We start from the raw sequence: 72,089 nt of genomic DNA on the forward strand, positions 1-72,089 counted from the left end.
GGTTCAGCCAACAGGAACTCTTTCTGTTTCTTGCTATTCCCTTACACAACCAACTTCAACAATTTGCTTATCTATTTTGTATCAAAATGCTCCATATGGCTACTAAAACAAAATGTGGCAGAAACATATAAGCACACACTCTATTTCTAGGCAGAGTTGACGAACCTTGCACAGATAATGAAAGATACATGCAACAAATCACAGACAAACTAACAAAAAAAAAATCATTTTTTTTACATTTGGGTATTTCTTCAAACAGATAAAGAGCAACAAAAAGCACATCCTAACACAAGCAGCATAATGGTGGTCAGCAAGAGATGCATAGAGAGATGGTTTTAGAGACTTACAATGGTGTCAGCAATTCTCGAAACGGGTTGAGAGCGTCTCCTTTGACTGAGACGAAGATTCAGCCGGAGGCGGGGGTTTATCCCTATTACTCAGCCACGAAGTGAATGAGGAGACGAAGAGTTTGCGAAGGCGGAAGGAGAAGACGAAATTCAGAGATTCAGTATCGAAATTCAGCCCCAAACGAAACTCAAGGATGGAATGGTGATTCAATATCGTGGAAGGCAGAGATTTTCATGGAAATATGCAACAATCGTGGTAGGTTTACGTTTGGGGAAGAAGCTAGAATGGTATCCTGATTTCTGAAAAACGTAATAACCTGGGAATGTTTTGTTTTAAAAAATAATATAATTGTAAATACCCTACGAGAGTGCTTTTAAAAAGCGCTTTGGTACCCAGCCCTATACCATCGCTTTTTAGATAGAAAGCGCTTTGGTAACCTACCCCTTTACCAGCGCTTCTTCAAAGCGCTTTGGTAACCTACCCCTTTACCAGCGCTTCTTTAAAGCGCTTTAGTAACAAGCCCTATACCAGCGCTTCTTTAAAGCGCTTTAGTAACCAGCCCTATAGCAGCGCTTTTCAAAAGCGCTTTCGTAGGTACCCCCTACAGGAGCGCTTTTTTCCTTGATTTTTAGTTTTGTTTTTAGCGAAGGCCTATAGCAGCGCTTTTGCCAAAAGCGCTTTTGTAGCTGCGTTGCTAAAACTTAAATTTGGCGTAGTGCTTCCTATGAAGACTCTTCAAATTATTCTCCACAAAAGTCCATACAATGAGGTTAGGCGTTAGCCAAATGTCTTGGTCTCAACTTCCGGTTCCCAAGTCTTAGGACGGTTGTCCCAAGCTTACCTTTGCATATACAACTGATCCTCCTTACTCGATTCTCACCTCAGTTCTAGATGCATCAATCATTACCGCAATCCACGATGGTGTAGCATTCCACAACCCTAGCCTTGATGTCCAACAACTTCACACAAGATTCTACTAATGAGAGGTGAAATTCAATAACTGGCCTGTAACCATTTCCCAAGTCTTCCTGCACGATCATAGTGCATAAGGCTTAACCATAAAGAACTTGTGCCAGCTGAATGTCCTCACTAGCCTTCAGTATTCCGTCGATCACGATACTATGTCCAACCCTTGCAACTTACAAGCTAACTGATGACTTACGAACATCGGACCGCATGCCATCCGCAAAACGTATTCCCAAGTTGGCCCATTGACAACACCTCATGAGTTTATGGTGGATCCCTGAGAGACTGGAATGAACAAAACGCTGCTTCGACAATTTCCCTCAAGCAAACATTTTCATCCCAACATAAGATCCTACAAATAGTCCGTTCATTCCTACCTCAGACTTATCTGATTCTTCCTTGATCCGTTGCACTACTCTGATTCCAACAAGTCACACACCCTGAAATCCTCTGAGTCACGTTATATCCATAATTCACTTAGTTTCCATTACTTTACCAAGATTACCCAATCCTTAAATAACAAAAGTTCCTTCTCAAAATTTCGTGCCATCAAGATACGTGTTAGAACCTTAGACACCCTCAACAAGGATTACTTCTCGAGTATGAGAAATTTCCAAAATTAGGTCACTAATGATTCCCTTAATCCGGACCAGGTCCACTAAACACAAGTTGGTTCCACGTTTCGGTTCCATAACATTGAAAGCCAAATACTCCTTGACTTATAAATTCTTCTATCGCCATCGATTCCCACAACGCATAAATATTATGTCTGCCCGTCCAACAAGTCCTGTTACTTAACTAATATAATAAACCCTTTAAAACATACTGCAGCTCATGATAACTCTAGCAGTTCTACACAACTTTTACCCAACCATACACCTTCATTCTCTTAGCATAGTATCACCTCTGATAACTCGTGCGACTTACTAATATAACAATCCTCCCATAGCCACACTCCATTCACACAGTCATCTAGTGTATGTTCCACCTCTGACTTAAACTGACTTCCTCGGCGACTGCATCCTTCATTGTGGTGCTTCTAACAGTCAGAGTGTAGCCACAATGCAAGAAATTGCACATGCACTTCGAACATCTCTCTTATAAACTCCTTAGCAGTTCTCAAACCACAATGTCCATGCTTTACCAAGATTAACACTTCTCCACTCAGAGTATCTAGCAATACCTTACCAGACACATCACATATCGATCTGATCCAAGACACAACTTGCATATTCCATCACCGGTCGCCAATGGTACATGATAGCCACTCACTATGCTGACCAGGATATCATGACTGCACATAAGTTTCACTCTAGACTCACATAACTGGAAACTTAACACTTCACAGAACAAGAACGTCCACAAGGCATAATCTGATACTAACTCACGTGATCCCGATCTCCCAGAGTCTCCATAAGTGTAGTATCAGATCTTGATCCATATCACCATCGTCTGTCTAGCTATTCCTCTACTATCGAGCGCGACATATGGATCCTTATCCCACATACCTTATGAGAGTCTGGAGTTGCGTCTCACGAGTGCCAAATCAAAATTGTACCTTGAGCTCCAAGTCACCTTTGCCCCCACACTTGTCGGAAAAGGATGACTCACGCATCTTGGGCACGACAGCGATACTGTGGCATTATACCCATCTGGTAGTACTAACATGGTGGTCCAACTCCGAGACCATGTATCCAGGTAACCTACCCTAGTGGCGTATAATGATCCCTACGCGTATCCTATAGTCGCAACCGACAAGTGTCTGAACAGACCTCCAATAGGCTCATCGTTCCTCAAGTCCTTCGAAACACACTCCTCAGGGTGCGAAAACCTGAGAGTGCTACACCTCAAGGTTTACTTACTCAGAAGGCAATAAGCCAGACACGAAGAGTTAAGATCCCAGCTTGGACTGTTATGCTATGCGCGCACTCACTTGTATCACGCATGCATAAAAGATTATAAGGATAATCCAGTTCGAATAGGAATAGTATAGTTCCAAACAATCAACACAACTGTGATCATCCCCTGGATACTACGGATAGATGCTAGTTCTTACTCACCTGAACGCCCAACGCCAAGCATAGTTCTATGGCTTCACTCGGGGTGAAACGAACAACAACTAACAAGAACTTAGGTTACTGCATTTCACGCTTCTACATTATTTCATATTCCATCTAGCGTAGTTCTAGAACTTAAATATAAAATGACAAGAACAGAAATACACATCCTCTTCTATCGACCGGGTATTCAAGCCCCACCCAATCGTAAGCTGCCACACTCGTACATTCCACCAACATCTACTAGGTAACTACTCTCGCTTAGGGTACTTCAAGTTAAATCAGGATCTAATACTTCACCCATCCAATTACTGTCCGTACCAGCGCAATCAAAAAGGTCTAACTTCTGTGTCCGCACTTCCAAAGGTTATTCTGTCCTATCAGCTCATCAGTCGCACTTAACACCGGCAACATCATCAATACTGAATCCTACTAAATCCCAGCTCAACACCTTCGGAGAATCTCACTTACAAGGCCCTTTCTCAATCCTGTATGGATTTTCCCTTGCTATTACCAAGAATTAGAGAAGGTTTCACTCCATCCCATCCAAATCCTGGGGGTTCTAGTTGTCTCGATCCACACCTTGACAGTTCGGGTATCACTACTTTGCGTCAACCGCTCTCCTGAAGCTTGACGACTCCAATATCCCTTCTACTTACGTCGTCCAATAAATCTAGCTTCCATATACAATTCACCACCCAACTAATCCTTGCTACTTGGGTTCACGACACTTACAGGTTTACGAGTCCTCGTGGCGGCTCTGCCGTAATTCTACTGTCTCACACTCAGTCGATGAGTTGATCAAGTTCAACAACTGAATAAGATATCAGTAAAATCAGACTAGCAACGCGCACATGTGAGGAAGAAAGGAATTGCTAGTGATGTCTCATGGCTCGACCGAGAATCGACCTGCTCTGATACCAACTGTAACACCCCATACATAACTGACTAGTATATTATGCATGAAACGTTAAAATTGATATTGAGTACATACAAAAGCTATAGTTATAAAAAGATCTATAATGAGTACAACATGAAATTCTACTAGGAATAACCAAACATGTGTCTTCAATGGATCTGCACAGCGGAAAACGAGATCTGGCGAGGTCTCCGAGCCATCACCACTTCCAAGTCTTCAGTCCAAACCTGTTACTGACCAAATGCTACTAAACTGCACCTGAAAAAAAAATAAGTTGATTGGGATGAGATTACTAAATCTCAGTGAGTCCTCCTATCCTATGGGTCCACTCGGATCTACAAGGTACATGCATCAAAACCGAATCCATCATTGGTCCGGGGTTTATCCTTACATCCGGAACAAGTACGGAGAAAACAAGGAATCATCCACCATTGGACGATTAATGCAGATATATAATTGTATAAGCAACCAAGTATGCAAAACCCGCATCCATATACGGGGAATCCAGAAGTACGTTAATACCACTACTAAGTTACTAACACACCCTCGGTGGGTTCACCCATGCCTATTTGTCAAGAGACTTGCACAAGCACCCTGCAAGATTGGTTAAATGGGTTCACACAAGCCTACATGGCTGCGAGATGACCTTGCCTAAGAGGCGACACTGTCCTATTAACAATCTATACGCACGTGGTGTTAACGGCAAGTGCAACACGCCGTCTCGATGCATGAGCCCATCCGGGTAGGAACCTAATAATGTAGCCTACATGGCATCACTAGAGATGGTTTACCTGTTATGCGTAGGCTTACTTAGCCACATAACGCCATCATACCGAGCACGCGAGTGTGTACACAACAAGTGAGTAAAAAGCCCCGTACGACACTCACAAGCACAATACAACGGTAGTTCAGGTATGTGCCTCTGGGATCCATGATCAGGGCAGTCCCACGGACAACTCCAGGACCCACGGTCCGAATCGTAACTTAGTACCTAGTCTCCTTCGATTCAGCATACACACATATCAAGCGCCAAAACACGCAAGCACACAATCCCAATTGTTTAACCGAAACAACGGGCATTAATAGAATGTTCATATCTCATCACAATATAGCATTCGCATTTCAGCATAACATAGCAATTAAGAATAATGAAGTTAATTCAGTCTAACTATACATAATTCACATGTAACAAAATTAACACACCCACGATCATATAAAACCTTAGTATGTACACATACTCGATAGACAAGTCTCACTAAGAAGGATTCTTATATTATTAAATCAAATATTTTGGTGTAGGGACCAATTTTATTAGAAAGTACACGTCGTTAGCTTTCCAACGATATAAAGTTTGCGCGAAACGGACTTACGACGCAAAAGTTACGAATTTCTAAAGTTGTTGATTTTTGCACTTTTGCCCAGGGTAACCGGTTACCCAGAAGCCAGTAACCGGTTACTGGCATGAAAAATTCCCAGCAACGCAAACTTTACACAGGGTAACCGATTACCCAAAATCCAGTAACCGTTTACTCTGAAGTAGAATCGATTTTTCTGCATTCTAAGAGTTCTAAACCAGTCCAAATGCCCATAGTTGATCCCCTGCATCTTTAATATAGTCCCAACGAATTTTATATCATACATATATTCATAATCATCAACATGCAACATATACTCATCAATTAAGCAAGTTGATCACATGCAATTATGGATTATCACTCAAACCCCAATTCCCAACATAAACCCTTGCATACAAATTCCCCAAGGTATCTAACTAAGGACTCACCTCGGATTAATAGAGGTTGAGAGGATGCTCTTTCTGCCATTGGACTTCCATTGATGCCAAAACTTCACCTCTAACATGATCAAACCCGCAACTACTCTCTTCACACTTTCAGCATGACTGACACAACTTCAAGCTCGGTTTCCTCCTTCAAAAACAGAAGCTATGAACGCGAACCATATATGCAAATCGAAGAGAATTTTGTTATTTTTCCAACGAGACCAGAATCGTTACAAACGGAGTTACGAGCAGAGAGATATTACCGTTTTAGTGGGAGCTGCACCATAGTTGCGAAAATGAATTTGTTGAACATAAGTTCTTCTTTCTCCATTTATGCTTCTAAGCTCTCTCTCTAATTCCCTTGCATAGATTACGATTTGGAGAGTACAAAAGCCTTACCAACTATCTTAGGCCCCATGCACTTAAAGTTTATTGCCCACTTTGATCTCCAACCATAGAAGAATCACAACTTTGCCATATGGTTCATTCTTAACAATTCCATTAGTTTCCAACTAAATCCAATTACTTCTCTTAAAATATTCCCAATTACAATATATCTTTTATACTTAATGATATAAATATATGGATGTTACAGTAAAGATGGAAAAAATAAAAGTAGTAGGAACAATAATAGAAAAATATCATGGCAACAAGCAACATTTAGCTTAACAAATATATGTTTATTGGTGTGTATGAGTTGGATATGATTAGTTAGATCTTACATCACAATTTTACAAAAATAAAAAAAATAGTTAAGCAAGTTCCAGCGAACATTTGATAGATTGCTACAATATAGACATATTAGTAAGCATATATAAAGTTGATCATTCTCATTTCCAAACACACATCAATATTAGTTCTTTGCTATCTTTCTATAACTCCATGAAGACTGTGATTCTCTTTAGTATCATAATCACTTGTGTTTGTTTTAGAAGTTTTGTTTCAAATGCTAATCCTCTACCATATGAAGCCATATTCAATTTTGGTGACTCAACAAGTGATACAAGAAATTCTGCATTTGACCATCCACCTATGGACAAAAGTAGTCCTTATGATTCAACGTACTTCCATCATTCCGCAGGACGTTTGTCCAATGGACGACTCATTATAGATTTTATAGGTACTTTTGCACATAATAATTCTTTATAGTATCTTAAATAACTTTTTTATATTCAAGAAATAGTAAATAAGAATAATATTAGCAAGCACGCTAACATACTTTATTTTATATAGTTTTTAGGATTTAAATCAACAATACTTAACGTTGATATATATTTTTCTAAAAAATAAACTAGCTTACAATCATTTTAATTGTAGCTGAAGCATACGGGTTGCCGTTTTTACCGGCCTATAAGAAGATCACCCAAAGTCAAGAGGATATAAAAAAGGGAGTTAATTTTGCATATGCTGGTGCAACTGCACTTGAGTTTAAGTATTTCATTCGTAGTGGAGTTAGACCACCATCGACAGAAAACTCTTTGAATGTGTAGTTTGATTGGTTTAAGAAACTAAAACCATCATTGCGTAACAGCAAAGAAGGGCTATCTCCAACCCTTTGAACAATGTATATTTTGTGTCAAATGCATGGATTTTCTTATATATGACTAACAAAACTTTTGCTTTTATGTGAGTTCACAGAATGCGAAACCTTCTTCAAACAATCATTGTTTATAGTGGGAGAGATGGGTGGAAATGATGTTTTTTCACATATATCTAAAACCGTTACAGAACTTCGAGAAATAGTTCCCTTAATTGTTGAATCCATTACAAATACAACCTCGGCATGTTATATCAAATATTAAAAGTTAAATAATTTCTTCATTTGTAGAATAATTATATTTTTTAAAGATATTAATAAGTAAATAACATTATTTTATAAATGTGAATAACTTATTTATTTCTCTATGCCAGTTATTAATCGGAGAAGGAGCAGTAGAGCTAGTGGCTCCAAGAAACTTTTCAATAGGCTGCAGTGCTGCAGTATTGGCTACGGTGAATAGTAAGAAGAAAGAAGACTATGATGAATTTGGATGTTTGATATCTTACAACACATTTACTGAATACTTTAATGAGCAACTAAAACATTCTATAGAGACATTAAAACAAAAACATCCTCAAGCTAAGATAGTATATTTTGACTACTACAACGATGCCAAACGTTTATATCAAGCATCGGAACAATATGGTTTGTGGAGATAATATTTTCTTCCCTTTAGTTTACATTAATTTATTCTTTTCAAATTCATTTTAACATGTACAATATTTTGTGTACATAAATGTTGCAGGATTTACTTCTAATAAGATTGAGATTTTGAAAGCTTGTTGTGGAGGTGAAGGGCCATACCATGTTAATGAAAAATTTTGTGGAACACCTGGTACAACATGGTGCTCCGATCCTTCAAAATTAATAAATTGGGATGGAGCTCACTTTACAGAAGCAGCTTATAGACAAATAGCAAAAAGTTTAGTGGAAGGTCCATTTGCAAATCCTTCTTTAAAGTCTGCTCCTTTTAAGATAACATAAAACTCAAGATGTCAAACATTAAGAAAAAATTTCTTCGATAAATTATAAACATGATTAGATTATATCTCTATTAAAAAAAGTTAAAACATATTCTAAAAAATTAATGTAATTTTTTTTTCAAATTGAATTATTATATGTAAATGAAACAAAAATGTCATTATATTTTCAACGACTATATATGTAAAGGATTAATTCACCATCGCATAGTAAATATTATTATATTTTGAAAAGAAATATTTTTTTCTCAAAATAAGTTTATATATATTAATTTGATCCCTCTCTCTCTCTCTCTCTCTCTCTCTCTCTATATATATATATATATATATATATATATATATATATATATATATATATATATATATATATATATATATATATATAATTTAATGTTATTTTAAACTTGAAATTTTGAAGTAACTTGTGGAAATTGTAAAAGGTTTAGTTGAAGGTCATTTTCCAAATTCTTCTAAAAAATTAAGATAGCATAGAATTGATGTTCAAATATTCAGAAAGCGTTTATTTAAAAGTTTAAACGTATTCTATGAAAATAATATAAATTTTTTCGATATGAATTACTCCCTCCGTTCTTTTTTAAGTGTTGTTTTAGAAGAATTTTTTTGTTTCTATTTAAATGTCGTTTTTATAGTTTAATGTTATACTTTGTCAATTATGCCTTTACTTTCTCAATCACTCCACTTCACATTTTCCCTTAAATTAATTATTTTCTCAATTAGTTATTGGAAAAAGTGATAGAGTGTATGTTTGAAATTATTTGGAAAGAGAAAATAAATGCGGGTATAATAGGAAAAATAACTCCAATTATTCACTATCTTGGTTGAAGAGCTTTATGCTAAAATGACACTTAAAAAGGAACGGAGGGAGTATTGTCTATAAATGTTATTATATTTTCTACAGTAATATATTCCAAATTTAATTTAACATAATAACTGTTTTTATATTTTTAAATGAAGACCCATTTTATTCGTTCACAAACATTACACGAGTCAAATTAGTCTCTCACAAAAAAATAGACTTGACTTTATCCCTTACAAAATTTAACCTGATCATATTAGTCCTTCTCCTAATGTTTTTCTCAAACCGATTTTTTCCTACTTCAAAATTGATTTTTTTTTAGACTACCATGACTGGACTTTCACGTTGGATTTTATTTTTTATTTTTCATTTTTGAAATGCTAAATTGATTTTTTAATTTTAATTGTTGGATTTTATTTTTTATTTTTTATTTTTTTTAATACTAAAAATTGATTTTTATTTTTAATTTCATTTAAAAACAATTATGAATTAATAATATAAAAAAAAACCAAAATTGTTTCTTATAAGAAATCGAACCCAGTGTCTTTGAAAGACATCTTTGTGTCTTTACCACTAAGTTAGTGTACATTCATAACTATTCTCATGATTTTTACTAATATTAACAAAATATGTACATAAATTTTTCCCTATGAGGTCTCAAACACAAGTTCCTTCAGGTAATAAAATGATATTCACTTTATAATTAGACAAATCAATTTCTATTGTTTTTTTTAATAGGCAATTTGCATCTAACCGGATTTTGAACCTGAGACCTTGAGAGGAGCACACCCTCAAGACCCAAGTTTTTACAAGTAGAAAAATCAATTTCTATTGTTAGTAAATTGACTATTATTTACAACAAGACAAATCAATTTCTATTGTTAATAAAGTGAATATCACTTACAACTAGACAAATCAATTTCTATTGTTAGTAAAGTGACTATCATTTACAACTAGACAAATCAATTTCTACTGTGGTAAATTGACAGTCATTTAATCTGAATGGACCTAGGTTCAAGACCCTATTGGAACAAATTTTTATTTTTTGATTTAAGTTCAGAATTAGGAGAATCATTTATCATGAACGTACATTGGTCTAGTATTTAAAGGGTCTGAGTTCAACTGCTTATAACAAACAATTGATTGTACAAAATGTTGATATTTTAAAAGCTTGTTATGTAGGTTGTTGACTTTTCAATATTGTAAGATATGTTTGCAATCTTGGTGCATAACACATGATATTTTTTCCATTAAAAACAATTTCATTAATAAACAATGGAACAAACCTCTACTTAAAAAAAATCTAAGGTTGTCATGATTACTTAATATAAATCTAAGGTTGTCATGATGACAACCTTGAACACAATCCTAACCCTAAATCCAATTCAGCATCATATTAAAAACTTTAATCCAACGTGGCATTATATTAAGAACTTTAATTCAATGGGGCATCATATTAAAAATCTATTAAAATTTTGAATTTTATTACTTTTTTTATTCTTCACACCAAATCATTATATTTTATTATACTAAGAAAATAATAATTATTAATTATTTAAAATAAAGGATACTAATTTCCACATATCATTTTAATTTAATTATATACTACAACTTAATAAAAATAATTGAGTTGTTTATTACGTTTTTTAAAATGACTTTTATAATTTTTTTTATTCTACATACAAGATTATTACATTTATCCAATCCAATACCCAAATTTTATATAATAATAAAATAATAATTACTTTTTTAAAATAAACGGTATAAATATAATAATAGTAATAATATATATATATATATATATATATATATATATATATATATATATATATATATATATATATATATATATATATATATATATATATATAATATAATAATATAATGTTTAACTAATAATAATAAAAGAGAATAATAGTTGGCATAATCACGTCCAAATTTGACATTTTATGAGGTATTTGAATTTTGATATAAGTTAACATGTTAAAGGGCAATAGCCAATAAGTATTAAACCACATAAGATAAAAAAAAATTCTATACATAAAAAATTTGAAAGATATTATTTTTTGTTGGAAAGTACTTTTGTAACTCATTTCTATTAAATTTACTAATATTTTTTACACATCTCAAATATTTTCTTGTTTCCTTAATAAAATCTCAAAGTTTGTTTATGTTGATAACGGTGAGAAATTTTAAAATAGACGGATTCCATGATTAAAAAAACGTTACTTAGTGATTGAATCAATTGTGAGAACCAAAAAATTAAAATAAATAAAAACCGCGTGTAAAATCAAGGTAAATAAAGCAATTAAGACACCCTTTATTTAAAATATAATAGAATTATTAAGATGTTTAATTTTAGTGTATAAATATTGTTTTGGAGAGTAAAGATGGAAAAAATAAAAGTAGTAGTAACAATAATAGAAAAAAAATCATGGCAACAAGCAACATTTAGCTTAACAAATATGTGTTCATTGGTGTGTATGAGTTGGATATGATTAGTTAGATCTTACATCACAATTTTACAAAAATAAAAAAAATAGTTAAGCAAGTTCCAGCGAACATTTGATAGATTGCTACAATATAGACAAATTAGTAAGCATATATAAAGTTGATCATTCTCATTTCCAAACACACATCAATATTAGTTCTTTGCTATCTTTCTATAACGCCATGAAGACTGTGATTCTCTTTAGTATCACAATCACTTGTGTTTGTTTTAGAAGTTTTATTTCAAATGCTAATCCTCTACCATATGAAGCCATATTCAACTTTGGTGACTCAACAAGTGATACCGGAAATTCTGCATTTGACCACCCACCTATGGACAAAAGTAGTCCTTATGGCTCAACGTACTTCCATCATCCCGCAGGACGTTTGTCCAATGGACGACTCATTATAGATTTTATAGGTACTTTTGCACATAATAATTCTTTATAGTATCTTAAATAACTTTTTTATATTCAAGAAATAGTAAATAAGAATAGTATTAGCAAGCACGCTAACATACTTTATTTTATATAGTTTTTAGGATTTAAATCAACAATACTTAACGTTGATATATATTTTTCTAAAAAATAAACTAGCTTACAATCATTTTAATTGTAGCTGAAGCATACGGGTTGCCGTTTTTACCAGCCTATAAGAAGATCACCCAAAGTCAAGAGGATATAAAAAAGGGAGTTAATTTTGCATATGCTGGTGCAACTGCACTTGAGTTTAAGTATTTCGTTCGTAGTGGAGTCCGACCACCATCGACAGAAAACTCATTGAATGTGCAGTTTGATTGGTTTAAGAAACTAAAACCATCATTGTGTAACAGCAAAGAAGGTTTTTCTCCAACCCCTTGCATAATTTATATTTTGTGTCAAATGCATGGATTTTCTTATATATGACTAACATAACTTTTGCTTTTATGTGAGTTCACAGAATGCGAAACCTTCTTCAAACAATCATTGTTTATAGTGGGAGAGATTGGTGGAAATGATGTTTTTTCACATATATCTAAAACCGTTACAGAACTTCGAGAAATAGTTCCCTTAATTGTTGAATCCATTACAAATACAACCTCAGTATGTTATATCAAATATTGAAAGTTAAATAATTTCTTCATTTGTAGAATAATTATATTTTTTAAAGATATTAATAAGTAAATAACATTATTTTATAAATGTGAGTAACTTATTTATTTCTCTATGCCAGTTATTAATCGGAGAAGGAGCAGTAGAGCTAGTGGTTCCAGGAAACTTTCCAATAGGCTGCAGTGCTGCAGTATTGGCTACGGTGAACAGTAAGAAGAAAGAAGACTATGATGAATTTGGATGTTTGATATCTTACAACACTTTTACTGAATATTTTAATGAGCAACTAAAACATTCTATAGAGACATTAAAACAAAAACATCCTCAAGCTAAGATAGTATATTTTGACTACTACAACGATGCCAAACGTTTATATCAAGCACCCGAACAATATGGTTTGTGGAGATAATATTTTCTTCCCTTTAGTTTACATTAATTTATTCTTGTCAAATTCATTTTAACATGTACAATATTTTGTGTACATAAATGTTACAGGATTTACTTCTGATAAGATTGAGATTTTGAAAGCTTGTTGTGGAGGTGACGGGCCATACCATGTTAATGAAAAATTTTGTGGAACACCTGGTACAACATGGTGCTCCGATCCTTCAAAATTAATAAATTGGGATGGAGCTCACTTTACAGAAGCAGCTTATAGACAAATAGCAAAAGGTTTAGTGGAAGGTCCATTTGCAAATCCTTCTTTAAAGTCTGCTCCTTTTAAGATAACATAAAACTCAAGATGTCAAACATTAAGAAAAAATTTCTTCGATAAATTATAAACATGATTAGATTATATCTCTATTAGGAAAAGTTAAAACGTATTTTAAAAAATTTATGTAATTTTTTTTCAAATTGAATTATTATATGTAAATGAAACAAAAATGTCATTATATTTTCAACGGCTATATATGTAAAGGATTAATTTACCATCGCATAGTAAATATTATTATATTTTGAAAAGAAATATTTTTTTCTCAAAATAAGTTTATATATATTAATTTGATCCCTCTTCTCTCTCTCTCTCTCTCTCTCTCTCTCTCTCTATATATATATATATATATATATATATATATATATATATATATATATATATATATATATATATATATATATATGAAATTTAATGTTATTTTAAAGTTGAAATTTTGAAGTAACTTGTGGAAATTGTAAAAGGTTTAGTTGAAGGTCATTTTCCAAATTCTTCTAAAAAATTTAGATAGTACAGAATTGATGTTCAAATATTCAGAAAGCGTTTATTTAAAAGTTTAAATGTATTCTATGAAAATAATATAAATTTTTTCGATATGAATTACTCCCTCCGTTCTTTTTTAAGTGTTGTTTTAGAAGAATTTTTTTGTTTCTATTTAAATGTCGTTTTTATAGTTTAATGTTATACTTTGTCAATTATACCTTTACTTTCTCAATCACTCCACTTCACATTTTCCCTAAAATTAATTATTTTCTCAATTAGTTATTGGAAAAAGTGATAGAGTGTATGTTTGAAATTATTTGGAAAGAGAAAATAAATGAGGGTATAATAGGAAAAATAACTCCAATTATTCACTATCTTGGTTGAAGAGCTTTATGCTAAAATGACACTTAAAAAGGAACGGAGGGAGTCTTGTCTATAAATGTTATTATATATTCTACAGTAATATATTCCAAAATTTAATTTAACATAATAACTGTTTTTATTTTTTTAAGTGAAGACCCATTTTATTCCCTCACAAACATTACACGAGTCAAATTAGTCCCTCACAAAAAAATAGACTTGACTTTATCCCTTACAAAATTTAACCTGATCATATTAGTCATTCTCCTAATGTTTTTCTCAAACCGGTTTTTTCCTACTTCAAATCTGATTTTTTTTAGACTACCGTGATTGGACTTCCACGTTGGATTTTATTTTTTATTTTTCATTTTTGAAATGCTAAATTGATTTTTTAATTTTAATTGTTGGATTTTATTTTTTATTTTTCATTTTTTAATACTAAAATTGATTTTTATTTTTAATTTCATTTAAAAACAATTATGAATTAATAATATCAAAAAAGCCAAAATTGCTTCTTATAAGAAATCGAACCCAGGGTCTTTGAAAGACATCTTTGTGTCTTTACCACTAAGTTAGTGTACATTCATAACAAGTAATTCTCATGATTTTTACTAATATTAACAAAATATGTACATAAATTTTTACCTATGAGGTCTCAAACCCAAGTTCCTACTGGTAATAAAATGATATTCACTTTATAACTAGACAAATCAATTTCTATTGTTTTTTTTAATAGGCAATTTGTGTCTAACCGGATTTTCAACCTGGGACCTTGAGGGGAGCACACCCTCAAGACCTAAGTTTTTACAAGTAGAAAAATTAATTTCTATTGTTAGTAAATTGACTATTATTTACAACAAGACAAATGAATTTCTATTGTTAATAAAGTGAATATCACTTACAACTAGATAAATCAATTTCTATTGTTAGTAAAGTGACTATCATTTACAACTAGACAAATCAATTTCTACTGTGGTAAATTGGCAGTCATTTAATCTGAACGGACCTAGGTTCAAGACCCTATTGGTACAAATTTATATTTTTTGATTTAAGTTCAGAATTATGAGAATCATTTATCATGAACGTACATTGGTCTAGTATTTAAAGGGTCTGAGTTCAACTCCTTATAAGAAACAATTGATTGTACAAAATGTTGATATTTTAAAAGCTTGTTATGGTGGTTGTTGACTTTTCAATATTGTAAGATATGTTTGCAATCTTGGTGCATAACACATGATATTTTTTCCATTAAAAACAATTTCATTAATAAACAATGGAACAAACCTCTACTTAATATAAATCTAAGGTTGTCATGATTACTTAATATAAATCTAAGGTTGTCATGATGACAACCTTGGACACAATCCTAACCCTAAATCCAATTCAGCATCATATTAAAAACTTTAATCCAATGTGGCATTATATTAAGAACTTTAATTCAATGGGGCATCATATTAAAAATCTATTAAAATTTTGAATTTTATTACTTTTTTTATTCTTCACACCAAATCATTATATTTTATTATACTAAGAAAATAATAATTATTAATTATTTAAAATAAAGGATACTAATTTCCACATATCATTTTAATTTAATTATATACTACAACTTAATAAAAATAATTGACTTGTTTATTACGTTTTTCAAAATGACTTTTATAATTTTTTTTATTCTACATACAAGATTATTACATTTATCCAATCCAATACCCAAATTTTATATAATAATAAAATAATAATTAATTTTTTAAAATAAACGGTATAAATATAATAATAGTAATAATAATAATAATATATATATATACTGATTTACTTCGTACACTTCCTATATGGATCAAGCTCCCACTGCTTCCCCTTCAGCTATGGGGAACAGCTAGTCTGAATAAGATAGGTAGTGCCTTGGGTACACTGTTGGTAACTGATGAGTGCACAACCAACAAGTTGAGAGTATCCTATGCTCGCATCTTGGTGGAGGTGGATATCACTATGAAGCTGCCAGATGAGATTACCATCCTTAGTAGAGGTCAGAAACTAAAACAAGTGGTAGAATATGAATGGCGCCCGAAATACTGTGATAAATGCCTTAAGGTTGGACACACTTGTGGTGAGAAGCCTCCAGTTAAGAAATGGAGGCCAATTGTGAAGAAAACAGAGGTCCTTGTGGTGGTCGTTTTCTTTACCTCCCCGTTTCACTTGGGAGGACGGCACGCTAAACCCTTCACGCGAAATTTGGAAGGAGAATGCGCCCGTGGTGGGATGAATTTTGTTTCAGTTCTTCCTACGATATCACACGAACTTTCTTATTGGTCCTACGAGTAGGAAAGGGGAAAAAAGATCTCAACTAAACCCTAGGAGTTTGCTAAGTGTGGGGATTTACACCTAGACTAGAAATTCTGGAGTCCGGGAGGTCGGTTATACATAGGGAAGTGTTTAAACACCCTACATATCTGTAGTACTCTACAGGAACCTTCTCTGTGTCATTGTGTTTGTGTTTATTGCTATGATTGGGAAAGTTTCTCCTTTGTATTAGGAGAGAGAATTGAATTGATTTTTAAAAGACAGACAGACAGACAAACTGACTATTTTTGGTATTTTATTAGCTCGCTGAGATTCCTTGTGAACCTCATGCCTACATATCCCTAGTGGAAGTCAGAGCTTAATGTAGTTCGGGGAACTAACTAGGGAAATTGATTGTTTTTGGGTGCCTTGCTTGAAGCTCAAGGTTGAAGCTTGGAATTAAATCTCTGTTTACAGTAAAGAGACATGAAATTATCTCTACAGAGAGGTATTTGTACTATTCTACCACAAACATTTAAAGGAGTGACAGAATAACTGAATTCATTTCATTCAAGAGGGGGACCTTACTTGTGTATGTGCAAGTATACCAGTCAAATGCCTCTTAAATGAAAGAAAGATGCTCATCCAAATTAGGGAAAGTTACCACATGTCTGGGTTTTACTGCCAGCTCATACCTTTCAAAATCCTAAATGGGAGACTTGATTAAAATTGAAATGAAATGTTTGTTTGTTTGAATGTGGTAGAGTAGTAAAAATATCTCTCTATGGAGATAAGCTATGTCTATCTACTGTATAAAAGATTTGACTTTAGCTGGCTTGTATGAGGCCCAAGCTTGAGGCTTTTTTTGATTGATTAATTAATATTATTGACTCTGGGAGATGACTCTACTGGGGATTAATTACAGGGTATTTTAGTGTTCTGTACAAAGCCCAGAATTGAGGCTGACTCTACTTAGGGAGACTCTATTTGTGTGCCTTGTACAAAGCCCAAGGTTGTGGCTAACTGTTGAGGATAATTGAATGACTCTATTTTATGTGCCTTGTACAAAGCCCAAGGTTGTGGCTAACTCTAGCTAGGGGAAAACATTATTTTCTGCCTTGTACAAAGCCCAAGGTTGTGGCGGACTCTTAAATGAATTAAATATGGATGACTCTAAGGGGAAAAGATCCTAGGTGTTAGGAATCTTTGACACATGAAATATGGTTTATCTGCCTTGTACAAAGCCCAAGGTTGTGGCTACTGAGTGATGAAGGACTCACTGGGGAGACTCTATTATCTGCTTTGTACAATGCCCAAGGTTGAGGCTGACTCTTGACAGGGGAGTTTTATTGTTTGGGTGCCTTGTATGAAGCCCAAGGTTGAGGCTAACTGTTTTTGTTGGTTTTGGCTGAGGAGGTTTTATTTATTAAAAGACTATTTTTCTTTGGAAGCTAACCCTTTCCAGGGATTTTGACTCAGCTGGTGAATTTGTCTGTTTAAAAGACTGACTTTTATCATGTTTTTTGGAGGCTGACCCTTTCCAGGGGTTCTGACTCTTTTGGGGAAATTATCTCCTAAGAGAAATGAATCTTTATTTTTGACATTCTTTTTATTAATTGACTTTGGAGGCTAACCCTTTCCAGGGGTTTTTATTAAAATGAAGGAATGTGTGGAAGCTAACCCTTTCCAGGGATTTTGATTTAAAGTGATTGATTTGGGTAGCACTCCATTAATTATTTAAAGGATGAAAAGATTGGCAGGAAGATTATCTAGTGGAGACTTCTTGTTTAAAGCCCAAGATGAAGGCTGACTCAATGTTGAGGATGACCAAACATGGATCCTAGACTCTACTAAGGAAGATTGATGAAGATAAGGGTGACAGAGACTGTCCATGTCTCTCATTCCAAAAATGTACTCAATGTGAAATTGAGACAAACTTAGCTTGTTTAAAGTCTGGTTTTAAATTGGAAGAAACTCACCAGGGTAGGCTAAAAGGTGACTAAAGACCTGTTCCTATGTTTATAAGAAACCTGATGGGTCCTTGTATACAAGCTCAAGAGGAAGCTGGAAATGCTTTTAAGAAGCCTGTGGGTCCTTGTACAAAGCCCAAGAGGAGGCTAATCGAGGGTCCTTGTTATAGCACAAGAGAAAGCTATGTAGTTTTGAACTTATTTTGGCTCTAAGCAAATGGGTAAGAGGTTTCACCGGGAATAATTCCTCTTTGGGTGGATGTGTCCTATTATTTGGATTCTAAGGTTTTTACCAAGATGTTTCACCGGGAATAATTCATCTTGGGGGTTTGAACTACAGATCTCTAATTAGGAAAGAGCCTTCACCGGGAAGACATTCTCAATCCTAGGTCATATTCCTATAATATATATATAGTTTAACTGTCTTAAGGTTTATACTCAAACGTAGTTCTAAACTAATATATATGCACAGTTTATATTTGACAGTAATTTAAACAAAGACTGTAAATTGAAAGCTTGTAAAGCCTAACCTGGATGGAGTGGAGGCCTTTGGAGAAGTATGTACAGAGCCTTACCAGTAATTGATGGATAACAGTTGAATATATATGATAAACAGTAAAGGGTTTTTGAAAACAGAAGAAGTGAAGATGGACAAAGGTCACATAGGTATCTGAAGAGTTTCACCGGGAATAATGCCCTTCAAATACCAGAAGAATGTTTTGAAAACAGAGAGAGGATTTTGAAAATACAGTTTTGAAAACAAGCTAAGAAGAGAAGGTTTTTGGGACTTATACTCTATTAGAGGCCCACTTAAAAATGATTTACTGTTTATGAAAATAGTTGAAAAAAATGATTGAAATGATATAAGGTTTTGTTGTTTGAAAACCTTAATCGTCTGTTTAATCGGAGATTGAAAACAATTTTGCAAATTGACAAAAGTCAACTTAATTAAGGCAAAGATGAAATCTATACCTAATTAAGACCTAAATAAATAGGGTTTTATCATAACATTATTCACAAAGTAATTAGGTTAAAACAAAATGAATATATGTATTTTAAAGTATTTAAGAAAACATTTAAAACATATTATTTTAAACCTAATTAAAATACATGAAATAAATAATATTTTTATGGTTTTTTTTTTATTATTTATAAAATATATATATTAATCAACAAGTGTTTAAAAAATGAAGTCAAAATGAATTAATTTGATAAGTTAAATAATTGGTTAAAGTTGTGAAGGAATTAAGTTAGAAAAGTGATAAAAAATAGGTTTTGGTCCTAGCAAGGCTTGAACTCACGCCCTTGAGGTTACCAGTCCAAAACAACACCACTGAGCCAACGCGCGCTCAGTGTTAGTGACTTGCCTCCATTTGGTCATGTTTCAAAACAAGTTGTAAATCCTTAAAAAATAAAAGAATCAAAAAGTCTGGGGCGAGGGGGATTCGAACCCCAGACTTGTGGCATGATGATACTAAGGGCGCATGTGTGGCCACTAGGGCAAGTTGTTTAGTCATTAATAAAACGCATATCACTCAAAATAAAATAAACTCTGCCCTGAGATTTGAATTTTTGCGCGCCACCACCATCTTCGTCTTCAACCTCAAGCTCCATGAATTTGAATTTCTGAACTTACTCATTTCTCAATCATTTGCCATGATGTAAACACGAAACTTGCTCTAATTTCACTCACGATTCTAAATATGTAACTAACATGAACTAATATTAACTACATCTAACTAATTTACCAGAAATCGTGAAGAACCCTAAAATTTCAAAATCAAATTAAATGACTATACTGAAAGATAAATGGATGATGATAGAGGGTTTTCAATCCTCTGATGATGCTGAACAAGATAGAATCGAGCTATTTCACAAAGAGTACTTAAATTAGAGAGGTGAAGTTCAGAAACTTACCTCTGAAAATGGAGGTCGTGAGGATGATTGAGAGCACCTGGGCTTGAATGAATGATCTCAATAGCTTCCCTGAGACTCAATGATGCTAACTGGATGCTTATTGTAGCCTGAATCCTTCTGAATTGATCTATGGACCTCCCTCGATTTGAGCTTCAAGTGGACATGGAGGTTGTTGAATCCTGAGTTACAGATGAGCTGCAGCCATCTGGTTAGCTTCACTATGACCTGAGGAGTGTGTCTGGATGATTGGCTTGCCTTGAAACCTTCTGAATCACTCCATGGACCTCCAACTGCAAATGCTCCAAAGTGAGAGCAACAATGGTGTTCCTCCACCTACAGAAGTGATCCAGGTGCTTGGATCACCTCAAATGACCTCCCTTGAGATGTTAGAATGCTCACTTCCCAAAGATAAGCTTTGGTTTGAAGAAATCGATTCTTCTTGCCAAAGAACTTTGAAAAACAATGAACAAGAGGAGAGAAAGAGAAAGCAAGGAATATGGTTGCTTTGGTGTGTTTTTGAATGAGGAATGCATCTGTATTTATAGGCAAATGGATCAGTATAGCTGCAGAGGAGTGAGCTTCCTTAGTGGAGTTGATTTGCTTTCTTAGCCATGAAGGAATTTTGCAAATATCTCTTATGCAATGATGAGAATTTTGATTCCATTTGATCAATCCCCTAGCCCTCGATTTTGCTTGATCTTAGGGGACAATTCTGAGCCAGAAATGAGCTCTAATTGGTTGGTGAGAAGATTCCTTGGGTGATTCATCAATTTGCCATAAATTCACAAATGTAATCATTACATAATCACATGTTCTTGTTTTTTAGAATCTTCTTCAATCCTTATGGCATGGTGAAAATGAATGCATGGCATGGTTTCAGATGTGTTATGGGTCGTGTAGCATCCATAAGAGAGGTTATTTGCACAAAATTTGCAAAGTCCAAAAGTGTCCATGACCTATAATTTTACTTCATGAGGCCAACTTTGAACAAGCATAACTCCTAGCTCAAATTGAATTTGGAGAAGGTTGAACACAATTTGGAAAGCCCTAAACATCTACTTCAAATCATTAGTTTATGTCTTCTTCAGAATCATTTAGGAAATTTGTGAAAAATGAGCCCAAAGTTGGATGAAAACTAGGTTAAAACACTTAGAAAAATTTCTAAGTGTTTATGACCTAAACTTCAAAATTTCCAAAACTTCATAAATGGTTGATCTTTTGAAAAAAGTTCCTTTGTAAGATGTTGTTTTATTTTGCAAGATCTACAACTTTCATGTTGGAAGTTTTTTGAGTTGTGTAGGTGAAATTTTGAGATCTCACCATGCCTTCAAAAACCCTAATTCCCGACTTTTCGCTCCTTGATGAATTTCTTTGAATTTCTTTGGCCAAATGACTTTGACATCCATATATTGATGATATTGATCTTTGAAAGTCATTTTTTGACCAAAAACCTTAAAAGTCAATGATGATCCTTCACAGTTGACTTTTTCCTGACAAAGTGAATTTTTTTGGGTTTTTGTGTAGAAATAAGATCTTCTCCCCAAATGGATGATATAAATGGATTATATGGAGGTAATAGAGATCCTTGAATCATGTCTTGAGTTTTGGATTCATGCCCTGATCAGAAGTCAACTATCTTGGTGAATTAGGTCAAAACCCTAATTTGTCGACCATGTGAAAGTAATGACTGTAGACTTTGAATTGAAGTGTGATGTCCAGTAGACCTTGTAATATGAGTTATTTGAAGATGATTGATGTCTTTGAATGACCCTCTGAGGTTTTTTAGGGTTTCCCAAATGTGATCCCTGATTTCAGTCCTTGATAGGCTCAAAACCCTAGTCTGGTGACCTGAGTAAACCTGTACTCATATGACTGGATTGTCTAATCAATCATAGATGAGAAAAGTGAAGTTTTTGAGCCCCATGATTGTATTAGAGACTAGTCTTTGTATTGATTGATCCTTTGCCTGAGCTTTCTTGTCTTTGAGCATCCTCGATTAGGTACCAGATGGAGAAATGACTGCTCTGGGTACTTGTCTTGACCTGATGAACAATCCTGAAGGTATGTCATCTCAGGGGGGTCAAAAATTAGGGTATGACAGTCCTGAAGCCAGGGGAGCCAATGGATGTTGGTAATGAAGAGTCTACTCCAAAGGAACCACAACAAAAGATAGTAGGCACCTCAACACCAAAGGAATCTCAGGTGGAGAAAGCTGCCCAAGGAGAAGATACAGAGTGGACCACAGTGCATAAAACTGGTAGAGATAAAGGTAAGAAGGCTCTTTTTTCCAGAATCTGCATAATATTTAGATTGTTTGAATGGGTTTGAGGCATTAGGGGTTGTGAATGATCACCTAGTGGCAGTTGATAGAGGCCCATGTTAATCTCATGGAACATTAGGGGGCTGAATAAAATTGGGAAAATTAGAGAGATTCGCTCCCATCTCATTAATTTCCAGGCTGAGATTATCATCCTTATTGAAACTAGAGTCAAAAAGAGAAACTGTAAGGCTGTTAGAGATAAGCTCCAGCTTAGAGGTGCTTTCATTGATAATTATGAGTACCATGATAATGGGAGGGATATGGATTCAATGGGATAATTCCAAATGGGATATTAGACATGTTTGCAGCTCAGCCCAATTTATCCATTGTGGAGTGTATGACATGCTGGGTGGGTTTAAATTCCGGCTGACTGCAGTTTATGCTCTTAACCAGTTGGAGCATAGGAAGACTTTGTGGAAGCACATGATCAAGCTGCAGGGAAAGTATACTGGACCCTGGTGTGCCATTGGTGACTACAACAATGTAGCTCATGCCAAAGATAGAATGGGTGGCAACATGGTGGTGGAAGCTGAATATAAGGATTACAATGATATGCTGGGCTGTACAGGGCTCTGTGAGATGGATAGTAGAGGTAGTCATTTCACATGGAGCAATAAACAAAGTGCTAATCCTATATATTCTAGAATTGATAGGCTCATAGCAAATGCTGAGTGGTTTCAGGACAATGGTAACCTGGTTCTGAATGTTTTGAACCCCCATATCTCTGATCATGCAGCTTTACATCTCAATGACCCGGGTAATCATAAAATGAAGAAAAGGCCTTTCAGGTTTAACAATAGCTGGATTCATATTGAAGGGTTCCAGGAAGCTGTGAAGGAAAGTTGGGATAAACCTATGAGTGGAAAGCCTATGGAAATCCTGTGGAAGAAACTTATGCGTTTGCAACCTGTGCTTAGAGCCCTCAACAAACCTGTGTCTGGTCTGCATAAGAGGAATGATGCTGCAAGAGTTAATCTGGAGAAGGCTCAGGAGGAACTAAGGACTAATCAGATGGATGCCAATATTATTGAGAGAGTTAGAGTGCATACAGAGGAGCTTATCAATTGTAATGACATGCTAGCTGTGAGTATTATGCAGAGAACCAAGATTGATTGGATAAAAATGGGTGACGAAAATAAGGCCTTTTTTCATGCCTATCTTAAGTCTAGGAGTAATAATAAGAGTATCCAATTCTTGCAGAGAGAGGATGGTAGTATTATTACTAAGCAAACAGATATTGAAGCTGAATTTGTAGGGCTGTACAGGGGATTGATGGGCACTGCTAATCAGAGAACCACTCATGTTCATATAGATGCTATGAGGAAGGGTAAACAGTTAAATATGGTTCAGTGCAATTTTTTGGTGAGCAGAATTACTACTGAGGAGATCAAGGTTGCACTAAATGGTATTGGAGACTTGAAATCACCTGGGGTTGATGGGTTTGGGTCCAAGTTTTTCAAGGCCTGCTGGGACATTGTCAAGAGGGATGTCACTGCAGCCATTGAGGAATTCTTCACACAGGGCAGAATTCTAAAACACTTCACAAGAACTAGTGTGACTCTCATCCCAAAATCTGCTGAAGCCCGACAAGCTAGAGACTATAGACCTATTGCAGGCTGCTCAACTTTCTATAAGATTATGTCGAATATTATGACAAAGAGGTTGGGAATGGTACTGCCTAGTATCATTGATCTTAATCAATCTGCTTTCATTCTAGGGCAAGTTGTGCACAACCACATTATGCTGGCTTTTGAATTATTGAAAGGGTATACTAGGAAAGGTGGACCTCCAAGGTGTATGCTTCAATTGGACTTGCAAAAGGCATACGATATGGTTGATTGGATATCACTTGGCACTGTTTTGCAAGAAATTGGTATACCTCATGAGTTTACCCATTGGATCAAAGTGGCTGTGACTAATGTCTCCTATGAGTTCAATATCAATGGGCACACAAGTGATATTATGGAGGCAAGAAGAGGATTAAGGCAAGGGGACCCTATCTCCCCCTTGCTATTTGTGATTATGATGGAGTATTTTGATAGACTTCTGAAACACATGCAGACTGACCAGAATTTCCAGTTCCACTATAAATGTGAGAAGGTTGGTCTAACCAATCTCACATTTGCTGATGATATCCTATTATTCTGCAGGGGAGATACTAACTCAGTTCAGATGCTACTACAGACAGTGCAAACCTTCTCTGATTCTACTGGGCTAGTAGTTAATCCACGAAAATGCAAGATTTTCTGTGGAGGCATGGATAGTAGAGACAAGGAGCAGTTGGTATGTTCAACAGGGTTCACTGAGGGTCTGCTGCCTATGAGGTATCTAGGTATTCCTATTACTAGTAAGAGGTTAAATATTAATCACTACATGCCTTTAATTGATAAAATCTTGGCTAGGATTACTCATTGGACCTCTAGGTTGCTTAGCTATTCTGGCAGAATTTTACTTGTTAAAAGTGTGATTCTGGCCATAACTCAATATTGGATGCAATGCTTGCCTATTCCTCTTTTTGTCATAAAGAAGATCAACAGTATGTGTAGAATGTTTGTCTGGAGTGGTAGTGTAAATGCTGGTAGAAAAAGCCCTGTGGCTTGGAAGACTCTATGCAGACCCAAGGCTCATGGTGGGTAAGGAGTTATGGATCTACATGTATGGAATAATATTGCAATGATCAAATGCTTATGGAATTTATGTAGAAAATCTGATAATCTATGGGTCAAGTGGATCCATATGTATTACTTGAAAAATACTACTGTGATGGAAGCTAAACTCATTGTGAATTGCTCATGGGTGATTAAGAAAATCATGGAAACTAGGGAAGAGGTTCAGAAACACCAGCAGTTGTGGGACAGATTATTGACTCAAAACAAATTCAGTATGAAATTGATGTATGGTGCCCTCATTGAACAGGATTGTGAGGTTGACTGGAGGAACATTCTTAACAGAAATATGGCACGACCAAGAGCAAATTTTATCACTTGGATGTTGTGCCATGAAAAGCTAGCAACAAAAGATAGGTTGAAGCGGTTCAACTTGATTACTGATTCTGTATGTAGCATTTGTAAGGTAGTAGATGAGTCTATTCCTCATCTCTTCTTTGAATGCAGGGAGAACCACAAGACTTGGAGTAGCATTCTGCAATGGATAGAGAACAGCCACTGTCCTCTCCCATGGCCAGATGAATTGAGATGGGTAACTAAGGAATCCAATAAGAAAGGCTGGAGGGCCAGTTTGTTGAAATTAGCATTTTCGGAAACGGTATACGGCATATGGTATAGAAGAAATAGTTTGGTTTTTACTAATGGTGCTAATACCAATATAGTCAATACTATCATTGATAATATTGTACATAGAAGTTGGATGTCTAAGAAACTTAGAGAGCATGTAGCTCACTTGATGTTATAATTAGGTTTTTGGCAAGGTTGGATCTTTGGATCACCCTTTGTACATAACTGTTTTTGTGGTAATATATACTTCTATTTGCTTCAAAATATATATATATATATATATATATATATATATATATATATATATATATAAAATATATAATAATATAATGTTTAACTAATAATAATAAAAGAGAATAATAGTTGGCATAATCACGTCCAAATTTGACATTTTATGAGGTATTTGAATTTTGATATAAGTTAACATGTTAAAGGGCAATAGCCAATAAGTAATAAACCACATAAGATAAAAAAAATTCTATACACCAAAAATTTGAAAGATAATATTATTTTTTGTTGGAAAGTACTTTTGTAACTCATTTTTATTAAATTTACTAATATTTTTTACACATCTAAAATATTTTCTTGTTTCCTTAATAAAATCTCAAAGTTTGTTTATGTTGATAACGGTGAGAAATTTTAAAATAGATGGATTCCATGATTAAAAAAAAACGTTACTTAGTGATTGAATCAATTGTGAGAACCAAAAAATTAAAATAAATAAAAACCGCGTGTAAAATCTAGGTAAATAAAGCAATTAAGACACCCTTTATTTAAAATATAATAGAATTATTAAGATATCTAATTTTAGTGTATAAATATTGTTTTGGAGAGTAAAGATGGAAAAAATAAAAGTAGTAGTAACAGTAATAGAAAAAAATCATGGCAACAAGCAACATTTAGCTTAACAAATATGTGTTCATTGGTGTGTATGAGTTGGATATGATTAGTTAGATCTTACATCACAATTTTACAAAAATAAAAAAATAGTTATGCAAGTTCCAGCGAACATTTGATAGATTGCTACAATATAGACAAATTAGTAAGCATATATAAAGTTGATCATTCTCATTTCCAAACACACATCAATATTAGTTCTTTGCTATCTTTCTATAACGCCATGAAGACTATGATTCTCTTTAGTATCACAATCACTTGTGTTTGTTTTAGAAGTTTTGCTTCAAATGCTAATCCTCTACCATATGAAGCCATATTCAACTTTGGTGACTCAACAAGTGATACCGGAAATTCTGCATTTGACCACCCACCTATGGACAAAAGTAGTCCTTATGGTTCAACGTACTTCCATCATCCCGCAGGACGTTTGTCCAATGGACGACTCATTATAGATTTTATAGGTACTTTTGCACATAATAATTCTTTATAGTATCTTAAATAACTTTTTTATATTCAAGAAATAGTAAATAAGAATAATATTGGCAAGCACTCTAACATACTTTATTTTATATAGTTTTTAGGATTTAAATCAACAATACTTAACGTTGATATATATTTTTCTAAAAAATAAACTAGCTTACAATCATTTTAATTGTAGCTGAAGCATACGGGTTGCCGTTTTTACCGGCCTATAAGAAGATCACCCAAAGTCAAGAGGATATAAAAAAGGGAGTTAATTTTGCATATGCTGGTGCAACTGCACTTGAGTTTAAGTATTTCGTTCGTAGTGGAGTCAGACCACCATCGACAGAAAACTCATTGAATGTGCAGTTTGATTGGTTTAAGAAACTAAAACCATCATTGTGTAACAGCAAAGAAGGTTTTTCTCCATCCCTTGCATAATGTATATTTTGTATCAAATGCATGGATTTTCTTATATATGACTAACATAACTTTTGCTTTTATGTGAGTTCACAGAATGCGAAACCTTCTTCAAACAATCATTGTTTATAGTGGGAGAGATTGGTGGAAATGATGTTTTTTCACATATATCTAAAACTGTTACAGAACTTCGAGAAATAGTTCCCTTAATTGTTAAATCCATTACAAATACAACCTCGGTATGTTATATCAAATATTAAAAGTTAAATAATTTCTTCATTTGTAGAATAAATATATTTTTTAAAGATATTAATAAGTAAATAACATTATTTTATAAATGTGAGTAACTCATTTATTTCTCTATGCCAGTTATTAATCGGAGAAGGAGCAGTAGAGCTAGTGGTTCCAGGAAACTTTCCAATAGGCTGCAGTGCTGCAGTATTGGCTACGGTGAACAGTAAGAAGAAAGAAGACTATGATGAATTTGGATGTTTGATATCTTACAACACTTTTACTGAATACTTTAATGAGCAACTAAAACATTCTATAGAGACATTAAAACAAAAACATCCTCAAGCTAAGATAGTATATTTTGACTACTACAACGATGCCAAACGTTTATATCAAGCACCCGAACAATATGGTTTGTGGAGATAATATTTTCTTCCCTTTAGTTTACATTAATTTATTCTTGTCAAATTCATTTTAATATGTACAATATTTTGTGTACATAAATGTTGCAGGATTTACTTCTGATAAGATTGAGATTTTGAAAGCTTGTTGTGGAGGTGACGGGCCATACCATGTTAATGAAAAATTTTGTGGAACACCTGGTACAACATGGTGCTCTGATCCTTCAAAATTAATAAATTGGGATGGAGCTCACTTTACAGAAGCAGCTTATAGACAAATAGCAAAAGGTTTAGTGGAAGGTCCATTTGCAAATCCTTCTTTAAAGTCTGCTCCTTTTAAGATAACATAAAACTCAAGATGTCAAACATTAAGAAAAAATTTCTTCGATAAATTATAAACATGATTAGATTATATCTCTATTAGGAAAAGTTAAAACGTATTTTAAAAAATTAATGTAATTTTTTTTCAAATTGAATTATTATATGTAAATGAAACAAAAATGTCATTATATTTTCAACGGCTATATATGTAAAGGATTAATTCACCATCACATAGTAAATATTATTATATTTTGAAAAGAAATATTTTTTTCTCAAAATAAGTTTATATATATTAATTTGATCCCTCTTATCTCTCTCTCTCTCTCTCTCTCTATATATATATATATATATATATATATATATATATATATATATATATATATATATATATATATATATATATATATATATATATATATATAATTTCATGTTATTTTAAAGTTGAAATTTTGAAGTAACTTGTGGAAATTGTAAAAGGTTTAGTTGAAGGTCATTTTCCAAATTCTTCTAAAAAATTTGATAGCATAGAATTGATGTTCAAATATTTAGAAAGCGTTTATTTAAAAGTTTAAATGTATTCTATGAAAATAATATAAATTTTTTCGATATGAATTACTCCCTCCGTTCTTTTTTAAGTGTTGTTTTAGAATAATTTTTTTGTTTCTATTTAAATGTCGTTTTTACAGTTTAATGTTATACTTTGTCAATTATGTCTTTACTTTCTCAATCACTCCACTTCACATTTTCCCTAAAATTAATTATTTTCTCAATTAGTTATTGGAAAAAGTGATAGAGTGTATGTTTGAAATTATTTGGAAAGAGAAAATAAATGAGGGTATAATAGGAAAAATAACTCCAATTATTCACTATCTTGGTTGAAGAGCTTTATGCTAAAATGACACTTAAAAAGGAACGGAGGGAGTATTGTCTATAAATGTTATTATATTTTCTACAGTAATATATTCCAAAATTTAATTTAACATATTAACTGTTTTTATTTTTTTAAGTGAAGACCCATTTTATTCCCTCACAAACATTACACGAGTCAAATTAGTCCCTCACAAAAAAATAGACTTGACTTTATCCCTTACAAAATTTAACCTGATCATATTAGTCATTCTCCTAATGTTTTTCTCAAACCAGTTTTTTCCTACATCAAATCTGATTTTTTTTAGACTACCGTGATTGGACTTCCACGTTGGATTTTATTTTTTATTTTTAATTTTTGAAATGCTAAATTGATTTTTTAATTTTAATTGTTGGATTTTATTTTTTATTTTTCATTTTTTTAATACTAAAAATTGATTTTTATTTTTAATTTCATTTAAAGACAATTATGAATTAATAATATCAAAAAAGCCAAAATTTTTTCTTATAAGAAATCGAACCCAGGGTCTTTGAAAGACATCTTTGTGTCTTTACCACTAAGTTAGTGTACATTCATAACAAGTAATTCTCATGATTTTTACTAATATTAACAAAATATGCACATAAATTTTTACCTATGAGGTCTCAAACCTAAGTTCCTTCTGGTAATAAAATGATATTCACTTTATAACTAGACAAATCAATTTCTATTGTTTTTTTTAATAGGCAATTTGTGTCTAACCGGATTTTGAACCTGAGACCTTGAGGGGAGCACACCCTCAAGACCCAAGTTTTTACAAGTAGAAAAATCAATTTCTATTGTTAGTAAATTGACTATTATTTACAACAAGAAAAATCAATTTCTAGTGTTAATAAAGTGAATATCACTTACAACTAGACAAATCAATTTCTATTGTTAGTAAAATGACTATCATTTACAACTAGACAAATCAATTTCTACTGTGGTAAATTGACAGTCATTTAATCTGAACGGACCTAGGTTCAAGACCCTATTGGTACAAATTTATATTTTTTGATTTAAATTCCGAATTATGAGAATCATTTATCATGAACGTACATTGGTCTAGTATTTAAAGGGTCTGAGTTCAACTCCTTATAAGAAACAATTGATTATACAAAATGTTGATATTTTAAAAGCTTGTTATGGTGGTTGTTGACTTTTCAATATTGTAAGATATGTTTGCAATCTTGGTGCATAACACATGAAATTTTTTCCATTAAAAACAATTTCATTAATAAACAATGGAACAAACCTCTACTTAATATAAATCTAAGGTTGTCATGATTACTTAATATAAATTTAAGGTTGTCATGATGATAACCTTGGACACAATCCTAACCCTAAATCCAATGCGGCATCATATTAAAAACTTTAATCCAATGTGGCATTATATTAAGAACTTTAACCCAATGGGGCATCATATTAAAAATCTATTAAAATTTTGAATTTTATTACTTTTTATATTCTTCACACCAAATCATTATATTTTATTATACTAAGAAAACAATAATTATTAATTCTTTAAAATAAAGGATATTAATTTCCACATATCATTTTAATTTAATTGTATACTACAACTTAATAAAAAGAATTGAGTTGTTTATTACGTTTTTTAAAATGACTTTTATAATTTTTTTTATTCTACACACAAAATTATTACATTTATCCAATCCAATACCCAAATTTTATATAATAATATTAATTTTTTAAAATAAACGATATAAATATAATAATAGTAATAATAATATATATATATATATATATATATATATATATATATATATATATAATGTTTAACTAATAATAATAAAAGAGAATAATAGCTGGCATAATCACGTCCAAATTTGACATTTTATGAGGTATTTGAATTTTGATATAAGTTAACATGTTAAAGGGCAATAGCCAATAAGTAATAAACCACATCAGATAAAAAAAATTATATACACTAAAAATTTGAAAGATAATATTATTTTTTGTTGGAAAGTACTTTAGTAACTCATTTCTATTAAATTTACTAATATTTTTTACACATCTCAAATATTTTCTTGTTTCCTTAATAAAATCTCAAAGTTTGTTTATGTTGATAACGGTGAGAAATTTTAAAATAGATGGATTCCATGATTAAAAAAAATGTTACTTAGTGATTGAATCAATTGTGAGAACCAAAAAATTAAAATAAATAAAAACCACGTGTAAAATCAAGGTAAATAAAACAATTAAGACACCCTTTATTTACAATATAATAGAATTATTAAGATATCTAATTTTAGTGTATAAATATTGTTTTGGAGAGTAAAGATGGAAAAAATAAAAGTAGTAGTAACAATAATAGAAAAAAATCATGGCAACAAGCAACCTTTAGCTTAACAAATATGTATTCATTGGTGTGTATGAGTTGGATATGATTAGTTAGATCTTACATCACAATTTTACAAAAATAAAAAAATAGTTAAGCAAGTTCCAGCGAACATTTGATAGATTGCTACAATATAGACAAATTAGTAAGCATATATAAAGTTGATCATTCTCATTTCCAAACACACATCAATATTAGTTCTTTGCTATCTTTCTATAACGCCATGAAGACTGTGATTCTCTTTAGTATCACAATCACTTGTGTTTGTTTTAGAAGTTATGTTTCAAATGCTAATCCTCTACCATATGAAGCCATATTCAACTTTGGTGACTCAACAAGTGATACCGGAAATTCTGCATTTGACCACCCACCTATGGACAAAAGTAGTCCTTATGGTTCAACGTACTTCCATCATCCCGCAGGACGTTTGTCCAATGGACGACTCATTATAGATTTTATAGGTACTTTTGCACATAATAATTCTTTATAGTATCTTAAATAACTTTTTTATATTCAAGAAATAGTAAATAAGAATAATATAAGCAAGCACGCTAACATACTTTATTTTATATAGTTTTTAGGATTTAAATCAACAATACTTAACATTGATATATATTTTTACTAAAAAATAAACTAGCTTACAATTATTTTAATTGTAGCTGAAGCATAAGGGTTGTCGTTTTACCGGCCTATAAGAATATCACCCAAAGTCAAGAGGATATAAAAAAGGGAGTTAATTTTGCATATGCTGGTGCTACTGCACTTGAGTTTAAGTATTTCGTTCGTAGTGGAGTCAGACCACCATCGACAGAAAATTCATTGAATGTATAGTTTGTTTGGTTTAAGAAACTAAAACCATCATTGTGTAACAGCAAAGAAGGTTTTTCTTCAACCCCTTGCATAATGTATATTTTGTGTTAAATGTATGGATTTTCTTATATATGACTAACATAACATTAGCTTTTATGTGAATTCACAGAATGTGAAACCTTCTTCAAACAATCATTGTTTATAGTGGGAGAGATTGGTGGAAATGATGTTTTTTCACATATATCTAAAACCGTTACAGAACTTCGAGAAATAGTTCCCTTAATTGTTGAATCCATTACAAATACAACCTCGGTAAGTTATATCAAATATTAAATAATTTCTTCATTTGTAGAATAATTATATTTTTTTAAGATATTAATAAGTAAATAACATTATTTTATGAATGTGAGTAACTTATTTATTTCTCTATGCCTGTCATTAATCGGAGAAGGTGCAGTAGAGCTATTGGTTCCAGGAAACTGTGCAGCGCTGCAGTATTGGCTACGGTGAACAGTAAGAAGAAAGAAGACTATGATGAATTTGGATGTTTGATATCTTACAACACTTTTACTGAATACTTTAATGAGCAACTAAAACATTCTATAGAGACATTAAAACAGAAACATCCTCAAGCTAAGATAGTATATTTTGACTACTACAACGATGCCAAACGTTTATATCAAGCACCTGAACAATATGGTTTGTGGAGATAATATTTTCTTCCCTTTAGTTTACATTAATTTATTCTTGTCAAATTCATTTTAACATGTACAATATTTTGTGTACATAAATGTTGCAGGATTTACTTCTGATAAGATTGAGATTTTGAAAGCTTGTTGTGGAGGTGACGGGCCATACCATGTTAATGAAAAATTTTGTGGAACACCTGGTACAACATTGTGCTCTGATCCTTCAAAATTAATAAATTGGGATGAAGCTCACTTTACAGAAGCAGCTTATAGACAAATAGCAAAAGGTTTAGTGGAAGGCCCATTTGCAAATCCTTCTTTAAATTCCGCTCCTTTTAAGATAACATAAAACTCTAGATGTCAAACATTAAGAAATTTTTTCTTTGATAAATTATAAACATGATTAGATTTTATCTCTATTAGGAAAAGTTAAAACGTATTCTAAAAGTTTAATACAATTTTTTTTTTTAAATTGAATTATTATATGTAATGAAACAAAATTGCCATTATATTTTCAACGACTGTATATGTAAAGGATTAATTCACCATCGCATAGTAAATATTATTATATTTTGAAAAGAAATATTGTTTTTCTCAAAACAAGGGTACAATCCACATTAGAATTCCCTTGACTAACCAATGAGATCAACAAACAACCCTGAGTTCCAGTTTCCTTTAGAATAGATCTTCCGGGGTTTACCTGCCAGCCTCTTTTCGGGCGCGACCCTCGAGGTCAGGTCTTCCGGGGTTACTTGTTTTCTGCTATCGAAAACTTTCCTCAAGCCACACAAACAAGTATGCAGACCTGTACCCGTGTACGAGGAATCTAGAAGTAAGTTCTACCTTTCTACTTAGACTACGCTATACCACACCCTCGATGGGTTATCCCTTGTGCCAATGCGTCAAGATACTTGCACATGCACACCGCTAGATGAAATAGATCATTCCTACGTAGAATTCCATCCGCGATGAATTTTCCTATTGTGACCTTGCCTAAGGGGCGTCACAACCCCATCGATCATCTATACGCAAATGTGTAACCGCTAGTGCAAATACGCCATAATGACTACACAAGCCCATCGGGTGAAAGCCTAGTGATTATCTACCTGCTAGAGGAAATGCCATAAAGACCCTATGAGCGCATCGCAATGGTAGCTCGGGTGTGTATGACTTACCACTATGCCGGTGTTTTCCTACTGAAGGTAATCCCTTCAGCCACCGCAATGGTAATATTGTCATGAACGCTTTACCACCTAGTAGCCTAGGTCTACTTCAATTCAAGCATACATCAATCAATGCTCATCGAGCCATACAAATCAAACAATTCTGAATGTTCAACCGGAACAACGGAACATAAGTGATCATTATCACACATAGCATCACGCCACAAACAAGCAACCATCTCCGAACATCAATCGGAACGGACGGATAAACATAATATGATTATCACATAACATATCAATATAATGCATCAATTAATAATCCACATATTGAAAATTAACACATCTAGGATCGTATACAACATTAGCATGTTCAAATACCTATTAAACAAGTGTCACACGACTAAGGAGGCATCCGGTTCCCTATACGGAACGAAACTGCTCTCTCGGGAAATAGTAACATAAAATTTCACCCGACAAGGCTCACTATGCGGGGTTCCAATATTATTGAATCCAACATTCTGGTTTGGGGACCAATTTTATTAGATAGTACATGCTACTAGCTTTCCAACGGTACGAAGTACGCATCAATCAGACTTACGATGCAAAAGTTATAAATTTCCGAAGTTTTGAAAAATCTGCCTAACAGTGATGTAACCGGTTACATGAATCATGTAACGGGTTACATGACATCAACCATGTAACCAGTTACATGACTGACAGACCCAAAAATTCTGCACTTTAAAGCTTCTAAATCCATTCCAATTCATTTCTAAGCAACACCAAACATTTTATAGCATCTCAAATAAAATTCCAACATATAATAATGATCTAAGGCATACATTATCATCATGGAAACACATTCCTATCATTTAATCAAGCATGCAAATATTGTATCACAAACTAAACCCTTAACATGCATTTTCCCCAAAACCTACCAAGTTCTATCTAATGGAACTCACCTTGGATTATTTGAGGTTAAGCTAACATCCAAGCAGCAATTGAACTACTCTCTTGCCCAAAAATTCACACCATCATCAAGAAACCCGTAACTGCACTTCTACATAACTCAGCACGACTCATCTAACTTCAAACATGTTTATCTCCATCAATTCGGAACCTATGAATACTAATCAATATATCAAATTGAAAGAAATTTCGTGTAGAATCTGAATCTTTGAGAATTACCTGATTTGGAGTTGTGAGGAGAAAGTTATGGCTGATTAAGTGGAGGCTGCACCATTGTTACGAAAATGAAATATGGCCACCAGTTCCTTCCTCCTTTTCTCTTTGTTTCTAAGCTCTCCACTTCTAAAATTCTGATTTATGAAACACTATCACTTCAAACATGCCTTAAGTCCACATGCACAATGTCTAATGTCTAAATTTCCCTTTAACTAAGTGGTAATTACCAAGATGCCACTTAGTTAGATTCTAACTACTCCACTTCCTTTCTTAATAATCATTCTAAGGTTCATATGGAATAAGACTAATGTGCATTCTAATTTCGTTTAAATGATAATTACTGGTGTCAGAGAGTCGGGGTATTACATTTTAAAACAAATTTTATTTACTAAAATGATAGTTATTTTGATACTATAATAGTAAAATATAATAATTAATAGTATGTCTAAATAAATTTTTATATAATATATTCATCAATTAAGAAGAAATTAAGTTTACTTATTAAAAAATTATATTTTTTAATACTATACATATTCTGTCAAAGTAATTAATTATGACAATATTTTTTATAAGAAATTTTACATTATATTTAAAAATAATAATAATATTAATAATTTATAATTAAAAAATAAATATAAAAGAGAAAAAAAATAACAAGATACATAAACATATTATAGAAAGAACTAATAGTGGAAGTTAGTAGGACAAGTGTTGGTTATTACACTAAAAAATTATTGTTAAACTTATTAAAACATATTAGTTAAAAAAAACTAACAAAAATAATATAAAAAATTACTAAAATATTTTTATTTTTGATGTCAAATTTTATACTTTCTTTTGCTATAATATACAAAAATAAATGAAAAAGAGAAACAATATGACAACAACAGACATAAATTGTTTGTATAATTAAATATTTGTTACATTTGGCTTCATGATAAATTTATCTATGAATTATTTTTAGATACTATCCGTAATTGCAATAACAATGTAAGAAAAATTAATGCAGCAAAATTATAATAAAATAAATAATTTAAAATATAGAAAAGAAGAAGAAGAAGGAAGAAGAATTATAAAGTCCATCTATAGATATTTTTAGATACCATTATAATTTAGATATTCCCTGCAATTGTAATAACAATGAAAAAGAATTAGCACAATAAAATAGCAATAAAATAAATAATTGAAAAATAAGGAGGAAGAAGATCTTATTAGAATATTGCGTGCAATTGCAATAACAATAAAAAAAATCAGCACAATAAAATAGAAATAAAATCAATAGTTTAAAAATTAGGAGGAAGAATATCTTATTAGAATGGAATGATAATTGTAACACTCCGTACATATATGACTAGAATAATATGTAGTGATGTTATAAATGGCACAAGAAACATACATAAGAGGTAAAGACAAGAAATTACAATCATATACAATTCAAAAATTCCAACTAAAATGTATACAAGCGGTTTGTCTCCAACAATGCACAGCGGAAAGATAAATCTAATGAGGTCATCCTGCCATTTGCTCTTCCACCGTCTTCAACATGAACCATCTAACAATCCGTCTACTTCTAACCTGTTCCTGAAAATATATTAAGAGGATTGCGGTGAGATTACTAAATGTCAGTGAGTTCCCCTATATTACGGGTTCACTCGGTTCTACAAGGTACATGCAATCGAACAGATCCGTCGTGGATCTAGGGTTTTCCTCACGGTCGGGTACAAATACACAACAAGAGCAATATCACCATTGGTAGTCCCATAACTAGCCAATAAGATAGAAAGAAGCATACAAACAACACACAAATATGCAGACTCGTACCAGTGTACGAGGAATCCAGGAGTAAGTTATCGCCCACTCGTTAGGCTACGCAAACCACACCCTCAGTGAGTTACACATGTGCATCGCATCAAGAGACTTGTATCGGCACACTGCACGATGAAATAGGTGAGTCCTAAGTGGCACCTCATTCTTGACGAGTTACAGCGGTGACATTGCCTACGTGGCGTCACGACCCCGTCAATCATAAAAAACGCACGTGTGGGAACACATCCAGCTTAGTACAAAAACGTCATCTTTATAACACGAGCCCACCGGGCGAAAGCCTAGCGATCTTGCCTATTTGGCGTAACTAGAGGTGAATCAAAAATAATGTTTCATACATGGCATTACTTCTCCACTATACCAAGCACGCTGATGTGTTAATGGCTAGTGTAGAAACGCCCTATAAGACCTCCACATGCACATCACAATGGTAGCTCAGGTGTGTAGAACATACCGAGAATGCTGATGTGTTAATGGCAAGTGGGAAACGCCCCGTAGGCCCTCACAAGCGCATCACAATGGTATCAAGTGTTCTGTGCGGGTTACCCCCTAATAGCCTAGGCCTACTCCGATTCAAGCATACAATGAAGTACACAGGATTCGCCTAAACTGGGTGACCATGCTAGGTTTTCCCTGTCAGTACTCTCACTAGTGCACAAGATTCCCCTATATTGGGTTTCATGAAAGGTTTTCTCTGTCAATACCTGTCATACCCTAATTTTTGACCCCCCTGAGATGTCACATCGTTGACGTCAAATTCAAAAGTGTTTCTTGATCGGTTTGGAAGCCGTGATCAAGATTTCATTAGTTCATTCATTCTTTGCAAGATAACTTCATGTCCATGGAGATTTTCATTTAAAGGTGCCATTGCCATTTTGCAAGATTCAAGAGTTTTGTTTGGAATTTATTTTGCGACTCTTGGCCTATGGATTCATCATGGTGAAGAAATTTGGTTCATATTGATACTTGGAAGTTGGTACAAGTTTGAAACAATTCAGGGGAATTTAATCGAATTTGCAAGGAATATCTTTTTAATCTTTTGGTTGAAGGATTATTTCAAGTAATTATTCAAAATCATGAATTCAAATATTTTAAGTTCCATATCATTTCAAGTTCATGATACAAGAATATATTTCAAGACTAAAAGCTTCATGCTACTTGAAGGATTTTCCATCATTTTCTATATCAAAGGGAATTGAATTTCTAAATTCAAAGTTTGTTCAAGAACATTCAAATTTCATGTTTCATACACAATTTCATGCAAGATTCTAAAGGAAGATCCAAAAGTGGATTTCTTTTACATGGAACAAGTTCTAAATTCCAAATGAATTACAAAAAGAACTTCATTCAAAATTCAAGATACAACATTCAAATTCTACACAATTTTTCAAGAAATGCATGAACCAAAATTACATTGATATTAAGTTCAAGAATTACAACAAAAGAAAAATACAAGGTTTTCTTGAATTTATTCTTCAATCTTCAAGCTTCCATTCTTCAAGACCAAGTTTCTTTATTCTTCCTTCAAGAATTCTCATGCAACATGAAAAAGAAACAAAAAGGGTGGAATTAGCAAATGTCTCACAAAAATAATTCAAGGGGGCCCAAAAGCCCAAATCAAAGTCAAAAAGTCAAAAGTCAAAGAAAGTCAAAGGGATATATATTATGTCATAAGTGCTATACTTAGAGACTACCAATTTCATGACATAAAGACAAGATTGTCGTGGAACTTTCACTTGCAAGAGATGTGCATAATATATTCTATCCCATGTGCATAATATTCTATCCCATGTGCATTTTCTTGTGGAGCTTTGCCATTAAGCAAACTTAGCATGAAAGAAATTTTTGCAATGATTATTTTGGGAAAGAATATTCTTTGTAATGATGACAACTTAACAACTAAGTGAGCTTAAAGACTAAGCTTAGTTGCCAAAATGACCAAAATTGTCCCTCTTTTGTTCCTCTATAAATAGAGGAAAGGCAAGAAAATATAGGATAGGAAAAAAGTGGGGAAAATGCAGCAAGCAGTGGGTAACTTCTAAGTTACAGAAAAAGGCAAAAGTAAGAGGAAGAAGAGAAGCCTTCATACCTCTATTGTTTGTTGGCAGCTCTTCAACGATGGCTCCCATCTTCGAGCCTCCATAGATGAATCTTCAACGTCTACTCCGCAGGTAAGCCTTTCCGCCCTCACTCTCAATATTTACACTAACCGTTGTTATACCTGCAGTGTTTCAAGAATTCAGCAGCGAACAACAATTCAAAAGCGGTTCAGGTTCGCAAATTCAGCAGAGCAACAGATAATTTACGGATTTGTAGCATAACAACAACAAGACTCGAAATTAAAGCTTCAGCAACAATTAATCCAAAAGTTCAGAACAACATCAACAACATCAAATTCGGTTTCCAGGAGCAAGAAGGATCAAAGAACATACCTCAACAATAACCGGCGAAAACCTCCACGCCGCAGGTAAGTCGCTTCCACTTTCACACTCAATATTGCTGTTAGTTATTGTTGTGTATGTATATTCTGAAAATCAAAAGTAGAGAGATCACAATTTACTGTTACTACCGGATTGTAGTATGAAAACGAAATTGAAGTTTAAACCTGAGTTTGTCTTCAATCACATGAACCCAAAAGCTTTTGTTTGTGGATTGAAAGAACATAACCGTTTGAGCGAAAGAAGGTATTGTTCTGTGAAAAGAAATAGAAGTAAGAAAGTTGAGTCGTTTTCGTTTCTCTTCCACACAAAAACGTGAAGAAAACTTGAGTTGAAGAAGTAGAGGAAATACCTAGGTTTTCGTCCATGTTTCTCCTTCCATGGCCGCCGTGAGCTAAGGTCGAAAGAGGTTTTCGTTTGATGTTGTTGTTCGTCACGAAACCGAGAGAGACACACAGAGTCGCTGTTTTGTTGTTCGCTGAGAGAGAAAGAAACGAAGTGAAAGCTTGTTGTTGTTGTTCAAATACGAGTGAGAGAGAGGATGAGTTGATGTTGTTGTTTGTTCTGAGAAGAAGAAGTTCTTTTTTTTTCTTCAGCAGAGAACGTGAGGTGGGAAGGAAAGAGGCGCTGCCTCTTGTTTGTGTTCCTTAGGGTTTTTTTAACCCAACCTTGCATCAAGAGAGAAGAGGCGGATCCGGGTCACACTGACCCGACCCGGTCCGGCCCAGTCTTTTTTTTAAAAATTCAGCTTTGTCTTGCTTTGGACTTCATCACACCCCCATCCGATTTTCAGCACCTCCCTGGCCCATCACTATTTATCTTTATTATCTCTTTAATTTTTCTTTAAAAAGATTTTCATATAAAAAGGTTTAGTATTTTATTTTAATATAGGATTTAGTTTTAATTTTATAATCCTTATTAAAAAACTCCAAAAATATATTAGATGCATATTTAAGTTTATGTTTTCTAATTATTTTCTTATTTTATTAAAAATCACAAAAATATCTTTTCTTAGATTAATTTTGTTTAAGTTTGATATTTTCATATTATTTTGTGTAGTTAATCAATTAAATTTTATTTGATTACTGTTGCACATTACTTAAATTTTCTCACTTCATCCAAGACTTAGAGATTACTTCTCTATTGTCTTTTGGATTTGTCTGTTTGTTTTTGTCTGTTTGTTTGGTCTTCCATTTGCTGTAGAAGTCTTTAAACAATTACTGGATGATCAAAGAATGCTGTAAGCTGTGAGCTTATCTGACGTTTCTTTTCTTCTGGTGTGGATGCTTAAACATCTGTTGAGATCCCAATTTATTCCAAGCATATCATTTGAGGATCAAAGTAGTACCTCAAACTCAGAAATCCAATTTCTCATTATTCGAGGTAAGCCTAAAACTCATAAAACTGTTTTCACAACAGTAATCATTTCAAATCACAAAATCATTTCCAACTGTTTTTATAACCAGTACTGTAAAGTACTGGGCCTCTAATAGAGTGTAAGTCCCAAAAACCTTCTCTTCTTAGCTTGTTTTCAAAACTGTATTTTCAAAATCTTCTTTCTGTTTTCAAAACATTCTTCTGGTATTTAAAGGGCATTATTCCCGGTGAAACTCTTCAGATACCTATGTGACCTTTGTCCATCTTCACTTCTTCTGTTTTCAAAAACCATTAACTGTTTATAATAAATATTCAACTGTTATCAACAAAACAACAAAAAATTACTGTTGAGGCTCTGTACATACTCCTTCAATGGCCTCCACTCCATCCAGGTTAGGCTTTACAAGCTTTCAATTTACAGTCTTTATTTAAATTACTGTCAAATATAAACTGTGCATATATTAGTTTAGAACTACGTTTGAGTATAAACCTTAGGATAGTTAAACTATATATATATATATTATAGGAATATGACCTAGGATTGAGAATGACTTCCCGGTGAAGGCTCTTTCCTAATTAGAGATCTGTAGTTCAAACCCCCCAAGATGAATTATTCCCGGTGAAACATCTTGGTAAAAACCTTAGAATCCAAAAATAATAGGACACATCCACCCAAAGAGGAATTATTCCCGGTGAAACCTCTTACCCATTTGCTTAGAGCCAAAATAAGTTCAAAACTACATAGCTTTCTCTTGTGCTATAACAAGGACCCTCGAATAGCCTCCTCTTGGGCTTTGTACAAGGACCCACAGGCTTCTTAAAAGCATTTCCAGCTTCCTCTTGAGCTTGTATACAAGGACCCATCAGGTTTCTTATAAACATAGGAACAGGTCTTTAGTCACCTTTTAGCCTGCCCTGGTGAGTTTCTTCCAATTTTAACCAGACTTTAAACAAGCTAAGTTTGTCTCAATCCTACATTGAGTACATTTTTGGAATGAGAGACATGGACAGTCTCTGTCACCCTTACCTTCATCAATCTTCCTTAGCAGAGTCTAGGATCTATGTTTATTTTCTCCTCAGCATGTGTAAGCCTTCATCTTGGGCTTTAAACAAGAAGTCTCCATTAGATAATCTTTCTGCCATTCATGTTAACAAAATCCCTGGAAAGGGTTAGCTTCCACACATTCTTTCATTTTTAATATAAACCCCTGGAAAGGGTTAGCCTCCAAAGTCAATTAATAAAAATGTCAAAAAATAAAGATTCATTTCTCTTAGGAGATAATTTCCCCAAAAAAGAGTCAAAACCCCTGGAAAGGGTCAGCCTCCAAAAACATGATAAAGTCAGTCTTTTAACAGACAAATTCACCAGCTGAGTCAAAATCCCTGGAAAGGGTTAGCTTCCAAAGAAAAAACAGTCTTTCAATAAATAAAACCTCCTCAGTAGAGTCAAAACCAACAAAAACAGTTAGCCTCAACCTTGGGCTTTATACAAGGCACCCAAACAATAAAACTCCCCTGTCAAGAGTCAGCCTCAACCTTGGGCATTGTACAAGGCAGATAATAGAGTCTCCCCAGTGAGTTCTTCATCATTCAGTAGCCACAACCTTGGGCTTTGTACAAGGCAGATAAACCATATTTTCATGTGTCAAAGATTCCTAACACCTAGGATCTTTTCCCCATAGAGTCATCCATACTCAGTTTATTTAAGAGTCAGCCACAACCTTGGGCTTTTTACAAGGCAGAAAATAATGTTTTTTTCCTAGCTAGAGTCAGCCACAACCTTGGGCTTTGTACAAGGCACATAAAATAGAGTCATTCATTCAATTATCCTCAGCAATCAGCCACAACCTTGGGCTTTGTACAAGGCACACAAATAGAGTCTCCCTAAGTAGAGTCAGCCTCAATTCTGGGCTTTGTACAGAACACAAAAATACCCTGTAATTAATCCCCAATGGAGCCATCTCCCAGAGTCAATAATAATTAATAAGTCAATCAAAAAGCCTCAAGCTTGGGCCTCATACAAGCCAGCTAAATTCAAATCTTTTATACAGTAGATAGACATAGCTTATCTCTATAGAGAGATATTTTTACTACTCTACCACATTCAAACAAACAAACATTTCAAATTTCAATTTCATTCAAAGTCTCCCATTTAGGACTCTGAAAGACATGCTCTGGCACATCCCCAGACTTGTACACTTTCCCTAATTTGGATGAGCATCTTTCTTTCATTTTAGAAGCACGATGGCTGTCATACTTGATCAACCAAGTAGACTCCCCTCTTAATGAAACATCATTTTTTTTAGCTTTTCTGTCACTTTTAAATGTTTGTGGTAGAATAGTACAAATACCTCTCTGTAAAGATGATTTCATGTCTCTTTACTGTAAACAGAGATTTAATTCCAAGCTTCAACCTTGAGCTTCAAGCAAGGCACCAAAAACAAGTAATTTCCCTAGTTAGTTCCCCGAACTACATTAAGCTCTGACTTCCACTAGGGATATGTAGGCATGAGGTTCACAAGGAATCTCAGCGAGCTAATAAAATACCAAAAATATTCAGTTTGTCTGTCTGTCTGTCTTTTAAAATCAATTCAATTCTCTCTCCTAACACAAAGGAGAAACTTTCCCAATCATTAGCAGCAAACACAATCACAATGACACAGAGAAGGTTCCTGTAGAGTACTACAGATATGTAGGGTGTTTAAACACTTCCCTATGTATAACCGACCTCCCGGACTCCAGAATTTCTAGTCTAGGTGAAATCCCCACACTTAGCAAACTCCTAGGGTTTAGTTGAGATCTTTTTTCCCCTTTCCTACTCGTAGGACAAATAAGAAAGTTCGTGTGATATCGTAGGAAGAACTGAAATAAAATTCATCCCACCACGGGCGCATTCTCCTTCCAAATTTCGCGTGAAGGGTTTAGCGTGCCGTCCTCCCAAGTGAAACGGGGAGGTAAAAGAAAACGACACCACAATACCTCTCACACACAATACACAACCAGGCTACACAAGCAAAGTGTCTCCGAACGTTCAACTGGAACAAACGAGAAAAATAATGATCATGTCATAACATAATCCACACAATAGCATTTCTCAAGAATACATGCATCCAATTAGGATAGTGATCATATCATGGCTTTATACACTTTAAAACATGTACCAGAACTTCATACAAGACATAAGAGGCTTTCGGTTCCTGACTCAAAACAAAACTGCACTCAAGAGGGAAAAATACATATTCTGCATCAGACAAGTTCGCTACGCGAACGACTAGCGAGCCCCTGATTCCCTACGCGAGAAGTAGAGAGCTCCTAGTGAATAAGTCGGTAGCTTATCCTGATTCTGGAAAGGAAGGTTTGTCACGCGAACCTGTAGCGAGCCACTGATTCACTAAGCGAAAATCGCAAAACTTAGAAAACCAAAGAATGCACCAAGGCTACTTCACATGACAATTATATTCATGGTTCAGGTTAATAGGCCATATTCACCTATATAAACAAGAGTGACAACATAGGATAAATTTACATAAGGAATTCCATTCTAACAACCACTTTTCAATGTTCGTTTATACTTACATGATATTATGCCAATTTAATCTCTAATTCCATATTCCTCAAATTAATTAACGGCATGATATATAGTAATATTCATGTGGATAATTAAAATACGTTTCCAACGCTTCCAACCGCGCTTCGTTTCGAGTTGTAGAACTCAAGTTATGTCCATTTTAGTTAAACAAAATTTTGGTTCAGTGTGCAGGTGTCGCTACCGCAAAAATTAACAGAGTCGCCACTAACATATTTATCCTGAAAAGGAAGGGAATGCCAGCAAACCACAAAACAAAACAACGGTCTCACGACCAGAGAAAAAGGGTAAGGGAGTCGGTTACGCGAGGGGAAGGTGCTAGCACCCCTCGCGCCCATCGTACTCGATGGTATCCACGCTTGTGTCTAAATCTATGGGTGTGTAAGCAAACTACGCTAATATGGACTAAGATGAATGCAGAATGTAGGGAAAAGAAAGTGTTATGCTCGCACGGGCCCTACCCCGCTGCCTACGTATCTGTTTTGCAGAATCAGAGCTACCGTAGCTCGGCTAACTAGTTTCTGTTTGTTTTGTGGTTTTTAGGTGAACAAGTTACATTCACACTCCGCTGCTCGACCTTTGGAGACTTAGGCTTGGGAATGGAGCGGAAATAACAAGCTCTTAAGAAAAGAAAATCAAAGAGTGTGGTTTGTGTTTTAAAGAATGCATGAGGAGAACCTAAGCTAAAAGGGAAAGCTTGCTACCTAATGTTATCATACAAAGGGTACAAGTCTAAACTAAACTAATCAACCTACGAGGAAAAGGGGAAGCACACAATGAGCACACAAACGAGCATCCGCTCGTAAAGCAAACAAAACCAACGGTACTGACCGAATGGTAGAAAAGCGGTCCCGCCATAGCCAAGGGGAGCAGCTCAACCCAAGTCAACCAAGCATTAGACCTCGTGAAAATGATCGGGCCATAGACAAGAGGGCGGACCCCTCTCAGCAACCAAGCCGTCACGGATCGTAAAGGAAAACGGTGCGTGCGTACACCGAGCATCAACGTCGAGCGACGCGAGCTATAAGAAAGGCGGGGGTCCGGCTACATGAACCCTTTTCCTAACATACTCGATAACAAGATCTTGTGCAGGTTCAGAAGCGAGCAACGCGTAGCGTGCGCATACTGAACAGACTCGATGAGACTAGGCGGGGGTTGATTGCTAACCCTTTCCGCATGCCTTCCATGAGGACTTAACGGAGTGCCATATAGGACTTATTACACCGTGACTCCCTGCCGCAAAGCACAAATATAAACACACCAACAAAAACAGAGCCTCTTTCGAGGGCTTGGCCAGATGCATGTCTAGGTCCTACTTCTCATGTTAAAGGATGATGCGAGAAAGCGGTAAAAGGGACAAAGAGACAATACTGAGCGGATAGCAAATCCGCAATGAGCTAGCAAGCGTATGCAGAGAAAAAACTTCACGTAATCTAACATCCATCAAAGCCAGGAGTCCAGCATAAGCATCAAAGCAATGCGGTGTGAAAATGAATCACAACCGCTATGTGGTGCGTATCAAACACAACCACACAAGCAACCTGCAAGAGAAACACAAGCCAGACGATATAGGAATATACATCTCAATGAATGAGAGATCAGGTGAATCGCATCGGTAATAAGTTCGTGTCCCACAAATAAAGTAGAACACGATGCAAATCAATCGCACCAGAAGCGAATTTGTGTCCCACAAGTAAAGTGGAACACGAAGCAAGTCGAATCGCAATCAAAGGCTCTCTCGAAGTACCTCGCACATCTCAACAACCAAATCAGTAATAACGAGACAAACGCGCACCGCCATAGAAAATAATAGCAATTAAATTCTAATTAAAATCTAACAAGATTGAATCGTTTTTTATGACATTTCAACTAAAACTAGAATAGAACTATGAAAGAAAACAATTAAAGTCTAACAAGCAAAATATTACATGTTTTTATTATTTATTTTTTACCATCTAGAAACATGAAATTAGATTCTAATTCTAAACAAAAATTAACACATGATTTATTTGTTTTTATTATGCTAAAGGTCTTAGAAATTAAACTAACTAAAAAAAACTTAATCTAAGACAAGCAAACATGTGCACAGGGGGTTTAAAAATTGAAATTGGTGTGCAGAGAGTAATCTGGGCGCAGGCCCAAGTCTGGTGGCCTAACAACTTGTTTTTTGTACAATTTTTTGCTCAGCAATAAAAAGGAAGTACAATTGGGCTAAAAATGGGGGTGTAAACAGCGAATCGGTGCATGGCCCAATGTGATGATCCAATTTCCAAATTTTCTAATCAGGCTTTGACTATTGTTATTTCCAATTAATGATTCAATTAACAGTCAGATTTATCAATTAATGTTAATTAAGAGAAAAGATTAACAAAAGGGATTAGGGTTGAAATTACTTGTGGCTATTGGACTTTTGAAGATCAGACTCTTCCTCCTCTCTCACTCGCGGACGACGGCGGCCGGCACCACTTCCCTACGAATCAACACGCCACGACGCGACCTCATTACGCTTCAATCTCTCAATTCCGGTCGCTCGCCCTCATCTCCTTTTCTCTTGTCAACTCAAATTCCTCACGATTCAAACTCTCTTCGTCGCAATCTCTCGCTCTCACTCTCACTCACGTTGTTTCCGTGTTTTCCTTATCCGTTGCAGGTGTTGTGTTATTGTTTCGGCAGGTTGATGATGATGAATCCGGTGCAAAGTCGTTGATCAACAGATGCGGCGGTGATGACGCATTGCGCAATAACACAGTGAATCGACGCGAGATGAAGGTGACGATGATGGTTGATATGAAGAGTTCTTGAAGATGACAATTACGAATCTGATTATTCTGCAGATTGAAGATCGAAGGTTGATTGAAGATGCGCTATGAAGAGATGAGGAAGATCGAGGAAGTTTGATTCAAGAAGTGCTGAGAGAACGAAGAATATTCGGTTGTGGCTGTTATGTGATGATGAAGCTGTGACAGAAGGTTCAAGATGATGGAGGATCGTTGAAGGATTGATGAAGAGAGGTCAAGGTTCTGAGTTTGTTAAGAGTGAATTTTCTGCTATCTCCTCTTCCAATTTCTGTTTGTGATTCTTTTGTGCAGGTTCCTTTGGTGATGGATTCGGAGAGTAAAGATGAAGATTGAAGATGAGCGTTTCGAGAAGTCTGTTACATCTTTGTGAATTCTGTTATGGTTTTCTTTTTCTGTTACAGGTTTGTTGAGAGAAAAAGATGAAGAGTGATTTGCGAAGGATTGTTCAAGATGAAACGTTAACAGCAACTGAAGAACCAAGAGAGATGAAGATTGAAAGAAGGATCCCCGAAGTTCTCAGAGTTTGTTATAGGCTTTTGATCCAATTTTCCTCCAAACTCTGTTACGTTTTTTGTTGTCAATTTTTCTGTGAAGCTTTTCTGTTATCAATTTCTGATGGATAGAGAGAGTGATGGAGGTTCTGGTTGTGTGGATGAAGAACTTTATTGATTGAAGCGTGAACGGAGAATTGGTGAGTGTTCTTGCTATTGAAGGTTGAAGAAAAATCAAGACTGAGTGGGAATTATGATGAAGAAGATGAGAGAAAGATGATGAAGATCAATCGTGAATTGAGAACGAGTTCCGAGAGTTTGTTACATCTGTTCTCCTTTTCACTTTTCTGTTAGCGTTTTTCTCTGAATATTGGTGTTATGAACTGGCCTCTTTTCGTTTTTTCACCGAGTCGGCTTATTCGGTTGGTTTATCATGAACGCAGGTTCGGTCCAAGTTTTCGTGATGCAATTGGAAGGGATTGTGCGGGATTGTTCCCTTTGGCGGCAGTTTTTTGCTATCTTCGGTGCAGGTTTTGGATTAATTTGGTTCGAACCGGTTTTTTTTAGAGGTAGATGGGTGGGTAGCCACGGTTTGAGCTTGGCTGCAAGCAAGATGAATGGAACAATTGTTTTTGATAGACTTTGGTGTAAATGTAATGAACTTTTGAAATTTTGTAATGAATATGTTTTTTTGGATAATTTTTGTAATGAAGTGTATGGGCTTTTTGATTTGAATATGGACCTTGAATGACTTCCCGGTGAAGGCTCTTTCCTAATTAGAGATCTGTAGTTCAAACCCCCCAAGATGAATTATTCCCGGTGAAACATCTTGGTAAAAACCTTAGAATCCAAAAATAATAGGACACATCCACCCAAAGAGGAATTATTCCCGGTGAAACCTCTTACCCATTTGCTTAGAGCCAAAATAAGTTCAAAACTACATAGCTTTCTCTTGTGCTATAACAAGGACCCTCGAATAGCCTCCTCTTGGGCTTTGTACAAGGACCCACAGGCTTCTTAAAAGCATTTCCAGCTTCCTCTTGAGCTTGTATACAAGGACCCATCAGGTTTCTTATAAACATAGGAACAGGTCTTTAGTCACCTTTTAGCCTGCCCTGGTGAGTTTCTTCCAATTTTAACCAGACTTTAAACAAGCTAAGTTTGTCTCAATCCTACATTGAGTACATTTTTGGAATGAGAGACATGGACAGTCTCTGTCACCCTTACCTTCATCAATCTTCCTTAGCAGAGCCTAGGATCTATGTTTATTTTCTCCTCAGCATGTGTCAGCCTTCATCTTGGGCTTTAAACAAGAAGTCTCCATTAGATAATCTTTCTGCCATTCATGTTAACAAAATCCCTGGAAAGGGTTAGCTTCCACACATTCTTTCATTTTTAATATAAACCCCTGGAAAGGGTTAGCCTCCAAAGTCAATTAATAAAAATGTCAAAAAATAAAGATTCATTTCTCTTAGGAGATAATTTCCCCAAAAAAGAGTCAAAACCCCTGGAAAGGGTCAGCCTCCAAAAACATGATAAAGTCAGTCTTTTAACAGACAAATTCACCTGCTGAGTCAAAATCCCTGGAAAGGGTTAGCTTCCAAAGAAAAAACAGTCTTTCAATAAATAAAACCTCCTCAGTAGAGTCAAAACCAACAAAAACAGTTAGCCTCAACCTTGGGCTTTATACAAGGCACCCAAACAATAAAACTCCCCTGTCAAGAGTCAGCCTCAACCTTGGGCATTGTACAAGGCAGATAATAGAGTCTCCCCAGTGAGTTCTTCATCATTCAGTAGCCACAACCTTGGGCTTTGTACAAGGCAGATAAACCATATTTTCATGTGTCAAAGATTCATAACACCTAGGATCTTTTCCCCATAGAGTCATCCATACTCAGTTTATTTAAGAGTCAGCCACAACCTTGGGCTTTGTACAAGGCAGAAAATAATGTTTTTTTCCTAGCTAGAGTCAGCCACAACCTTGGGCTTTGTACAAGGCACATAAAATAGAGTCATTCATTCAATTATCCTCAGCAATCAGCCACAACCTTGGGCTTTGTACAAGGCACACAAATAGAGTCTCCCTAAGTAGAGTCAGCCTCAATTCTGGGCTTTGTACAGAACACAAAAATACCCTGTAATTAATCCCCAATGGAGCCATCTCCCAGAGTCAATAATAATTAATAAGTCAATCAAAAAGCCTCAAGCTTGGGCCTCATACAAGCCATCTAAATTCAAATCTTTTATACAGTAGATAGACATAGCTTATCTCTATAGAGAGATATTTTTACTACTCTACCACATTCAAACAAACAAACATTTCAAATTTCAATTTCATTCAAAGTCTCCCAATTAGGACTCTGAAAGACATGCTCTAGCACATCCCCAAACTTGTACACTTTCCCTAATTTGGATGAGCATCTTTCTTTCATTTTAGAGGCACGATGGCTGTCATACTTGATCAACCAAGTAGACTCCCCTCTTAATGAAACATCATTTTTTTAGCTTTTCTGTCACTTTTAAATGTTTGTGGTAGAATAGTACAAATACCTCTCTGTAAAGATGATTTCATGTCTCTTTACTGTAAACAGAGATTTAATTCCAAGCTTCAACCTTGAGCTTCAAGCAAGGCACCAAAAACAAGTAATTTCCCTAGTTAGTTCCCCGAACTACATTAAGCTCTGACTTCCACTAGGGATATGTAGGCATGAGGTTCACAAGGTATCTCAGCGAGCTAATAAAATACCAAAAATAGTCAGTTTGTCTGTCTGTCTGTCTTTTAAAATCAATTCAATTCTCTCTCCTAACACAAAGGAAAAACTTTCCCAATCATTAGCAGCAAACACAATCACAATGACACAGAGAAGGTTCCTGTAGAGTACTACAGATATGTAGGGTGTTTAAACACTTCCCTATGTATAACCGACCTCCCGGACTCCAGAATTTCTAGTCTAGGTGAAATCCCCACACTTAGCAAACTCCTAGGGTTTAGTTGAGATCTTTTTTCCCCTTTCCTACTCGTAGGACAAATAAGAAAGTTCGTGTGATATCGTAGGAAGAACTGAAATAAAATTCATCCCACCACGGGCGCATTCTCCTTCCAAATTTCGCGTGAAGGGTTTAGCGTGCCGTCCTCCCAAGTGAAACGGGGAGGTAAAAGAAAACGACACCACAGAAAAATGGCGACTCTGCTGGGGATATAAGTGTTAAAAACCTTGGTTTTTCATCCAAACCAATGGTTGACCTGTTGCTGGTCCAGCCCCAATGAGGAATTAGGGATGCCAGATTCCCCCTCAAACAAGAGAGGTCCTGCCTAACCTCTGTGTCATTTCATGTGTTTGTTGCATATATATTTGTTTATTTTGTTTATTCTATATCGGGAAAGGGCTTGATTCCCCCTTGTGGTGAGAAATCCTATACCCGGATTTGAGTGCAACATAAGATAGGATGGAGGATGTCTTCCCGGTGAAGACCCTCTAATCTTGGTTCACAATTCTACTCTTGGGATTTGCCTGGCTGGTTGTGATTAACTGCGCCACTGCATTCCGAGACTGATTTGTACCAGGAGGACCTAGAAACACATTAACCCCACTTAAAGCCTTTTTTTTTAGGACGTAGAGCGGTGATTACGGAAGTAATTGTCACGCAGATACTACACTCAGAGAAAACTCTCTTATAGATACCAATCAACGTATCTTTAAGGTTGAGCAAAAACTCTGAGACCCCTAGAACCCGTTCTACAGGTACAAAAATCCTTAACCTTAGTTTACCATTGGGGCGAGGTTTGCGTTTTAACTTCATGACCACTATACCCTTCAACGCCATGTTTGTTTAAAACTCTTGTGTGTGCATTCATGCATTCATGCATCATTTATTAATAAACAACTAAAAACAAAAAGAGTCTTTTTCGAGTCGTTTTTCAAGGAAACTAAATAACGAACGTTTTGAACTTCATAGAAAGAGAGAAACGGAGAAAGGACTTAAGGATCTATACCATGGATTACGGAGGAAAGAGAGCTAGGAAATACACCTTCAAGATTCCCCAGGTCGAGGAACTGGGAAAGCTCGGAAAACTGGTGGTCAACCCCCAGGCTTTCAAGGAGAAGTATGGAAAACTTCTGCCTTTGCTCAATACCAACATTGTGGATGGGATCCTTCCCACATTGGTACAGTTTTACGATCCAACGTATCACTGCTTCACCTTTCCAGATTATCAGCTCATACCTACGTTAGAGGAGTACTCTCGTCTAATTGGAATACCCGTGTACGCGCAAGATCCGTACTCCGGTTTGGAAAAGAATCCTGACGACATTATCATTGCTGCAACTACTCCTTTGAACGTAGTCGACATCAGAACTCATATGGTGAGTAGAGGAGGAATTCAAGGATTGCCCTCCAAATTCCTGTTTGATCAAGCTCGGTACTTCGTCAGCATCCAAGATATGAGCGCTTTTGAGGAAGTCTTGGCTTTGCTTATCTACGGATTGTTTTTGTTCCCTAACATTAATGATTTCGTCGACATCAATGCAATTAAGATCTTCTTAATTGGAAATCCAGTTCCAACCTTGCTTGCGGATGCTTATCACTCTGTGCATTCAAGAAACCTGCAGCGAGGAGGATTAATCACATGCTGCGTACCGCTGTTGTACGAATGGTTCATTTCACACCTGCCAAAGTCTAGCACTTTCTGGAACATGAGGGACGGCCTTTACTGGTCACAGAAAATCATATCCCTCACTCATACGGACATTGATTGGTGTAGTCCTGACAACGACGAAACCAAGATCATCTTCAGTTGTGGAAGTTTCCCCAACGTACCCCTTATTGGAACTAAGGGAGGAATCAGTTACAATCCAGCTTTAGCCCGTCATCAATACGGCTATCCTATGAAAAATATACCAAGTAACATCCAATTGGAGGGTCTGTTCTTCAAGAACATCGACGATCATGGCAACATGCTAAAGAAGGAAATTGTCCAAGCCTGGCGTTTTGTTCACAGCAAAGGGAGAAGATTGTTAGGAAAACATCTTTGCATCTCCCTGGATCCTTACCTTCAATGGGTACGCGTCAGAGCATTCAAGCTCAGGATGCCATATCAACATCAAGAACTTATTCCCCTAAGGGAACCAATTTACCTTTTCTCCACCGATGTTGAAAAACTGCAAGCGGCATTAAACAAGGTATGCCAAGAAAGGAATGCTTGGAAGAACAAGTATCGAATTGTCAACACGGAAAATGTTGAGATTCAGAACATCCTAAGAAGGAAGGATGGGTTACTTGAAGTGCTCGATCGACAAGTGACACAATCATCACTTTCTCATCATATCCCTCCTGCTTCCTGGGTCATCGATCAGCTCACGTCAGAGAACGCTCAGCTCAAGAAACAGAAGAAGATGTTAGAACGTGAAGTCGGCTCTTCATCAAAGTTTTAGAGTCCTTTCTCTCAGTTTCTCTGTATTTCCATTTTCAAAGTGTGTAAAAACGGCGTTTTCGCTTAATTAATAAAAGTTTGATGTTTCATAACGTAATTATGGTGTTTCCTTGAAAAAATAATAACTTAATTGCATATCATACATCGCTTTAGTCGTACGCACTGACACGAGAATTGTCGCGGATCTAATAGTCACTTTCCTTTCTCCAGAAAGAGAGGAGGAGAAGGAGGTGAACCCAGACTTTCAAGCTGTCTCATCCTTACAACACTCGTTCAAGTCGCAAGAAAAGAATGGAAGACTTTGAGCAAGAGAATGAAGAACTCAGAGAAGAGATTAATACTCTCAAAGGTACTGTTGAAAGACTCAATAGTATGGTAGAAGCCCTGGTAGTTGCGCAGAATCGACCAACGCCAGAAGAACCACAAAGGACTGTGGTTTCCGAGATTGTTTCTACTCCTGTTCCTCAGTATACCATGCCGCCTGATCGACCTTGGGGCATGCCGTATAACTTTACTCCAGAAGGGTACATACCTCCAGCTTCTGAAGCTCCAAAAGTCACCATGGATATGCGTCCACCGGAGGGTTACAAACCTCTGGAAATTGAAGTTCCAAGAGCAACGGCAATGGGTTTCGCACAACAGAATGCTGAGATACCGAGATCTGCTGTCATGGCTTCTCCACAGCCCATTATGCATACTTTTCCCCCGCAAGGCGGACAAGTATATCATCACGCTCCAAGTAAGGATGCTGGCGTGTATGAAAGATTGGACGAGTTCCAGGAACAGTTTCTGCAAATGCAGAAGGAACTCAAGACTCTCCGAGGACAAGATCTATTTGGAAAGAATGCTGCAGACCTCTGTCTGGTTCCAAATGTTAAGATTCCTCACAAATTCAAAGTACCAGAATTCGAGAAGTATAAAGGGAATTCATGCCCACAAAGTCATCTTGTGATGTACGCTCGAAGAATGTCAACTCAGACTGATAATCAACAATTACTCATTCATTATTTTCAAGACAGCCTGACTGGTGCTGCACTCAAATGGTACATGAACTTGGACAGTTCAGAGATTCGTACTTTTCGAGACCTCGGAGAGGCCTTCGTCAAACAGTATAAATACAATCTGGATATGGCTCCCGACAGAGATCAACTCCGGGCCATGACTCAAAAGGATAGAGAAAGCTTCAAGGAATACGCTCAAAGATGGCGTGAAGTTGCTGCTCAAATTTGTCCACCACTTGAAGAGAAAGAAATGACAAAAATCTATCTCAAAACTTTGAGTCCATTTTACTACGGACGAATGGTTGCAAGTGCACCAAGTGACTTTACCGAGATGGTAAACATGGGTGTGCGTTTAGAAGAAGCAGTTCGAGAAGGACGCTTGAACAAAGAACCAGAATCTTCTGTTGGTCCAAGGAAGTATGGAAGTTCTTTCCAGAAGAAAAAGGATCAAGATGTCAGCAATGTCTTGCACAAAATCAAGAAGAAATTCCAACCTCAAGTTGCAACAATAACTCCGGTTGTTAACTCAGCGCCAGCTTATCAACCTCAGGTCTCGCAACAACAAATTCAACAAAGGTCGCAGCAACCTCAGCAGCAGGTTCGACCTCCAAATTACAACAATCGGGCTCCAAGGTATCCTGCCTTTGACCCCGTACCAATGCCGTATGCGGAATTATTTCCAACATTACTGGCAAAAGGACTCATTCAGACAAGGAGTCCTCCAAATCCTACAAACAGTTCCTCACCATGGTATAAGGCTGACCAATCCTGTCCCTATCATCAGGGGGCACCAGGTCACAATATTGAGAACTGTTTCCCTTTCAAGATTGACGTCCAACGATTAGTGAAAAGCGGAATGCTATCCTTCAAAGATACTAATCCAAACGTCCAAGAAAATCCTTTGCCGCAGCATAAAGAAGCTTCAGTAAATCTGATAGATCAACACCCCAATGTCATTCAAATCTACGACATTCGTCAGATAGGGGAAAATCTTGTCAAGATGCACGCTAAACAAGCTGGGTACGGTCATGTACCACCTCACAACTACTTCACATGTGAAATTTGTCCAAAGAATAATCAAGGATGTGCCATAGTTCAAGCTGCATTACAAGAACAAATGGACTTGGGATGAATCCAACATATCCGAGTCAGAACTGAACATGACATCAACATGGTTCAAGGATGTCCAGGAGAATACAAAATCTACAAAGTTAAAGACCTTGAAGGATCGGTAGTCAGGTTCCATAAAACTTTAAATGGACTTGCCTACTTTGGAACAGATTTCCACGCTTACAGTAGATGCGAAATCTGTCGAAGAAATTCACGAGGATGTTTGCGTGTTTGCAACGACATTCAAAAGCTGATGGATGACAATACCATTACTGTTCTTGCCAACAGAGAAGATGATGAAGTCTTTACCGTATCTCCTCAAATTAATCAAGATGAAGCTATGCAAGTCAAGTATGATAGCAGGAAGACAGCAGTTGCACCACTAGTCATCTACTTACCAGGTCCTGTACCGTATGAGTCCAGCAAGGCTATACCATACAAGTACAACGCTACATTCATTGAAAATGGTAAGGAAATACCATTACCGTCTGTTGTCAACATTGCTGATGTTAGTCGAGTCACCAGAAGTGGACGAGTCTTCAACAGAACAACAGAAAATGTGGAGAAACCTTCGGAGGAAGTACCACATAGGCAAGACAATCAACCGACCAATGCTGTTCAAGCGAAAGAAAATGATGAGATCTTGAAGTTAATCCAGAGGAGTGAATACAACATTGTAGACCAATTACTACATACTCCGTCTAGGATTTCTATTCTTTCCCTGCTATTGAGTTCTGAAGCTCATAGGGAAGCTCTACAAAAAGTTTCGGAACAAGCTTTCGTAGAACCAAGTGTTACTATAAGCCAATTCAACGACATCGTTGCCAACATCTCCGCGGGAACTAGCCTAAGTTTCTGTGACGAAGATCTTCCTGAAGAAGGGGTGGATCACAATCTTCCACTTCACATCTCAGTTGGCTGCATGGGTGATACACTCACAGGAGTCCTAATAGACAATGGATCCTCTCTCAACGTCATGCCGAAATCAACATTGTCAAGATTATCTTTCGAAGATTACCCTCTAAGAAAAAGTCATGTCATCGTCAAAGCATTTGATGGATCAAGAAAGTCAGTTTTCGGAGAAGTAGATCTTCCCATAACTATTGGACCTCAGACGTTCAAAATCACTTTCCAGGTTATGGATATTCCAGCACAATACAGTTGTTTGCTAGGGCGCCCATGGATTCATGAGGCTGGGGCAATTACTTCAACACTTCATCAGAAACTGAAGTTCATAAGAGATGACAAATTGGTAACCGTATGTGGAGAACGAGCTCTGATCGTCAGCAACCTTTCATCATTCTCCGACATAGAACCAAAAGAAGTTGTTGGAACTAAATTCCAAGCACTTTCCTTGGACAAAGGAAAGGAGAAAGCAGCGTCTATCTCTTCATACAGAGATGCAATCCAAGTTGTAAAGGATGGCACTACTAGTGGTTGGGGGCACATTAATATTCCTACCAACAACAAGAACAGAACGGGAATTGGATTCTTTCCAACATCATCAAAAGCTATCCCAGGGATTGAGGTAGTTCTCCCAATTCAAGAAACTTTCTGCAGTGGAGGTTTTCTTCAACCTGTTCAACAAACAGTCAATACCATCGGTACGGAAAACACCGATGAAGAGGAGTGGTTATCCTATCTTAACAGAGCAGGATACATATCCCTACCAGAGTCTGATCCACCTTGCTGTTATCCGACTAAAGGATCTGAAAGTAAGACTCAACCAAGCAGTGATGAAGTTACTGACAGCTTCACCACCAGAAGTCATGGTTCATCAGAAGAAGTTCCTCCTATCCCCGAAGAGACTTGGGATACATTAGGAGAACCAAGCGGAAAATTCGACTACATGGTGAAATACTCCGCTCCTGAAAGTTCAAGAATCTCTCTTGAAGATATTGTTCCAACTGGATGGAACATTGATTATGAGTACCTCTCTCAGCCAAAAGAGATGTATAACCCTTGCTATTTATCATCATCTACTGGTGAAATCATCATTGAGGATTATATCCCCAAGTCACCTTCCGAGGCTACGGATCTAGAGTTCACATATCTAGTCAATGCCATCTTGGGAGAAGAGCAAGACCAAAATACAGAAGAGGACGATCTCGAAAGTATCTCCGACAACGAGTCTCTCCATTCAGAAGATTGGAAGTTTCCTCAAAAGAAAGTTCGACATACTCCACTTGGAAATGGGTATGCTCACACTGCTCAGTCTGCTGAAGTAGAAGAAGATCGTCTGAGTGTTGCAAAGACAGTGGTTGGTAAATCAAGACCTACCACAGGCCAGCTTAAGCCTAAGGTTCCAGATTACTTAGTGCACAATGGGGTTCGCCACTACTGGACAGCTGTTGAAGTTTCAACTGTTGTTCGCACTCCTAAGTAGGAACTTTCACCGTTATTTTTTCCTCTCACCATAGCCCAGGGTGAAGAGATGTTTCATAGGGCTTTGCATTTTACTATTTCTTAGGAAAATGTCCCTCTTTGCTTCGCCCAAAGCAATAGAGTTTTGTTTTATAGGGTCTTTGTTTCAAGAAGTGACTGTCCATAAATAAAAATGTCATTCTGTTCCTTCCTTTAGTTTTCCCTTTTCTTTTTTTCGGAAATTGGTAATCCTAAAAAACACCCTTAAAAAACATCAAATATTCCATTAACTGCATACACCGAGTCTTCCCTCGTTGTCTAAATAAAACTTATCACACATATGCAGATTAATCATAAAATACCCCGTTGAAACGTGCGACCGTATGACTTCTCCAAGCTTTGAGTTTCCTGTATTCGAGGCAGAGGAAGAAGAAGACGAAGAAATATCAAAGGAAATTTCACGGTTACTTCAACAAAAGGAAGAGGCCATTCAGCCATACAATGAGCCTCTAGAGATCATTAACCTTGGTTCCGATGGAAACAGAAAAGAGGTTAAGATTGGAGCTTCGCTCAGTTCAGAGATCAGAGAGAGTTTGATACAGCTGCTCAGAGAATTCTCAGATGTCTTCGCTTGGTCTTATCAAGATATGCCAGGGTTGGATGCCAGTATAGTGGAGCATCACTTGCCGTTAAAAGCAGAATGCCCTCCGGTCAAGCAAAAATTAAGAAGAACTCATCCGGAGATGGCCATGAAAATCAAAGAGGAAGTTCAAAAGCAGATCAACGCAGGTTTCCTCGTCACTTCAGAATACCCTCAGTGGTTAGCTAACATTGTTCCCGTTCCTAAGAAAGACGGAAAAGTCCGCATGTGCGTCGACTACAGAGATTTGAACAAAGATAGCCCTAAGGATGATTTTCCTTTACCACATATTGATATGTTGGTAGACAGTACAGCAAAATCCAAAGTTTTCTCATTCATGGACGGATTTTCAGGATACAACCAAATCAAAATGGCACCTGAAGACATGGAAAAAACAGCTTTCATCACCCCCTCGGGCACGTTCTGCTACCGTGTTATGCCTTTTGGACTAAAGAACGCAGGGGCAACATATCAAAGGGCCATGACTACACTTTTCCATGATATGATGCATAAGGAAGTGGAAGTCTATGTGGACGACATGATTGCCAAATCAGAAAATGAAGAAGATCACATACAGAATCTGACAAAGTTATTTCAACGCTTACGGAAGTTTCAGCTTCGCCTGAACCCCAACAAGTGTACCTTTGGTGTCTACTCAGGAAAACTCCTTGGTTTCATTGTCAGCAAACGAGGAATTGAAGTAGATCCAGACAAAGTCAAGGCAATTCAAGAAATGCCTTCACCCAGAACCGAGAAACAAGTTAGAGGATTTCTTGGACGTCTGAATTACGTCTCGAGATTCATATATCTCATGACTGCAACTTGCGCTCCTATTTTCAAACTTCTACGGAAAAATCAAAGTTGCGTCTGGACAGACGATTGTCAGAAAGCGTTCGACAGCATTAAGGAATATCTGTTCGAACCACCCATCTTGTCTCCTCCAGTGGAAGGAAGACCTTTGATAATGTACTTAACCGTCTTAGAAGATTCCATGGGTTGTGTCCTTGGACAGCAAGACGAGACAAAGAGAAAAGAGCATGCCATCTACTACCTGAGCAAGAAATTCACTGACTGTGAATCCCGCTACTCCATGCTCGAGAAGACGTGTTGTGCTTTGGCCTGGGCTGCCAAGCGTCTCCGCCAGTACATGATTCGACATACTACTTGTTTGATCTCTCATATGGATCCAATCAAGTACATCTTTGAGAAGCCTGCCTTAACCGGGAGAATTGCCCGTTGGCAGATGTTGTTATCAGAATATGACATTGAGTATCACGCACAGAAAGCCGTGAAAGGAAGCATTCTAGCTGAGCACCTGGCTCACCACCCACTCAATGGTCATGAATCAACCAGTTTCGACTTTCCGGACGAGGACGTCATGTACCTCAAGATGAAAGATCACGACGAGCCACTACCAGACGAAGGACCTGAGATAGGATCCCAGTGGGGCTTAATCTTTGACGGAGCTGTCAATGCTTATGGACGAGGAATTGGGGCAATCATTGTTACACCTCAGGGTACCCATATTCCATTTACTGCCAGATTAACTTTCAAATGCACAAACAATGAGGCCGAATATGAAGCTTGCATCATGGGTCTCGAAGAAGCCATGGATCTAAGAATCAAACACTTGGATGTATATGGAGATTCTGCTTTGGTCATCAATCAAATCAAAGGAGAATGGGAAACACGCCAACCAGGGCTAATTCCTTACAAAGACTACGCGAGAAGATTGTTACCATTCTTCGACAGGGTAGATTTTCATCACATTCCTCGTGAAGAAAACAATTTGGCTGATGCATTAGCCACACTCTCTTCCATGATTAGGATAAATCATTGGAATGACATTCCTCGGATCGATGTTATGCGCCTGGATAGGCCCGCTCATGTGTTCACAGTAGAAGCAATCATCGACGACAAACCGTGGTATCACGACATCAAGAACTATCTTCAAAAGCAAGAGTACCCTCTTGGGGCATCAAAGAAAGATAGAAAGACTTTGAGAAAGTTAGCTTGTAGATTCTTCCTGAATGAAGATGTTCTCTACAAGAGAAACTTCGACATGGTTCTGCTCAGATGCGTTGACAGAAAAGAAGCAGAAGTACTCATGAGAGAAATACATGAAGGTTCCTTTGGTACTCACACCAATGGACACACCATGACAAGGAAAATACTGAGAGCAGGATATTATTGGCTGACGATGGAGTCAGATTGCTACCAGTATGCAAAGAAGTGTCACAAATGTCAGATCTACGCCGATAGAATTCATGTGCCACCATCTCTTCTCAACATACTCTCTTCCCCTTGGCCTTTCTCCATGTGGGGAATCGACATGATTGGAATGATCGAGCCAAAAGCGTCCAACGGACATCGCTTCATCTTGGTAGCCATAGACTATTTCACCAAATGGGTTGAAGCAGCTTCATATGCAAACGTTACAAGACAAGTTGTCGTCAGGTTTATCAAGAATCACATCATCTGTCGCTACGGCGTTCCTAGCAAGATAATCACTGACAATGGGTCAAATTTGAATAACAAAATGATGAAGGAGCTTTGTGAAGAATTCAAGATTGAGCATCACAACTCATCTCCTTACAGACCAAAGATGAATGGAGCTGTAGAAGCAGCTAACAAAAACATCAAGAAAATCATTCAGAAGATGGTCATCACTTACAAAGACTGGCATGAAATGCTCCCGTATGCTCTTCATGGTTACCGTACATCAGTACGTACTTCGACTGAAGCAACTCCTTTCTCCCTTGTATATGGCATGGAGGCAGTCCTACCTATAGAGGTTGAGATTCCATCAATGAGAGTTTTGATGGAGGCAAAATTAACAGAAGCCGAGTGGTGTCAAAGCAGATTCGATGAATTGAACTTAATCGAAGAAAAGCGCATGACAGCTTTATGCCACGGACAGCTATATCAACAAAGAATGAAGAAAGCTTTCGACAAAAAGGTTCGACCTCGCACAATCAAAGAAGGCGACCTTGTACTCAAAAAGATTCAATCTTTTCTCACAGATTCGAGAGGGAAATGGACTCCCAATTATGACGGCCCCTACGTGGTCAAGAGAGCTTTCTCAGGAGGAGCCTTAATACTCACGACTATGGATGGAGAAGAATTCACCCGTCCTGTGAACGTCGACGCAGTCAAGAAATACTTCGCCTAAATAATCAAAAGAACAGCTCGCTAAGTTGAAAACTCGCAAAGAGCGGCTTAGGCAAAAAAGAGCGTCTCGGTGAATCGAAAACCCGAAAGGGCGATTCAGGCAAAAATTAGAGACATAAAAAAAAAATATATTAATCAATCCCGGTAGACTTAAAACCCGAAAGGGGTAGTTTACGCAAAAGTTAGGGATATATGGCAAGTAACTGTGTCCAGGACAAACTTGATCATTCAAAATCCATAGCGGAGTATTCATCAGCAGTAGGTCATCTTCTACGAAGCACGAATACAGCGCAACTCGGAGTGGAAGGGAAAGATAACGGTCGTCACGTTTCATCGTAGCCCTTTTCCCGAAAAATTACCAATTTCCAACTTTGTAAATACTCCATGGAATCAAGCATTTGGCTGATTACCATTCCATATATAATAATTTGAGCCTTGTGCTTTTCCTTTGCAATCTAGTCTTATTCAGTTTCTTGAAATGCATTTTAAGTTTAAACAGTCATTCTCTTGAAACAAATGTTTTCATAAAAATAAAAATAAATTTACTTGCAAAAATAAAGGTGAAATTTCTTTCTAAGGTTTACAAACAATAGGAAGAATGCAAACAGTTGCTCCGAGAACGGTTGAGACTCCGGGAACCAATATTTCCCCATGAGGTCGCCTTGCGAACATCTCCCGATGACGGATCTTCACTTCAATTCATATTACTCATTTCGGACAGCGGACAACTGATAACCAGATATTCCCGACAGAGTTCGAACTACAAGAAGAGGACATCTTCTGATCAACAAGAATTCAAGTCGTATCTTAGGATTTTCCATCCACGACAATTCTATTCACATTCACTTTACATTTTATCATTGTCATAATATTCATGCATACATTACATCATAATTGCATAGCCGAATCAGGCTTTGATCCTGTGAATGCCTAAGTCATTGAGGCATGAACTCAAGTTTCCCCTGCAAGTTCCGGAGAAACTTTTTCCTTCGAAACAACAGTTCATACACAAGGATCTCACCAAGCAAGTCAACAGATGGTAGTCTCCCTCAAAGAGATAGTTTGTTCACTTTTGGAATTCCTCAGCCGAGAATCTCCTGTAGAGCGACATTCGACAGTCTTCTTCAGATAAGATAGTCTGCTTCACATTTTGGAATTCCCTAGAGGTTTGGTATTTCCCCAGCAGGGTCAAGAGGTGCCACTTCTTGTCAAAGAAAATTCAGAATCTCCCAGCAGATCGACAAATGATTCCCCAGCGGAGTCAGCGAATGATAGTCTTCGTCTAGAAGATAGTTCAGATTCCCCAACGAAGTCAGCAAATGGCAGTCTCTTTCATCAGAAGACAGTTTGCTCACTTCTTATCATAACAAAGTCAGCAAATGGCAGTCTCTTTCATCAGAAGACAATTTGCTCACTTCTTATCATAACAAAGTCAACAAATGGCAGTCTTTTCCCAAGAAAAGACAGTTTGTCTGTTAAATACTCAAGAGATCGACAAATGGCAGTTTCTTCGAACAGTTTGTCTGTTTCTGGGATGTTTAACTCCCCACAGAGTCGATGAATGGCAGTTTTCCTCTTAGGAAAACAGTTCGTTGATTCCCCAGGCATCAGTTGACGAATGGCAGTTTTCACCCCGAAAACAGTTCGTCCGCCTTCAAACAAAGTCATTAGCCCCTCAAAAGATCATGAGGCCATATGACATTCTTTCGAAGACGTCAAGTAAAAAGGGAAGATGGTGAAGTTTCTTTACAGCCGTCAAATGGCATCTTACCTCCAAGCGCTGGTAAGAAGTTTGACGAGGAAACAAACCTTTGAAGTTTCTCTACAGCCGTCAAATGGCATCTTACCTCCAAGCGCTGGTAAGAAGTTTGACGAGGAAACAAACCTTTGAAGTTTCTTTACAGCCGTCAAATGGCATCTTATCTCCAAGCGCTGATAAGAAGTTTGACGAGGAAACAAACCTTTGAAGTTTCTCTACAGCCGTCAAATGGCATCTCACCTCCAAGCGCTGGTAAGAAGTTTGATGAGGAAACAGACCTTTGGAGATTTTCTCTTTATCTGAGATATTGTCCAAACGCAACTGAGACCAGTTTCGAGATTTGGACATCCGGAACGAGAGGAGGTTGTTTACCTTTTTCAAAGTATCAACACTTAGTTAAAGAAGATGGATTGCGCATCCTACATTGCCATCCATTCGCCAGAATCCACATCAAGTATTTCTGCAGGAGTTTGTCTCCTCATCCCCCGCCAAGTGCGACAACGGGATCAAGATATGCAAAGATTTTATCAATTACAACATCTCAGGAACGCCCAAAATTCGGGCATTCTTTGATATTTAAGTCTCTTTCACACAGGAGAGATCGAGATATCAATCTCTCTCCCTCCACATAAAAGAAACTTAAATAGGGGCATCTGTCATACCCTAATTTTTGACCCCCCTGAGATGTCACATCGTTGACGTCAAATTCAAAAGTGTTTCTTGATCGGTTTGGAAGCCGTGATCAAGATTTCATTAGTTCATTCATTCTTTGCAAGATAACTTCATGTCCATGGAGATTTTCATTTAAAGGTGCCATTGCCATTTTGCAAGATTCAAGAGTTTTGTTTGGAATTTATTTTGCGACTCTTGGCCTATGGATTCATCATGGTGAAGAAATTTGGTTCATATTGATACTTGGAAGTTGGTACAAGTTTGAAACAATTCAGGGGAATTTAATCGAATTTGCAAGGAATATCTTTTTAATCTTTTGGTTGAAGGATTATTTCAAGTAATTATTCAAAATCATGAATTCAAATATTTTAAGTTCCATATCATTTCAAGTTCATGATACAAGAATATATTTCAAGACTAAAAGCTTCATGCTACTTGAAGGATTTTCCATCATTTTCTATATCAAAGGGAATTGAATTTCTAAATTCAAAGTTTGTTCAAGAACATTCAAATTTCATGTTTCATACACAATTTCATGCAAGATTCTAAAGGAAGATCCAAAAGTGGATTTCTTTTACATGGAACAAGTTCTAAATTCCAAATGAATTACAAAAAGAACTTCATTCAAAATTCAAGATACAACATTCAAATTCTACACAATTTTTCAAGAAATGCATGAACCAAAATTACATTGATATTAAGTTCAAGAATTACAACAAAAGAAAAATACAAGGTTTTCTTGAATTTATTCTTCAATCTTCAAGCTTCCATTCTTCAAGACCAAGTTTCTTTATTCTTCCTTCAAGAATTCTCATGCAACATGAAAAAGAAACAAAAAGGGTGGAATTAGCAAAAGTCTCACAAAAATAATTCAAGGGGGCCCAAAAGCCCAAATCAAAGTCAAAAAGTCAAAAGTCAAAGAAAGTCAAAGGGATATATATTATGTCATAAGTGCTATACTTAGAGACTACCAATTTCATGACATAAAGACAAGATTGTCGTGGAACTTTCACTTGCAAGAGATGTGCATAATATATTCTATCCCATGTGCATAATATTCTATCCCATGTGCATTTTCTTGTGGAGCTTTGCCATTAAGCAAACTTAGCATGAAAGAAATTTTTGCAATGATTATTTTGGGAAAGAATATTCTTTGTAATGATGACAACTTAACAACTAAGTGAGCTTAAAGACTAAGCTTAGTTGCCAAAATGACCAAAATTGTCCCTCTTTTGTTCCTCTATAAATAGAGGAAAGGCAAGAAAATATAGGATAGGAAAAAAGTGGGGAAAATGCAGCAAGCAGTGGGTAACTTCTAAGTTACAGAAAAAGGCAAAAGTAAGAGGAAGAAGAGAAGCCTTCATACCTCTATTGTTTGCTGGCAGCTCTTCAACGATGGCTCCCATCTTCGAGCCTCCATAGATGAATCTTCAACGTCTACTCCGCAGGTAAGCCTTTCCGCCCTCACTCTCAATATTTACACTAACCGTTGTTATACCTGCAGTGTTTCAAGAATTCAGCAGCGAACAACAATTCAAAAGCGGTTCAGGTTCGCAAATTCAGCAGAGCAACAGATAATTTACGGATTTGTAGCATAACAACAACAAGACTCGAAATTAAAGCTTCAGCAACAATTAATCCAAAAGTTCAGAACAACATCAACAACATCAAATTCGGTTTCCAGGAGCAAGAAGGATCAAAGAACATACCTCAACAATAACCGGCGAAAACCTCCACGCCGCAGGTAAGTCGCTTCCACTTTCACACTCAATATTGCTGTTAGTTATTGTTGTGTATGTATATTCTGAAAATCAAAAGTAGAGAGATCACAATTTACTGTTACTACCGGATTGTAGTATGAAAACGAAATTGAAGTTTAAACCTGAGTTTGTCTTCAATCACATGAACCCAAAAGCTTTTGTTTGTGGATTGAAAGAACATAACCGTTTGAGCGAAAGAAGGTATTGTTCTGTGAAAAGAAATAGAAGTAAGAAAGTTGAGTCGTTTTCGTTTCTCTTCCACACAAAAACGTGAAGAAAACTTGAGTTGAAGAAGTAGAGGAAATACCTAGGTTTTCGTCCATGTTTCTCCTTCCATGGCCGCCGTGAGCTAAGGTCGAAAGAGGTTTTTGTTTGATGTTGTTGTTCGTCACGAAACCGAGAGAGACACACAGAGTCGCTGTTTTGTTGTTCGCTGAGAGAGAAAGAAACGAAGTGAAAGCTTGTTGTTGTTGTTCAAATACGAGTGAGAGAGAGGATGAGTTGATGTTGTTGTTTGTTCTGAGAAGAAGAAGTTCTTTTTTTTTCTTCAGCAGAGAACGTGAGGTGGGAAGGAAAGAGGCGCTGCCTCTTGTTTGTGTTCCTTAGGGTTTTTTTAACCCAACCTTGCATCAAGAGAGAAGAGGCGGATCCGGGTCACACTGACCCGACCCGGTCCGGCCCAGTCTTTTTTTTAAAAATTCAGCTTTGTCTTGCTTTGGACTTCATCACACCCCCATCCGATTTTCAGCACCTCCCTGGCCCATCACTATTTATCTTTATTATCTCTTTAATTTTTCTTTAAAAAGATTTTCATATAAAAAGGTTTAGTATTTTATTTTAATATAGGATTTAGTTTTAATTTTATAATCCTTATTAAAAAACTCCAAAAATATATTAGATGCATATTTAAGTTTATGTTTTCTAATTATTTTCTTATTTTATTAAAAATCACAAAAATATCTTTTCTTAGATTAATTTTGTTTAAGTTTGATATTTTCATATTATTTTGTGTAGTTAATCAATTAAATTTTATTTGATTACTGTTGCACATTACTTAAATTTTCTCACTTCATCCAAGACTTAGAGATTACTTCTCTATTGTCTTTTGGATTTGTCTGTTTGTTTTTGTCTGTTTGTTTGGTCTTCCATTTGCTGTAGAAGTCTTTAAACAATTACTGGATGATCAAAGAATGCTGTAAGCTGTGAGCTTATCTGACGTTTCTTTTCTTCTGGTGTGGATGCTTAAACATCTGTTGAGATCCCAATTTATTCCAAGCATATCATTTGAGGATCAAAGTAGTACCTCAAACTCAGAAATCCAATTTCTCATTATTCGAGGTAAGCCTAAAACTCATAAAATTGTTTTCACAACAGTAATCATTTCAAATCACAAAATCATTTCCAACTGTTTTTATAACCAGTACTGTAAAGTACTGGGCCTCTAATAGAGTGTAAGTCCCAAAAACCTTCTCTTCTTAGCTTGTTTTCAAAACTGTATTTTCAAAATCTTCTTTCTGTTTTCAAAACATTCTTCTGGTATTTAAAGGGCATTATTCCCGGTGAAACTCTTCAGATACCTATGTGACCTTTGTCCATCTTCACTTCTTCTGTTTTCAAAAACCATTAACTGTTTATAATAAATATTCAACTGTTATCAACAAAACAACAAAAAATTACTGTTGAGGCTCTGTACATACTCCTTCAATGGCCTCCACTCCATCCAGGTTAGGCTTTACAAGCTTTCAATTTACAGTCTTTATTTAAATTACTGTCAAATATAAACTGTGCATATATTAGTTTAGAACTACGTTTGAGTATAAACCTTAGGATAGTTAAACTATATATATATATATATTATAGGAATATGACCTAGGATTGAGAATGACTTCCCGGTGAAGGCTCTTTCCTAATTAGAGATCTGTAGTTCAAACCCCCCAAGATGAATTATTCCCGGTGAAACATCTTGGTAAAAACCTTAGAATCCAAAAATAATAGGACACATCCACCCAAAGAGGAATTATTCCCGGTGAAACCTCTTACCCATTTGCTTAGAGCCAAAATAAGTTCAAAACTACATAGCTTTCTCTTGTGCTATAACAAGGACCCTCGAATAGCCTCCTCTTGGGCTTTGTACAAGGACCCACAGGCTTCTTAAAAGCATTTCCAGCTTCCTCTTGAGCTTGTATACAAGGACCCATCAGGTTTCTTATAAACATAGGAACAGGTCTTTAGTCACCTTTTAGCCTGCCCTGGTGAGTTTCTTCCAATTTTAACCAGACTTTAAACAAGCTAAGTTTGTCTCAATCCTACATTGAGTACATTTTTGGAATGAGAGACATGGACAGTCTCTGTCACCCTTACCTTCATCAATCTTCCTTAGCAGAGTCTAGGATCTATGTTTATTTTCTCCTCAGCATGTGTAAGCCTTCATCTTGGGCTTTAAACAAGAAGTCTCCATTAGATAATCTTTCTGCCATTCATGTTAACAAAATCCCTGGAAAGGGTTAGCTTCCACACATTCTTTCATTTTTAATATTAACCCCTGGAAAGGGTTAGCCTCCAAAGTCAATTAATAAAAATGTCAAAAAATAAAGATTCATTTCTCTTAGGAGATAATTTCCCCAAAAAAGAGTCAAAACCCCTGGAAAGGGTCAGCCTCCAAAAACATGATAAAGTCAGTCTTTTAACAGACAAATTCACCAGCTGAGTCAAAATCCCTGGAAAGGGTTAGCTTCCAAAGAAAAAACAGTCTTTCAATAAATAAAACCTCCTCAGTAGAGTCAAAACCAACAAAAACAGTTAGCCTCAACCTTGGGCTTTATACAAGGCACCCAAACAATAAAACTCCCCTGTCAAGAGTCAGCCTCAACCTTGGGCATTGTACAAGGCAGATAATAGAGTCTCCCCAGTGAGTTCTTCATCATTCAGTAGCCACAACCTTGGGCTTTGTACAAGGCAGATAAACCATATTTTCATGTGTCAAAGATTCCTAACACCTAGGATCTTTTCCCCATAGAGTCATCCATACTCAGTTTATTTAAGAGTCAGCCACAACCTTGGGCTTTGTACAAGGCAGAAAATAATGTTTTTTTCCTAGCTAGAGTCAGCCACAACCTTGGGCTTTGTACAAGGCACATAAAATAGAGTCATTCATTCAATTATCCTCAGCAATCAGCCACAACCTTGGGCTTTGTACAAGGCACACAAATAGAGTCTCCCTAAGTAGAGTCAGCCTCAATTCTGGGCTTTGTACAAAACACAAAAATACCCTGTAATTAATCCCCAATGGAGCCATCTCCCAGAGTCAATAATAATTAATAAGTCAATCAAAAAGCCTCAAGCTTGGGCCTCATACAAGCTGTTAGAACAAGATTTGTTCTTATCAATTATCTTAGTTTTGATGATAACAATAATATGAATTTTGCTTAAGATAATATGGTACTCTAATCCAATGCAATTTCCCTTTCAGGAAATATATATAAAGAGTACGCATAATTCAGCGCTCAGAAGATGTGTCTCAAATGGTTCAGCATGCAACATCAGAACATGGTCTGGCAAGACATCAGAAGATGGTCGAAGCAGAATCAGAACATGGGTCTATGGAAGCATCAGAAGAACATGAGATCAGAAGCACTGAAGATCAGAAGATGGTATCACGCAACAGAAGCACTTCAAGATCAGAAGATCAGAAGATGCTATGCACCAAGCTGTTTGACTCTGATGATATTCAAACGTTATATTCACAAACATCAGATCAGAAGGAAGTACACGTGGCAAGCTACGCTGACTGACAAAAGGAACGTTAAAGCTACTAAAGGCAACGTCAGTAGACACAGCGTGAACAAGGCTCGAGGTAGTTGACAAAAGCGTATAACATTAAATGCGATGCTGTACGGAACACGCAAAGCATTAAATGCATTCAACGGTCATCTTCTCAACGCCTATAAATATGAAGTTCTGATGAGAAGCAAGGTTAACGATTCTGCACCAAAACAACTTATATCAAACTTGCTGAAACGCTGTTCAAATCAAAACTCAGAATCTTCATCTTCATCAAAGCTCACTACATTGCTTTTGTAATATATTAGTGAGATTAAGCTTAAACTGTAAGAGAAATATCACAGTTTGTGATTATAGCTTTTAAGAAGCATTTGTAAACTCTTGAATAGATTACATTAAGTTGTAAGGAACTAGAGTGATCGTGTGATCAGTATACTCTAGGAAGTCTTGGCAGTTGGCTGAGCAGTTTGTAACTAGAGTGATCGTGTTGATCAGAATACTCTAGGGAAGTCTTAGGAGTGAACTAAGCCTAGAGTGATCGTGTTGATCAGTAGACTCTAGAAAAGTCTTAGAGGGTATCTAAGCAGTTGTTCCTGGAGTGATCAGTGTGTGATCAGAAGACTCTGGAAGACTTAGTTGCGGACTAAGTGGAAAACCATTGTAATCCGTGCGATTAGTGGATTAAATCCTCAGGTTGAGGTAAATCATCTCTGCGGGGGTGGACTGGAGTAGCTTCGTTAACAGCGAACCAGGATAAAAATAATTGTGCAATTTATTTTTATCGTCCAAGATTTAAAGTCACACTTATTCAATCCCCCCCTTTCTAAGTGTTTTTCTATCCTTCAATTGGCATCAGAGCGCCGGTTCTAAGGTGCAAGCACTTAACCGTGTTTAGAAAAGATTCAGGAAGAGAAAAACGCTTCAGTAAAAGATGGTTGATGAAAGTGAAAAGTCTACACCTACACCTGCATCTACATCTGGCTCTGCTGAGCAATACAACGGTAACAATGGTTATACTAGACCGCCGGTATTTGACGGTGAAAACTTTGAATACTGGAAAGATAAACTGGAAAGTTACTTTCTGGGTCTAGATGGTGATCTATGGGATCTTCTGATGGATGGTTACAAACATCCAGTAAATGCCAGTGGCGTAAAGCTGTCAAGGCAGGAAATGAATGATGATCAGAAGAAGCTTTTCAGGAATCATCATAAATGCAGAACTGTTTTGCTGAATGCTATCTCTCATGCTGAGTATGAGAAGATATCTAACAGGGAAACGGCCTATGACATATATGAGTCCTTGAAAATGACTCATGAAGGAAATGCTCAAGTCAAGGAGACTAAAGCTCTAGCCTTAATCCAGAAGTATGAAGCCTTCAAGATGGAGGATGATGAAGACATTGAAAAGATGTTTTCAAGATTTCAAACTCTTACTGCTGGATTGAGAGTTCTTGACAAGGGATACACCAAGGCTGATCATGTAAAGAAGATCATCAGAAGCTTACCCAGAAGATGGGGTCCTATGGTGACTGCATTCAAGATTGCAAAGAATCTGAATGAAGTTTCTCTGGAAGAGCTTATCAGCGCCTTGAGAAGTCATGAAATAGAGCCGGACGCAAATGAGCCTCAAAAGAAAGGTAAGTCTATTGCATTAAAATCAAATATCAAGAAATGCACTAACGCTTTTCAGGCCAGAGAAGAAGATCCTGAAGAATCAGAATCTGAAGAAGAAGATGAACTGTCCCTGATCTCCAGAAGGCTAAATCAACTCTGGAAGACCAAGCAAAGGAAGTTCAGAGGCTTCAG

At 36.1% G+C, this 72,089-nt stretch overlaps 2 protein-coding genes and 2 pseudogenes across 2 annotated transcripts; all 4 read left to right on the forward strand.

Annotated features, from left to right (window-relative positions):
- The first annotated feature begins 6,952 nt into the window (after positions 1 to 6,952).
- On the forward strand, positions 6,953 to 8,594 carry LOC131658607 (GDSL esterase/lipase At5g45910-like; annotated as a pseudogene).
- Positions 8,595 to 12,080: 3,486 nt separating this feature from the next.
- On the forward strand, positions 12,081 to 13,722 carry LOC131658608 (GDSL esterase/lipase At5g45910-like). Its single transcript, XM_058927884.1, has 5 exons — positions 12,081 to 12,318; positions 12,516 to 12,737; positions 12,837 to 12,979; positions 13,110 to 13,383; positions 13,484 to 13,722. The coding sequence occupies exons 1-5, from the start codon at positions 12,081 to 12,083 to the stop codon at positions 13,720 to 13,722; spliced, it is 1,116 nt and encodes a 371-aa protein (XP_058783867.1).
- Positions 13,723 to 27,380: 13,658 nt separating this feature from the next.
- LOC131658609 (GDSL esterase/lipase At5g45910-like) lies at positions 27,381 to 29,021 on the forward strand. Its single transcript, XM_058927885.1, has 5 exons — positions 27,381 to 27,618; positions 27,816 to 28,037; positions 28,136 to 28,278; positions 28,409 to 28,682; positions 28,783 to 29,021. The coding sequence occupies exons 1-5, from the start codon at positions 27,381 to 27,383 to the stop codon at positions 29,019 to 29,021; spliced, it is 1,116 nt and encodes a 371-aa protein (XP_058783868.1).
- Positions 29,022 to 32,460: 3,439 nt separating this feature from the next.
- On the forward strand, positions 32,461 to 34,085 carry LOC131658610 (GDSL esterase/lipase At5g45910-like; annotated as a pseudogene).
- The last annotated feature ends 38,004 nt before the right edge of the window (positions 34,086 to 72,089 follow it).

Source organism: Vicia villosa, linkage group LG3 (assembly GCF_029867415.1).
Source record: "Vicia villosa cultivar HV-30 ecotype Madison, WI linkage group LG3, Vvil1.0, whole genome shotgun sequence".
Lineage (NCBI taxonomy): Eukaryota > Viridiplantae > Streptophyta > Magnoliopsida > Fabales > Fabaceae > Vicia > Vicia villosa.

Coding starts and splice junctions, on each gene's coding strand:
- LOC131658608 (XM_058927884.1), top strand. CDS start 12,081: ATGAAGACTGTGATTCTCTTTAGTATCACAATCACTTGTGTTTGTTTT. Junction 12,319..12,515: donor ACTCATTATAGATTTTATAG/GTACTTTTGCAC, acceptor TTTTAATTGTAG/CTGAAGCATACGGGTTGCCG. Junction 13,384..13,483: donor TCAAGCACCCGAACAATATG/GTTTGTGGAGAT, acceptor TAAATGTTACAG/GATTTACTTCTGATAAGATT.
- LOC131658609 (XM_058927885.1), top strand. CDS start 27,381: ATGAAGACTATGATTCTCTTTAGTATCACAATCACTTGTGTTTGTTTT. Junction 27,619..27,815: donor ACTCATTATAGATTTTATAG/GTACTTTTGCAC, acceptor TTTTAATTGTAG/CTGAAGCATACGGGTTGCCG. Junction 28,683..28,782: donor TCAAGCACCCGAACAATATG/GTTTGTGGAGAT, acceptor TAAATGTTGCAG/GATTTACTTCTGATAAGATT.